The sequence below is a fragment of the Vulpes lagopus genome, chromosome 11 (assembly GCF_018345385.1).
Source record: "Vulpes lagopus strain Blue_001 chromosome 11, ASM1834538v1, whole genome shotgun sequence".
Taxonomy (NCBI): Eukaryota; Metazoa; Chordata; class Mammalia; order Carnivora; family Canidae; genus Vulpes; species Vulpes lagopus.
The window spans coordinates 11,563,522-11,635,610 of NC_054834.1; the positions used below are offsets into that span (position 1 = coordinate 11,563,522).

Below are 72,089 nucleotides of genomic sequence, written 5' to 3' on the forward strand. Positions count from 1 at the left end.
TCTCACTTGATCAGGAAATAAGGACAATTATACATCTTTCAGGGATGTTCTACTCAGTAGTCAAGGTGCTTCTCACTTTAATTTTGCTCTACTCAAAATATAACTCCTTAACAATGAGATATAGGCTACAATAATATGGTTGCTGAGGTGTTAGTACAGTCTTGGATTTCTCAGTTTTGAATTTTATATACCACCCTAAGGTGAAATTTGGTAAGTAAAGATTGGGTGAAGCTAACGTGTACAAACATTCATCCATTCTACACATGAATATATTCTTTACCATTGGTAAATGCTGCTCAGCAAACATTTCTTGCAGTTCTAGCATGTGCCAGGCCTGGGAGGGATGCAGGATGAACTACTCTCCCAAGGAGGATCACTACAGTAGAGAGAATACACTTTTCCTAATCACTCAGGGTCACTTGTGATTCAGGCATTGTGACCCAAACTAATCTCATTGGTGCAGATACTGGATATATTTCCACAGTGTGGGCAGATGGATGTGCCCTGGTCTCGCTGTGATCTAGTAACCTCTAGACTGAAAAGTTAAGTCCTGAACAGGAACATCAAAGACCAAAGCCCCAGAGGGCCCATAAGAAGGAACCAGTTAGAGCTTTTCCCTGTGTTTCACAAGCCCTTGGGAACCAATGGGGAACAAACACTTAACAAAACATGCAAAGACCTTTGCTGTGTACCTATGAATTGCTAAACTAAATCTTTATCTTCTTGGATCCTTCATTTTTCCAATGATCAAATTAGAGTGGATCACTTATCTTTGCTTTGTCTGGCATGTGATGAATAGAAAGTGTAATGTCAGTGAAAATGCTTGGTTTTGAAACATGACACAGATACATTCATTCTTTTGTTTAAAGTATTAATGTATATCCTATCCTAAATAAAACTGAGTTTACAAACAACCCTAATTTTTTATTTCTATAGTTAAGAAACAGGAGACAAATGAATGAAGCACAAGTTTAATGTAACCACTGGGCTGTAGTCCTTTAGGGATTGATTGTTATAGTGATCAAAGTAAAAATATACTATAGTAAATTCCATGGTGATTAGAAAAAAGGGAGAAATTCTTATATATGATGTATTTTACCTGAGAATTAATTCCTAGAAGGAATATCTTCCAAGATCTTCTCATAGGAACAAAGTTAATGAGGGCATTTCTGTTAATGCCTTTCGTCAGCAAATTTCTAATGCTCTTTCTTGTAAGTTTTTTGTTTGTTCTTTTTGCTTTTGATGAAAGCTAAAAATATATAGTACATGGAAGCCCAAATCCATGAAGTGATCTCAAAGGGAGAAAACTAATCTGATCCAAGTTTGAAGCAAACTTAATTGAGAAAGAGAACTTAGCCTACACCACACAGATTTTGATGTGAGAGATTGCTACCTTAATGTTTTTCAATCGATCAATGCATGGTGATGGATGTTCATTTCCCTTTTAATGAGCAAAGCCACTGTATGAAAAAGAAAGAGACTTTTAAGACACTTAATAGTCAATTCCTGAAGATATTTTAACATCTAAACCTGACTAGATGAACATTTTTATTTTTTGGATTTACCCCAAAGCCTATAGCTCAGATTTATTTTTTAAGAGTGTACCAAAATAAGATTGTGTGGAGTGAATAATGTGCACAACAGAACCATATCTGTATGGACAAGGACACATTGAGCAGAGAAAAGATAAATCAAAATCAGTTGAGACTTTCTTCCTCCATCCAACAGTCAATGATCTTTTTAAGGATTCTTGTCTTTGTATGCATGTTGGGTTTTTGTTTTCGTGTTTTTTTTTTTTACACTGTAGAGAAATACAACCTTCAACTCAGTTTTATATATTCAGAAAACTATCATTATTTCTTGGCCAATCATTCTATCCCTGGAAAGATGTGCATGAAATGCTGAACTTCTGTAATAAAAAGGTCATTTGCTAACTGTAAGAGATGATGTCTGAGAGTCCACAACGGTGGAGTTATGTATGATTTCTATGGATTGTTTTACAAGGTACTTTCCACACACTCTAGCTCATCTAAACCCTCACAATGGTCCTTTGAGTGCTGCCTTTGCCGGTCACTGGTAAAACTCCCAATAAGTTACTTAGACACTATAAACTTTACTTTTTTGAGTCTAACATGGGGTCCTCCAAAATACAGTATACATCCATGTCATTGGGGGATCAGATGATGTAATACATGTGAAGCTTTCACAAAGTGCCTGGCACAGGAAAATCACTCGATAGATACAGGTTATCATTAGTATCATTATCATGTCTACAAATACCACCACTCCAGAAAATCATGTGCAGGAGCTGAGGATACTGGGAACACGCATGATTTGGAAATATCAGGCTGCTTTCTTTTGCTAAGGTGGGGAATTTACCTAATCCAGACTCCTTCTGATTTATAAGATTGTACTGTGGATTCCAGGGTTGGATGAATTCATTTTGGTAGCAATCCTTCATGTCAGCAGTGGGTGCTGAGGACTGAACGGTATCCACTGTTTCTGGCTATTTTTCCTTTCAATAAGTATTTTTAGAACACCTTCTTTGCAGCAGGCACTGGACTGGGAGCTATGAGCACAGACAGAAAACAAGTCTTAGATATTGCCCTTAGATATTAAAGATAAAATGAATCATTCATGAACTTCAACATCTTCATGTGCAGAAATACAATATATGAATTGATCTACTGAACTACACAGATCAGACCAATCATTTCTGGAATCATGGGGCTCATATTAGTAAAGGCTCTATACTCTGGGTTGACAAATTCTATCTGTTGTCTATCTATCCATCTATCCACAACACAGACATATTAAAAATAATGGATATGAACCATTGAATCATACTTGCTCTTATTTCTTTTAGAGCTCACTGCTATTACCTCCGCAAAACCTTCTATGAGATATGAAAATGGTAAGTTTTTGTCTATGTTTGCCTTTATGTTACACTACAGCATTTTTTTCCTCCTGATCAACTTGACATTTAAACTTCCCTGGTGTCAGGGTGAAATATCAGAATGGCTGGATCTTGCAAAATAGACTGAATCATATTTTAAATCAATTCATCATTTCTCAGGAGTCATCTTTGCAAAGTAAATGCTGGTTTGGGTGTGAAAGAAATATAAATTAGGAGTTCGGTGATGTGATCTGAATTCTTGCAGCAATGGACTTCATATATTTCTGTGGCCTTTGTTTCTACTGATTGAGGAAAACATGATATCAGGTTGTTTCTAGAGGTTTTTTAATAAGTCTTTATTCTTGCTGGTAGTTAATAACATGAACTGACACTGAAGTTCTTGTACAAAAGGCATTGTGCTGCACTGTGAGTACATTTTGTTTAATTCTCTTAATACTCACTATGAAGGATTTTATTCTTATTTTACACACGAAGACAGTGAGCTAAAATTAGTTAAGTCCCTTGCACCACATCACACAGTGAGATCTGGGGCTTCAACCCAGACTGAGCCAACAATTCATACACTTACTCAGTTTTCTTTTCTTCTTCTAAGCTTTTGTCATAGAGTATGAGATCCCAAAGCCAAGGCACTGAGACAGATACACATATGGAGAGGGGTCAGTACAGAGTTTCAAATGCCATAGACTGGACATTAACCCCAGTCTTTTAATTATTAGTTGCATGGATATGAGTATAGTAGTTACATTTCCTGAGCCAATCAGGAATAATAGGAATAACACCTCACTCAGTTATTGAAGATATAATGTCACATATGTGGAATATCTATCATAGGGTATATCATTTAGCTGACACATTGTAAGTACTAGTTTCTGGCCTTTTCTTCTAAAATATGTACCAAGAAAGCACAAGGAACTTTGGCTCTTGTCCTGCTTATCTGCTCTCCATGTCCAGTATCAAGGGGCCTCTAGACCTTAGCTAACATGTTACTTGACCAAGGACAAGAAATTATGAGTACAACACCACTCGAGGTCCTTTTCCATGAAGGGCTAATGATTCCGGAATTCTGAATATTTGGAGATAAACATGTAAAACAATATTCCACAGGAACAGACTCAGCCTGGTGGCTCCTTGAGTAGCTAATCTGGCCCAACATCTCTGGCATTATTTCTTGGTATCATATTTTTCCTGCAAAACCTCAAAGGATAGTAAATGGATAGGATATAGGATAATAAATTATCCTATAACATCATAGCTACAATTAAGGTATTCAGTAAAGACAAAGGAGTGACCTCCTCAAGTTGCAGAGAATTTGGATTAGCACCATTCTTGCACTTTATTTTATTATTTTTTAAATTTTTAATTTAAATTCCAGTTATCATACAGCGTAGTATTAATTTAAGGTTTAAAATATAGAGATTTATCACTTCCATACATCACCTAGTATTCATCACAACTAACCCTCTTACTGAAACCTCCTACCTACTCTACTGCAGCACAACCACATTTCCATTGATTGTTCCCCTAAAAGGAATCTCAGCAATGTATAAGGTATAATAGCTAAGATGCTTCCAAATTAGCAATCCATCTTTATATTGATGCTTAACTCTTTGTTGTCAGGGGTATTTATTACACGTGGACGTACAGAAATACAGAGTAAGTAAGAATGTGTTCTTGAACATCATGTGCTGGGATTAAAATCTTGCTTGTGGTACTTACTAATTGTATGACATCAGGCAACTTAGTTCTCTGTCCTCAATTTATTTGTAAAATGGCAATGAAAATAATAATCTCCAAGGTTGAAAAATTAGAGAGTGAGACAAACATAAAGGACTCCTAACTCTGGGAAACAAAGGTTGCAGAAGGGGAGGTGGGTAAGGGAATGAGGTAACTGGATGAGGAGCACTGAGGAGGACACTTGACGGGATAAGTGCTGAGTGTTATACTATATGTTGGCATGTAGTATAAGCCGTATATGAATTTAAATGCCATATATGAAATTAAATTTAAAAATGTAAAATTAATATTGAAGCTTTGCCTACAAACCTCTCAAATGAAAGGCCTGGCATTTAGTTAGTGGTTAAGGCATATTAGCTATGTTGTTATTTTTTTTTTTAATTAACTTTTATTGGTGTTTAATTTACCAACATGCAGAAAAACACCCAGTGCTCATCCCGTCAAGTGTCCACCTCAGTGCCCGTCACCCATTCCCCTCCAACACCCGCCCTCCTCCCCTTCCACCACCCCTAGTTCGTTTCCCCGAGTTAGGAGTCTTTATGTTCTGTCTCCCTTCCTGATATTTCCCAACATTTCTTTTGTTATTTACAGATGTGGTGGTTGGGGAAGAAATGGTAAAAGCTATTTTTAACCAATTTTTTTTTCAGGCTAACTCATTTATCTAAGACATATCCTTACTTTTTAATACTTTAGAATGTTCTCAGTGAGCTTCTCAGAGGTTGTTTATTGACTCGACCTGCAAGCTGGATTCTGAGTTATTTGGTATTGATGGTGGTGGTAGTATTGATGATGTAGACATTTACTGTTGGGTTGTGCTGATGTGAGAGGTCCTTTCAATCTAGATCATCAGAAATGTATAATGTGAGCCCCTCCCCCACTAATAAGCCCTAGTCTTCAAAAGAACAGGTGAAACTAATTAGTGACTTCTTTTAGACGTCCTGCAGCTGCAGCTCATGAACACCTCTGCCTACTACATCTACCTCCTCCTCCTCCTCAAGAGCCTGGTCTACTCTGTCGTCATCACCTTCTATCTGCTTGGGAGACCAGAATTCTGTGGCAATGGGAAGAGTTCCTAACACACGGTGACACCAAAGGTCCCCTTTTTCTCCATTGGCTATTGTGGCAAAAAGTGTCTGCTGAGGATCTAGTGCAGCTTTCTCTCTGAGATTGGATTATTTCAGTTCAAATGTGTCTTTTCCTATTGAGAAATTATTGCAGAATAGGTTTACAAACCACTGGGCAAACAGAAACTTTCACTCTGTAGCAAGAACAAAATCTGTCATGACTCAGGGGCGGGGCCAGGGGGCCATCCCTAGGGGCTTCAGCGCTGCTCTCTCCTCCATGTCCAGCAGCAGCTCAGCCAGCCAGTACCCATACCTCAGAATTCAGCCAATACACAGCTTCCAGCTACATCTCCAAAGGGTCTTTAACCAGATAATTGCTTCAAATCCTTTTATTTTACACATTGGGAAGCTGGCATCTTTGCTACCTCTACTATTTTTGAAAAGAAGCATAATAAAAACAATCAAAAGTCTACTTTTGCATCTGTGTTCTTTCATTTGGTGCAATCTAACTGAGATTCTGAGGTAAGGGATCAAAATCAGCAGTGGTTATAATAATGGTCAATTCCAAATTTCTAATTCTTTCCCTGACATAGTCCTTATTATGACTTCTTTGAGGCACTGGCACCTGAGAGCCACAGCCAGTGATGGTGCCCAGGTTATTTCTCCTTCAACGGTCAGCTGATTCAGACCCATTTCATTTAAGACACTAGTGGCAACAGTATAACATAAATGTCTGGCAGCTGTGGTCAAAACTATACCAGTGTTTCATGGGCACCACATTTCTTGATCTCACAAGAATCCCATGAGAACTGCACTAACACTGGAAAGCTAGAGTGATGGAGGGTTTAAATGGTTGGACTTGAACCCCAAGTGCCTGGGTTTAAATCTTGGTTCTATAGCTATCTGAACTCTCTATGCCTTAATTTCCCCATTTGCAATATGAAGATACAGTGTGCCCTGTCTCCTGGAGCTGTGTGGATGGGATGAGTTAACTTTGCTGGGCACATGCCAGCCCTCAACATCATTAGCATCTACTGTTGGCAGCTCTAATTTCTAAATAATAGATAACACACCTCCTCCCACACACTCACACACAACTTTGAAGTATGCACTAAGATTTACAGGCAATATCATAGCACCATTTTCAACAGTCCCCAATTAAGTCAAAAGCCTAATAAGAAACTAAAAAAAAAAAAGTAAAATAAATGATACTGTATGTGGACCACTATTCATTTACACAAAAATGTAGATTATTGAAGAAATGGAAAATTGATCAGTGTTGTTGAAAGGGTGGCTGGCTGGCTCGGTCAAGGGAGTGAGCAACTCTTGATCTTGGAATCTTGAGTTGGAGTTCCACACCAGGGAGAGAGATTATGTAAATAAATGAAAACTTTAAGAAAAAAAAAGTGTTGTTGAAGAACTTTGCATGGCAGGACCTTACTAAAAGTGTTGGATTATACCTTCACATAGTTCCAGAATCAAAACACTGTAAAGATTGAAAAACAAAACCTTGCTCCAACCACTGTCTCTAACTCCCCACAACTCACAGGTTACACTTTTCTTGTCCATCCTTTCAGTTTATTTAGGTTAATACGAATTTAGATATAAAAAATATAAAAAATAAATAAATACACATAGATCTAATGTTCTTCCTTCTAACACACAAACAGTAGTAATATATATTATTCTGCATATCTTGCTCACACATCCTTGTGCTATTTTCATGTCAATACAAAAGAACACTTAGCTGCACAGTATTTCATTGGCGACTATACACTTTATAAGATACGTTATTCACTTCCCTGTGATAGACCAGTAGATTGTTTCCAGTATTTACTATTATAAAATATGCTGAAATTATAATATTGTTTTATGCCAGTCTGATGGAGTTCTTGGTCATTTTAACGGGTATTGTCAGCTTACCCTGATAGATCTAGCACCATTGTGCACTTCTACCACAATGTAGGTGGATGTCAGGACACTGTTATCACATCACAATTTTGCTAATCTGACATGTAAAAAGTAGTATCTCATCATGGTATTAATTTGCTTTTCTCTAATGAGAATAAGCATCTTTTGATACATTGAATCCATTTATATTTCTCTTTTTGTGCAATATTTGTCCAGTCCTTTGAACATAGTTTCTATGTGCAGTAATACTACCAAGTATGACACTCATTTATATGTGTGTGTATATTTGTACAAACATGAAGGTAAACAAAATGTTCATTGCATGGTTATTGGGTAAAGAAATAAATGATTATTCATTTTTCTCCTTTTCTAATGATCCCTTTTAAAGTAAAAGATTTTATATATTAGAATAAAATGTCTCATTTAAAATTCAGAAGGATTTTTTTAAAGAGCTTATTTATTTATTTATTCATGAGAGACACACAGCCAGAGGCAGAGACACAGAGAGAGAAGCAGGCTCCTCACAAGGAGCCTGATGCAGGACTCGATCCCAGACCCCAGGATCATTACACCCTGAGCCAAAGACAGGTACTCAACTGCTGAGCCACCCAGGCGTCCCCAGAAGGATCTACTTTTTTATTTACAATCAACATCAGTTGCTATGAAACAGGAGCATTTGGAAACCAAATAGAGGTTCCCATGTGGAAATAACAGACCCATCAGATACAAGGAAGAGGAAATTTAATTTTGATCTGCTCTTTGATTCTCAAGAATATGATCAAACCTACTTAGGACAAACAACTGGGCCTCTACTTAGACTCTGGATCTGCTTCTGCATGTGGAAAGGATGGAGGCACAGAGTGGAAACCAGCAAATGATGGAAAGCTGAGTGGGCTGATATCCCTGCTGGAGCTCCTAGACAGTGTCTCCTGTGGTTTCCAACTCCTCAGCACCTTCTTTCCCCAACTGGATCTGGGCTGTCCTGGACTGGGATGTGCAGAGAGGGAGAGGGTGGTGGTGCCAAAGATGGTGTGAGTGGCAGAAGGGTGTTGATGTGAGGACGGTGCTTTATTTTCTTAGGCTTGTTTTATCTATGCGCTCTATCAAACGTGGTTGATTCGTGGAAAATGCTTGAGGTCAAACCAGCCTCTGCTAGTTGGGGCTGTGGAAGAGGTGGCCCTAGCATTTGAAAGATGAAATAAGGGCAGTTAAACCACAGCCAACTTTGCTCACTTCCAATAGGCCACAGCTAATGGAAGGAAAATATTCAACACACACACACATGATCTTGCTATCATACATACTCTTATGCTATGAGTAATGGGTTCCCCTATTTTGTTCCACGTTCATTCCAAGTAGCTACTATGTGAGTTGGGATCCTCTGACCAGGACCGTTGAGACACTTCACCCTCAGTCCACTCTGATGACACTGTTCTCAAGAAAACAGCACACAGACTTCTTGTAGTGTTAGGTGATCCCAGACATTCCACCAGAGTCTATTCTTTTCCATGGTAGGTGATTCACCGAGTCTCATTTTGTCAGTGTAGGTAGGATGACATGAGACCCCTGCCCATGAGACTGCTGGCATAGGCAAAGTGTACACATCACAACAGCAGGTCCTTCTCTCCTCACAAGATAACAGACATATGGGGGCCCTGAGTTCAACTGTGTAATTGAATGTCACAGACTGAGTCATCTCAGTCCCTCTAAAGGGACAAGTGACTACAGAGTCAGGCTGAGCAAGGCTCAATAGAGACATGCACATCAAGTAAGTGTGCTGGGGGTGGAGCAGAGGACCACTGTTCAGCAATGTGTGCACAAAGAGAAAATTCCCCTCCTCCCAGCCCACCTGAGCATGGTACACAGATGGTGCCCAGTCCTGGGACCCAATCTGTCCAGTACTTGGGGAAACAAACTTTGATTGCTGAGATTGCCACCCTAGGCTTTCACAGTCTGACTTCACAACACTTTCCCACCATAGACTTCATTCCTGTTTGTCTGTGCTTAAGAGCCATCTTCTGGGTGAATCTTGGCCTCCATGAGTAGAGGCCCCATGCTACTGCTTCAGCCCAGCATGTGTGGAAGAGAGGGTAAATGATACACTCACATCCAGCTTAGGCATCATCTGTGGGCCTGGTGTTTATGGGACTCCACTCCTGAGGTAGGATATTCTAACTGTGGCCACACCACTGAGCTCTTGATATTTGGATCCAAAGGTTAGAAACTGTAGACCCTCCTCACCCCTTTCTCCACATTAAGAAATTCTGGTTAAGCCTCAACCTCTCACATCCCTCTTGGTGGCACTCCTGTCATTTGGTCATTCCAGAACAAGCACAGATGGAATCAATCTAACAGCAGAAATAAATGGTCAGTTTCCACCCAAGACAGCACCACTGCCATTACACACAAGTGAGGTTTTTTTGAAGGACACAATGAATAGTGAAGGAAAACTAATAGACACGCTGCCTTCCTGTGAAGCATTAAGGTAAATATTCACGTTTGGAAGAAAGAGCTCACAGTATAATTTATCTCATTTTAATTCAAATTAGTGAAACACTATTTTTAAAAAATTAACCAGACAGAAAGGGAAGATGATGGCAATGATTTCAGACTGTGGGTTCAAAATAAGTCTTACACTATTTCAGAACCATACTTATAAGAGAAATGTGCTATTTCATAATGAAATGAAATGAAAATAATACAAAAATATTTGGTTACACTGTGCATGTGTTCTCATTCCCTCCTTGCCCCATTTGGTAATTCCAATGCTTCAGGCCAAACACATGATGCAAAACAAGAGAAGCAAAATGAATCATGTTGATATGTTGGAGTTTACCACTTCTTAAAATTGTACAAAGAGCCCATAAGTGTGATTTAAAAAACACAAGGGAAATGAAGGATGTTAAATAAGAAATACAAAAGAAATACAAAAACACAAAGCAAAAAATTCCGACCTGCATATCTAAATAAAAAGATATTTTCTTCAGGCGCCTGAGTAGTGTGTTCAATTAAGCATCAGATTCCTGGTTTCACCTCTGGTCCTGGTCTCAACACCTGGGGATAGAGCTCCCCCACTGGGATCCTCAGTGCAGAGTCCCCTTAAAGATTTTCACTCCATCTGCCCCACCCCCATAGCATTCTCTCTCTAAAAAGAAATAAGTAAATCTTAAAAAAAAAAAAAAGATATTTTGCATCATAAAAAAGTGTTATTCCAATGTAGTAAGAAATCTTTTAATCCGGAATACAGCACAGACTTTGCTCCAATTATTCATGAACAGATCAGACTCCATCTCACTAAACACAGGATGGATCATCACATTATCTTACCAGCCACAGGCAGGTCCTCAATGTACATGGATCTGTACAATGTCTATGAGGTATTACAATAAATAAATTCTTTATTAGCCATTCATTCAAGTCAGCAGTGGACGTCTCCTTCAACTTTCAATAGGGAGACCCCAGCTGTAGTCCTGCTTTGTTTTTGTTTGTTTTATTTTTGTTTTTACCTCCAGTGACTTTCAGTAATGGCTTTTCACACTTAGAAAAAGAGAGAACTCAAAAATATTTGAGATGTACAGTTAAAGAGGAAATGCTACACTTTGCCTTATGTCTTTATGAGAAAGTGTGTGTGCTGAAGATGGGCTGTTATAGACACAAAAAGACCTGGGTGTGGCTACATAAGAATTTATTTTAAAGTATTTTAGAATTTGACTATTCACATGCCCCCTTCTTTGCTGTGTCTCAATCACTAAAGCAGAAAGCCTGGCCAGGGCCTGTGAGCCTCTGGGGATGCAGGCATGGGTCTCATTTGCAGCCTCTCTGGCTGCCTCTGGAGCCAGTCCCCACCTGTACAGGCCCCACCCCACTGTTCTGAGCTGGTCACCACTTTCTTCCTGTCTTCACATAATTAGGCAGAGTTGTTTCTACTATGATTCTCTTTGTGCCTATCTGCTTGCATTTCTGAGGTTGAAGAGCTTTGCTTGATGATTTGAAGGGATTGAACAGACCCCACCTGGAGACCCATCGCTTACTGCTCTGACTGGATCACATGTTTCATCTCAGAAGCTCTACAGCACTTGGGGGACATCTGGGTGCAGGACAAAGACAGACCCTGGTACCAGGGTCTGAGTGGCAGAGCTGGAACCTGAGTCTCTGCTACTTGCCAGCTGTGCCACCTGGGACAGTCACTCACCATTCTAGTCCCACATTCTCAGATGTAAACCAAGACGCCAATGGTTCCCACATCTCACAGCACTGCTCCCCTCATAGCACACTTCGTTGAACAACACCTGACACAGAACCATTCTGGCTGTGTAGACAAGATGCACTCAATCTTACTGTGTAGGAATTTGGGTGGTGATGAGAATAATGTTGGTGGTCACTTTGTTGTGTATACAAATATGGAGTTGTAATGTTGTACTCCAGAAACTTCTATAATGTTGTATGTCAATTTTACTTCAATAAAACAGAGAAAGAAATTTGGAACTCTAACTTATTTTTCAGACTTTAAAAATTCATACCCCCAAAATTCAATTTTTTACCATGCAAAAGAATGGTAAGAAATTGTACATGAATAACATATAACCTTAAATTCATGTGAATGAGGCAAATCTGCTGTACACTTGTACTTATATCCTTGAATTTTACCTTGAGTCTCCTCAAAGAAACAGTCCAATTTTAACTATTTTGTTTCAATAGGGAAACAAATTAAAGTAAGTTCTAAAACAGCATGGTTTTTTACTGTCCTGCTTTTTCTCCTGATTTCCTTCAGACCCTACCTAGTTGAGAAGAAGAGAAGATGTATCACTGTCCATTCAGGAATAATATAATTTATTTAATATTACAATATAAGCGCATCAAATTTTAAGACCTCTGGAGATACATGGGTTTAATCCTCAAGAGATTTAGCTTAACAAAACTGTAACTGTAAAATAAAGTTTTACTTTATTTCTTGTAGGAAGAAAACCTTTAAGAGAATCTATAACTCATGCTAACCTGTCAAAATGAATGTCACTTCTGTACTACTAAAAATATTTATATAGACTAAGAATTATTATCTACTTCTATTCTTCTTCCACCTCCTGGCTGACCCAGCTTGCATATATTTTTCAAGTGCAAATGCCTGTGAGCTTTGGTACAAACAATCTAATCTTTGTTTTTAAAAGTTGCTGTACCCAGTGAATGAAAGTGGCGAAGACTTCCCAGTGTCAAGGGGGATGCCAGATGGTCACTGTTACATGCTCTTGCCTGTGACCACTGCTACAAACATTGTGAGTCATGCCTCATGAGCCTTATATTGATTGTGTGTTTGACCCTGCTATCTCACTCTAATATTTCTTAGGAAATATTTCTAATGAAATACTTGATTTCCATTATGTACACTTTTCTCCCAAAAATCATAAAGTCTAAATGTGTGAGAGAAGAAAAAAAGTTAAATGATTATCATATTTCCACAAAATATTTTACATTTGCTTAAAATTATATTCATATAATTTGGGACGGCATGGAAAATGCAAATTTTATAAAGTAAAGGCAAATATGTAATGAAAAAAAGTGTCTATATCACAGGGTCATACTTATGATAATAAAAAGTAAGGATACATATGCAAATCAGAAAGACAAGAAGAAAATAACCAGGTGACTTAAATCATTTCTGGATATTCCAAAATTTCTACAACAAACGGACTTCAAAATTTTTAAATTATAATTGTTAAAACAGGGTGTAAATAATACCAGCAGTACGGCCATGATTATGTGAAATTACAATCACAAAACCAGCAGGAGACAAACTGAACTGTCAACGCTGATGTGGCCACAGAGTTAGAAGGACAAGTTCTTCAATTGCTGTTCTGTGCACATTTTTATAAAAGGCAAGTGTTACTGTCAGGCAAGGGACACAAAACAGGAGCAGTGAGAAGACAAAGGAGTGGGTGAGGCATGGAGCCTCCTCACACAGAGGAGGCAGCCTGCTTCACAGCTGCTTTCCTCAGGTCAGATAATATGACTCAAAGAGGACAGTTTGTTCTTCTGAAAATATCTGCCTGCATTATAGGCAAGAACAGGTCTGGTACAGGTAATGAATAGCAGACAATGTTAGGAAAGATCGTGTCCCACTTTTTAACCTCATAAATGTCACAGAGTTCAGATTAAATTTGTGGCAGAATAAATAGACCAGGATATCACTATCCCAAGGCTCCACTTGCCAACCTGTTAAACTGTTGTAAATCTTAAAGACACTAGGATAGAGTAAATGCCTTCTCACTTGGAAATGAGTCTGAGGAAGACTGTCACACACACCACGTCTTTCTGTTTCTGGGCTTCCTCTCCACATGTCAGGCTAATGGTATTTAAGCTACAATAAGCCTACATGTCTTGGAACTATGCCTGTGTCCTAACTAAAGACAAACTTTTTTTTTAATTATAAATTTATTTTTTATTGGTGTTCAATTTGCCAACATACAGAATAACACTCAGTGCTCATCCCATCAAGTGCCCCCCTCAGTGTCCATCACCCATTTACCGCCACCCTCTGCCCTCCTCCCCTTCCACCACCCCTAGTTCATTTCCCAGAGTTAGGAGTCTTTATGTTCTGTCTCCCTTTCTGATATTTCCTACCCATTTCTTCTCCCTTCCCTTCTATTCCCTTTCACTATTATTTATATTCCCCAAATGAATGAGAACATATAATGTTTATCCTTCTCCGATTGACTTATTTCACTCAGCATAATACCCTCCAGTTCCATCCATGTTGAAGCAAATGGTGGGTATTTGTCATTTCTAATAGCTGAGTAATATTCCATTGTATACATAAACCACATCTTCTTTATCCATTCATCTTTCGATGGACACCGAGGCTCCTTCCACAGTTTGGCTATTGTGGACATTGCTGCTAGAAACATCGGGGTGCAGGTGTCCCGGCATTTCATTACATCTGTACATTTGGGGTAAATCCCCAACAGTGCAATTGCTGGGTCATAGGGCAGGTCTATTTTTAACTTTTTGAGGAACCTCCACACAGTTTTCCAGAATGGCTGCACCAGTTCACATTCCCACCAACAGTTTAAGAGGGTTCCCTTTTCTCCACATCCTCTTCAACATTTGTGGTTTCCTGCCTTGTTAATTTTCCCCATTCTCACTGGTGTGAGGTGATATCTCACTGTGGTTTTGATTTGTATTTCCCTGATGGCAAGTGATGCAGAGCATTTTCTCATGTGCCTGTTGGCCATGTCTGTCTTCCTCTGTGAGATCTGTTTGTGTCTGTTGCGCATTTCATGATTGGATTGTTTGTTTCTTTGCTGTTGAGTTTAATAAGTTCTTTACAGATCTTGGAAACTAGCCCTTTATCTGATACGTCATTTGCAAATATCTTCTCCCATTCTGTAGGTTGTCTTTTAGTTTTGTTGACTGTATCCTTTGCTGTGCAAAAGCTTCTTATCTTGATGAAGTCCCAATAGTTCATTTTTGCTTTTGCTTCTTTTGCCTTCGTGGATGTATCTTGCAAGAAGTTACTGTGGCTGAGTTCAAAAAGGGTGTTGCCTGTGTTCTCCTCTAGGATTTTGTTGGAATCTTGTCTCACTTTTAGATCTTTCATCCATTTTGAGTTTATCTTTGTGTATGGTGAAAGAGAGTGGCCTGGTTTCATTCTTCTGCATGTGGATGTCCAATTTTCCCAGAACCATTTATTGAAGAGACTGTCTTTCTTCCAGTGGATAGTAAAGACAAACTTTTAAATAAAATAACAAGACATGTATGCTTTGCATAATTTAAAAGTGAAATCTAGCAAAGACTTCTGGCTACAGTCAAGTGAGGTTAACAAATTTTCTACTTAAAAATCATATATAAAACTAGACATTAAAACAGCAAAATCAGTCACTTCAGCCCTTAGTAAATGTCACAATAAGCTAAGAAGTGTTTGTGTTTGAAAAGCTGCAAAATTCATGGAACAACAGTGGTGCTTTTGCCTGGAGCTGATCCTATTCTTCACCCACTTCTCAATATCCAGCTCCATGGAATGAAACTTCTAGATAGGACAGGCCATGAGGACTAGCAGTAAAGTTGCACAGTGTTAGAAAGCTCAGTTAATTTGGAATGGGGAATTATGTGATGGAGAGCTGACAATATCACTGGTGTGCAAGCAGGAAGGCCAGGGGCTCTGCTGGTTTGCAGTTGTGGTCATGGCTGCAGCAAGCATATGCATAGTTGAAGCTTTACGCATGCTTAGCAGAAACCTAAACAAACCCAAGCCAGCCAAACACTCCTAGCAAACCCCAAGGCCATAGGCATATGTAAACATGAAGAGACTCACAAAATATATAAGCTGGGTAAGACTCAAAATTGCCTAAAATATGAATATGCTACCCAATACACACACCATAATGATTTGGCAGAGGATGGAAGTCTTAATCAAGGTTCTTGATTACAATCCCTATCTAATTGTGGCTACTAGTAAGCTATGTAGGCAGAGGGTGATCCCCAAGAAGATAGGCTGAAAAAAATAAATAATTAAAAAAGAAAACAAGAGCTCCATGAATAGGCACATATTGCAGGGGATATAATACCGCAGATTTACCTCAAGCAACATTGTTAGTACACAAACAGCAATGAAAACAAATTTAGGGGGGAAAAATCACAATCTAGAATTGCTGGAAAAATTTGCAACAAAATATTTTTCAAGAAAAAATTAACAAGACAGGCAAAGAATCACAAATGTGTGCCTATTACAAGAGGAAAACCCCCACAACTCAACTCAAACAGTCCTTGAGCATGCCCAGACATTTTCTGTAGCAGAACAAGACTTAAACACAGCTATTAGAAATATGTTTAAAAAAACATAGAAAACCATGTTTAAAGAATTAAAGGAAAGTATGACAATAAATCAACAAATGGAGATTTAAAGAAGGAGACAGAAATTACAAAAAAGAATAGATTTTTTTTAAAAAAAAATCTGCAATAGCAAAGCATTACAACTGAAGTGAACTATTCACTAGAAGGCTTTTTTTATGTTTTCTATAAGAAACCCACTTTTTTAAAAAATTAATTTTTATTGATGTTCAATTTACCAACATACAGAAAAACACCCAGTGCTCATCCCGTCAAGAAGGCTTTAAGTGAATATTCCAGTTGACAGAATATAAAAACTTAATAAAAGAGGATTTCCAAAACCTGATATATGGCTTCTTTGAAAACCCATAGCTGACATCACTCTTAATGTTGAAAGACTGAATGCATCCCCCCCAAAACAAGACAGGGATGTCTTCTCTTGGTACTTCTATTGAATTTGGTATTAAAAGTTCTAGGACAAAAATGAATATATCTAAGAGATTGCAAAGGAAAAGTTAAAATGTCTTCATCCACAGACGACATGATTCCATGGCTACTACACACAAAAGTAGAACTCATAAACACGTTTAGCATTGACACAAGGTGCACATTCAAAGTACAAAACATCAGTTGGATTTATATACACTAACATGAACAACTTGAAAATGAAATTAAGGAAATAATTCTATTTACAATAAACCCAAAGGAAAGAACATTTAGGAATTACATTAACAAACGAAGATCAAAACTTCTGAAAATCACAAAACAATGCAGAGAAAAATTAAAGAATATCTAAATAAATGCAGACAGGGTCCATGTTCATGGATTAGAAGATTCAATACTGTTGTGATGGCAATTCTTACCAAATCTACTGATGATTCAATGCAGCAGGTTCCATGAACAAAAATTAAGCTACTCCTAATATTGGCATGAAAACCCAAAAGGCCTAGAATAGACAAAATAATTTTGAAAAAGAACAAAGTTGGAGGACTGTTATGGTCACCTTGCAGAATTAGTGGGAGAAAGGGCACATCCAGAATTTGATTTGGATGATGAGAATGATGATGCTGCACACACAGAAGGTGTGGAAAGTTTTATCACTGACACAACTGAGGCCCAGGGGATAGCAGGGCAGGCATTTCAAGAAAGGCCATACAATACTTGATTTCATAGCTACAGAGAGATTAAGTTAAAGTAATATGGCCAGTGTAGTACTGGTGCTAAGAGAGCACACAGGTCAGTGGAGGAGAATTGAGAGTCAAGAAGTAAACCCATAAAATGGTACGGCTACTTTGGAGAACACTGACAATAATATAAAAAGTTAAACAGATACTCACCAAAACACCCATCAAATCCTCTCCTAGGAATCTAAGTAAAACAGAACATATGCCCCCACAAAGACATATATGTAAATATTTATAACAGGATTACTCATAATAGCCAAAAATGGGCAACAATTAAAATATCCATCCACTGATAAATAAACAAAACACTGCATGTCCATAAAATGAAATAGTATTGAGTCATATAAAGGAAGAAACTACTTACACATGCTCGAATAGGAATGACTGTCAAGAACATCATACTATGACAAAGAAGCTGCATGCAAAAAAATGACATATTCTGCAGTTATATAAATTTTCCATAAAGGTCAAATTTTCTTTTTTTAAAAGATTTTATTTATTTATTCATGAGAGATACACAGAGAGAGGCAGAGACGTAGGCAGAGGGAGAACCAGTCTCTATGCAGGGATCCTGATGTGAGACTTGATCCAGGACCAGGATCACTCCCTGAGCCAAAGGCAGACGCTCAACCGCTAAGACACCCAGGCATCCCAAAGGGCGAATTTTCAATACAGAAAGCAGATCATGATATACCTGGGACTAGAAGTAGGAGTGGAGGACTAGCTGGAAATAAAGAAACATCTTTGAATGGTAAAAGTGCTCTAAAATTGCACACCGTGTTGATTTAAAAAGTAAAAATTTACTAAAAACCATGCAATCACACATTTACAATGGATGACTTATGCTATGCAAATTATGCCTCACAAAAAACTGTTTATTTTTTTTAATTAAGGTTAGGTAATAGCCATGATGTGCTAATACTTTTCAACACTGTGTTCCAATCTATGCGCTGTACATGAAGTCAGTATATAACGATCATCTAGGAGCACTGCTGAGAGATAAAGGCGTTCCCGACACTGGCATGGGGCCTCAGGAGTTAGCCAGACTGTTCCAGGCAAACCAGCCTGTATGGCTGGTAATGTGTAGACAGTGTCAAATTCTAATTTCAGCATCTTCATCCACATATGCTTAGCACAGATAATATTAAGCAATTGAGCTATTCTCCATTTTAAATCAGTCTTCCCATGAGTCAAGGGGTGACCAACTGCTCTTTCCTCAGCATCATGACTGGTTCATTTCAGCTGTCTGACCACACATAACACCTTCAACCCAGTTCTCTAAGAAGATTCTGCCTCCTCGTCCTTCCATTGAATACGCAGGTAAGCAGGACACAGTTAGACCAACACGCAAAAGTGCAAGCAAACCCCCTTCATATTCTTTCAAAGTAAATCTAACAAAAAGGTGCTAATTTATCAAATCTCTAAGATATTAAAATTCAAGCCATTTTTACAAGAAAAATGCAAATATTTTAATTTTTGGCGACTCTGATGTTTTTCTTCTCTTCTTTTCATCCATTCCTTCCACAGCTATAAATCTACTCTGTGCCAGCACCACAGTAGGTGCAAGAGAAAGAAAGTCAGGAGAAGGCAAGCAGCCCCCAGATGCCCTATTCTCCACCAGGGCCCAGTCAGTCCCAGGGCAGCAGAAGCACAGATGCCTGTTCTGTTTAATTTTCAGCCACTTGCCTCCTGAGCCAGCGGTGCTTTAGAGTATTCTTCTGTCCTCAGCACATTAATTCCAATTACAGTTTTTAATTATAATTCTTTCCTAACTTGAAGGTCAGACAATGAAAATATAATACAGTAAGTCACTTTGAACACTCCTTCTCTCCTACTACACACGTGCATTTTGTCTTGAACAAAGCAGCTTCCCAGCAGAGCACCCTGACCAGGTTTGTTCTACTTCAGCTCCATAATCCAATGAAACAGAAATGCTCCCAACACCACTAGGTGGGGGTGAAAGTCAGAGCCAGTGGATTTGGAACTGTAAACCTGATTCACAATGATGTCTCCAGAGGTTTTCCTCCCATTATTATCCTGCTGCTCTGAAATTCTAGTTAAGTGAACACATTACTCCTGATACTTTCATTAGTCTTAGAAAATAAATGCTATGCAAAAACATGCACGAAACTGTGAACTTCCTTTCTTCCAAAGAACAAGTCCTACAACCTACAAAAATTCTCCTTGTAATAAGCCTCATATTGAGGTATACAGAGTTTAATACTTCTGAGGTTTTGCTGGCTGAGAAATTAATTTTCTGCAAATTCACATCTGTATTTCATCTAACTCTATGCTTTCCTGTTTAACCTACATTTAGATGCAATGTCAAGAGTCCAGAATATCATGTTACTTGGAGTTCCCCTGATTCGCTGTGTCCCATTGCTGTGTCTCTGATCATTCACATGAGTCTTTCCGCCTGGAATCTGCTGTACCGTCGTGTGTGTGTGTGTGTGTGTGTGTGTGTGTGTGTGTGTGTGTGAGTTCAATTACTCACTGAGCTCAATGCTGGGAATACAATAATGCAGTCTCTAACTCAGGTCCCCATCTGCGTGGTAGCAACAGCCGGGTCAGCGCTGAGGGCAGGGAGCCAGCACGGATGACAGGGCTGTGACAGAGGTTCCTAAGGAAATGCAGAGAACACCCTCCCAGCAGCCCCGGGGTGGGAGTGGGGTGGGAGAAGCCTTCTCTCCTGTGAGTGGACAGTAGGGCTGCAGAGGAACAGCGGGAAGAATAGAAAAACAAGCTGAGCAATGGCCTGGGGGCTTTGGCTCATGACATCTTCAGCAAAGCTAAAAAGGGAACACAAGAAGACAGCACTGGGGGTTGAACAACTGGTAAGTGAGGTCAAATGGTGCTTTCTGGAAGGCTGAGGACCCATGACTTCCTTGATCCTTTCCACAAGTGAAGGCTTTTGCACAGGGAAGATGTGATCAACACTGTGTTTCCATTAATACTGAAAGGAAGGCCGCACATGGATTAGCTGTGAGCATGGACTCCAGCCCTGAGCCGGGTTCAAATCCTAACTCCATCTCTTACTCTTTGTATGACCTTGCACACATTTTCCTCTCTGTGCCTATATCTAATCATCTCTAAAACAGGGTTAATGAGACTTTCAAGTCCTAGACTGGCTTTAGGAACCAATGGAACAAGGCTAGGGTTCTATTTCACATGGGGCTTTGGTGGGGCTGGGACAGGGTGACTGTGGCAGGAGGCAGGAGGCTGGGGCAAAAACCGAAGCAGGAGATGCTGAATGGAAGGTGGAAAAGCAGGAGGTGGGACAATGATGAGACACAGGAGGCAGAAATCCAGAGGGTGGACATGGCCCAGTGAGCAATGGGACGAGAGCCCCTGAGAAAGGGCAGGTCTCCAGGGAGGCTCTGGTCTCCATCACCAGCAACCAGGTAGACAGAGCTCCATCCTCACATGGGGGTCCTGGAGGATGGTCAGGTGAGGGCATGACAGGTCATCAGAGAACATCCAGCCCCTTCCCTTGGTCTGCCTGTCTTCTGAGATGCAAAGGGCACATCACAGGGTCTGTGGCCCTCGGAGACATTTATTTTACACTCTGGGTCTCACCACGGGTCCCAGAGCAAGACCAGGTCTCAGTTACTTTCCTGTCTCCATGCCTGCTGTGCTCCATGTCTGCTCAGTGTTCTGAGAGGAGAGGGAGGGAGGAGAGGGAGGGAGGACTGGGCTTTTGAGTGATGAATGAAAACACAAATGACAATCACATTTTTTACCTGCTTCAGATTCAGGAGGGAATAAAACTTAAAAAAAAAAGTATTTTGAAATCTCTTGACAAAAAACCTGTTTTGTTAATAAGCTATGAACAGTTCCAACTAGTTTTAAAAATTGCCTGTTATTCATATGATTCCTTGACTCAGTATTTATGGCATCTTTCCTTGGGGAATACCGTCCTCCCTGCAGAAATCAACAGCATCATCACAACCAAAGCACAAAGCAAATCCAAATTCCTGGTCACGTCAGACAAATGGCCTAATGTATGGATTTCAATAGAGAAATGTAATTTGTAAAGCACAATAAATAGTAGCCTTTTATAAATGTATAAAACATTATAGGGCTGCCTGGGTGGCTCAGTGGTTGAGCATCTGGCTTTGCCTCAGGTCGTGATCCTGGGGTCCTGGGATCGAGTCCCACATTGAGCTCTCTGCTTCTCCCTCTGCCTGTGTCTCTGCCTCTCTCTCTCTGCGTTTCTCATGAATAAATAAATAAATAAAATCTTTAAAATAAAAAGAATAAAATAAAACATTATTAAGATGATTTTTTAAAAAGCTATTCAATAAAAAGGTGCCCACAGAGAAGAAAGGAATTTAAAAAGCACAGAAAAGAGGAGGAAGCTCGAGGTGGGAGCTCAGCAAACTCGCACATGGTGACAGGGACCATCTCAGAGAGGCTCAGGGCCCCGGGGGAGGCAATGCTGACAGAAGTTGGGGGAGCACCCGGCCTAATATGCTGTAGACCATGAAAATACAGGCGGTTGTAAACTGTTCCATTCATCCCGTGTTCTGCTGTATTATTTCCTCTGAACTTGGTTAAATCACATAAATTTTCAAGCCTCAAGCCTCAGTCACATTAATAGTTGATGTGCTTTCAATCAAGTCAATTTGATGTTGACACACAATTACAGAAGCAACTTCCATGAGCTCTCCCTGCCCCTGCTCCAGGAAAGGTTTCATAGAAGTTCAGAGGGCACAGCACAGAAGAATTATCTTGATATGACTCAGGTGTTTTAAAATTTCCTCTTGAATAATAATTATGCCCTTATAGATTTCTGCTCTGTAAACGAGATGCCCCCTCCCCCCCCAAAAAAAAAAAACATTTACAGGGTTATTTATCCTCCACTGTTCTTTGGGAACATATTCATGGTTAACTTTCTCTAGGACATAAGACTTTTTTTCTTAGGCAGAGGTGGCTGGGTGGCTCAGTCAGGTAAGTATCTGCCTTTGGCTTGGGTCATGAACTCAGGGTCCAGGGTTGAGCCCCACATCGGGCTCCCTGCTCAGCGGCGAGACTGCCTCTCCCTCTTCCCCTGCCCCTTTGCACTCTCCTTCACTCACTCTCTCACAGGAAAATAAATCAAATAATTTAAAAAAAGGCTTTATTTTCTTCTTAAGGCAAACCAAGCCGGATGCGTGACCGAGCATAATCACAGCACGTGTTGAGATGGCCTGGGTCTCTGCACGGAGCCTGGATCATATCACCAGCAGGAGGGCAGGCGCGGCCCCTGGACTTCCACTCACATCATCCTGCAGAAGATTCCAGCCCAATAATGAACCTTGCGGCTCAGTCCGTCATGGGGATTTCCTGGTCAGTGTCCAGGGGACTCCCAGCCCATAGGGAGGTGATAACTGCCTGGGAGGGCTCAGGATCCCACAGTGCTAGGAACCCCTCTGCTCCTCGCAGGAGGATGGGGAAGCTAGAGGGGGCTGAGCACTTGTCTGGCTGGCTGTCCCCCTCCTCCACCATCCATGCAGAGAGGTGCTGGCTGTTTCTGTGGCTGGGATGTCCTTTCCCCCAGGGCTCCCACATCTTATGAAGAAGCCTGGCCTTATAGCTCGAGAGAGGACCACATTCTCTCACCAGCCTGTCATCCACCTGCTCGGGATTTCTGCTGGGCCCACTGAGGGATGAAGCCCTGATGTCCCCCCAACTCTGCCAAGTGTGTCAGATCATGACTTCCAGGCTCTTCCTTCTAGAAAATGTGGGAGTCTGTACCTGTGACAGGATTGCTCTGGGAGTAAAGGGCACTAGTCACTGCTGTCATCAGCTGACAGACACATCATCCAGCACCATTCGCATTAGACCTTTTACATTGGGAGGAACCTGCTCCCAAAGATCCCTGTCTGGGCCAGAAGCTCCCAATGCCTGGAAAAGCTCTGCCCACATCACTCTGTCCCCAGCCCTTGAACCGACACTAGGCCAACATGGGCTTCTCCGTGGCTCCCGACCCCACTGGCTGCTGGTGCTCTCCTCCTCCCAGGGTCTAGCAGGCCACTGTGTGGGGAAACCAAGTTTTGTCCCCACAAGGTCCAACCTGCAAAGGTGCTGTCCCCACAGAAGGGACCCCTGAAATGCAGAGCCGGGGCTCCCCCTAGTGGTTAGGGAGCCCAGAGATCATCCCACAGGACCTGGGCCTAGTCCCTCCAACCCCCAACTAGGATTCCTAGCACCATGACCCCTGACCAGGGTGATACCAGCAGGAGCCTGACAGAACAGGGATCAGGGGACATGGGGTGTCAAGCTCTGTGAGTATAAACACAGTTGCAGAGTCAGTATTTTAGCAAATCAGTACACACACACAGGCACGCTCACACACACAACCATACACCCTGCAGCCAGAGAGAGCTTCCTGGAAGAGGAGGCATTTTACATTCTGATACTCATTAGGTTTATAGGCTGACATTAAGTGCCATGAAGTACTAACGTCTATGTTCACCAAAAATGACAACTTTCATAAACAGTGATTTCTTCTCACAGCAGTCACATTTCGGGGCCACTTTTCTTTCTGGCAAGTTTATAGTTGTTTGAACAAAATTAATAGATCATATAGAATAGGAAAACCCAATCACTGGCAAAATGTTTATGGAAAAGAATTCTTAATATCTTTCACCTGATTACTCTTTTTTTTTCCCTATATAATTCTGTGTACAATATAAGCTGACCAGAAATGAACATTGTTAGAATTCTGAATTTGGTAGGTGTTTGTCATTCATGGTTTCAATTCTCTTGGTAGATTCCTGACTTTGATAAGTCTTGATAGGGAAATAGCTCTTACTGACCCAAGGTTTTTCCAGGGTCTAATTTACAGGCTGTGCAACTTGGGAGCTCCTCCATTCATACCTGTCTGTAAGATCCCTACATGAAATTAACTTCTTCCAAAATAAATGGTGCTTATTTAGTTATTTGGTTCTGGTTCAGAGCCTTTGAAAAACATTTCCACACCAAATAAGAGTCATCAAAATATTTACTTCAGAAAATTTCAAGATCCTTGATTGTCCAAAGCACTGGAAAAAAAGGATGATTGTTTTGTTTTAAGATTTTATTTATTTATTCATGAGAGACACAGAGATAGAGGCAGAGGCACAGGCAGAGGAAGAAGCAGACTCCATGTAGGGAGCCCGATGCATAACTCGATCCCAGGACCCCAGGATCACGACCTGAACCAAAGGCAGAATTTTCTTTTCCACTCAGTGGATTTCTAGAGGATATGTGGTTACCAGTGTGAAAGTTCCTTCCACCTCTCTCTCCCAGCTACTCTGACTCAAGTTCTGAGGTCACCAAACCATCGTAGACACATCCCCGGGCCCTATGTTGGTGAATCCGTAGCAATGTTTTATTCCAAATGGCCTTGACCCAGCAAGTCCTACCCACGCCCGCTCTTTGTGTTTTCAGATTTCTCTTTCAAACCCAGTGGCGCGTGGACCTTCGAACAGTTCCAAGACCCTTCAAAAAAAAATCACATGAAGCAAGCCTATGGTTTTTATTAAACAGACAGCTAGCTGGCATTCCCAGCAATACCATGAAGAGATTCTTAACTTATATCTGAGTGGTGCTTATAATTGCCAAGCAGGCCCTCTCTCAATCTGGATTTTTAACAGTCCCTCTGCACAACTGGAGTCCTGGGCTCCGTGCACCATGCTGTCACACTGCTGTCACCGCGGCCTCCTGCTCCTGACAGGGTGGCGACAGTGTCAGAGGGAAAGCTGCTGAGAGATCAGAGAGGGACAGAGGGCTGCGCTCAGCGATGATGCCGCCCGAGTCACCTGGAAGCCTTCCACCGGAGCTGGTGTGCCTTCCTGCAGCCTCACGGATCTTTCCAGAAGAAAGACGTTTTGCACTTTTTTCATTAAGTCTGGTAACCCTATGTGAGGCTGATTTTTTACATTAAGAAGAACAGAAAACCTCTGACAAACTGAATTACTATGTGCACCAGTGCATGTGCTCATGCACACACAAACACGCACACACACACACACACATCCATTTACCTTTGAGAAAAGCCAAATGCGCACCAACATCACTGATCCAAATTTCTTCTAATAAAGTAGGTTCAATGATTGTCAAATTCACTCATCTTTTTAGAGGAGTCCTTGGTGAAGAATGTCTAAGAGCCTGTCATTATCTGTTGACCGAGAATACGCATGTGCACCTCAGAGATTTCATTTTCAAGGGTTATAAAATAAGGTTAATGTTTGAAAGGCGCTTGACCCCCGTACCTGACATGTCCTGGGTGCTCTGATATAGTGACTGAGTCTGAAACGCCAGGCCCACCTGATGAGAGAGGCACACAGTACAGAGGAGGGGTGGGGGCTCTAATCCTGCCTCAGCTGCTCATGGTCCTGTCATACTGAATGAGTCTCTTGCATTTGGGGAGCTGTTTTTTCATCCTTAAAGATGAGGAACAATGAGCTTCTGTAAGGAAGGTTTTCCTTTTCTTGGGGAAAGACTTTCCTCTGCTGTTGTCCTTCTAGTTGGATTTGGAATCAAATTGATATGAGACAGATTAAAATGAGAAGATCAAATTAAATAGAAATACATATGAGGGGTCCACACAGACATGGAAATTCCCAAAACAATGAGGCAACAGGCATCTTATAAGAGCTAAGGAGAGAGTCAGGGTCTAGGACACAAGGGGTCCAGGAGCAGAAAGGTGAGAGGAGGTGTTTAGAGGAACAAGGCTGCAGATGATTCCTTAAGCAAAGGGAGTCTCTATTAATAGGTCTCTTGCTGCCACAGGCTCTCCTTTCCAGCGTAAATTTTAGCAGTTCAGGGAGAGGCACAAGCTTTTCCTGCATCTGCTAGGTTTTGATTTTTTAACTTAAAATAATCTTCATGCCAAAGTGGCCCATCAGGGTCAACCTTCCCCGGTCCCCACATTTTTCATCTGTCAAAGTTTCTGTGATCCCTTAGCAAAGTGTGATTCCCCAGCACACTACTTTATAACTGAGTATTAATAATGGGGTTACTCATTTGACAAAAGACAATGGATTTTTTTAACTTATTTCAGTAAAATGTGTTATAAAGGTATAAGATGAATATACAAAAAATATTTTATCCACCGTCTCCTTATAAAAACATATGGATGGCTTTCCTCTTTTGGCTTTTCCAAGCTTGTCCAATTCACTAAGAGATGACATCATGTGGACATCAAATTTATCTCATGGGACCTAGTGAAGAAGTCAAACTGCATTGAATCTCAGACTTTCCCATGGTCAGAAGGGAGCTGTCCCAGGTCAGGGAGAGCAGGCCAGCCTCTCAGAGGTTAAATGAAAAGGTTGAAGCTTCAGCACCTGGCTCTTTGCACAGGGTCTGCCTGAGTCCACACCTGCTCTGACCCACCTGACTCTCCCCTGGGGCTGAGGTCTGGGGCCATCAGAGCAGTTGTATTCATGGCAGCAGCAGGATGACCTGGGAGGACAGGAAGTACTGCTCCCTCCACAGCCACCTGATTTCTCTTCCTGGAGACCCTCCACTCTTCACAGCGGGGTTGAGGGAAGCCTTAGCTAATCTTTCTGTGCTGATCAAGAGTTTTCTGCTAATAATAATTAAAAGTGTATCTCTTTTAGACAAATAAAACTGTTCAGCAGCACTTACAAAAGTGCACAGATGCATCACAGCAGGAAGAAAATAGAGGACAGGAAAATAATTGTCACTGATGAAATGCATTTCCAGGCCCAGAATGGATCCTCTACACTCTAGGTTGTCAAGTCAGCAAATCAAAACTTCAAGGACTTTCCTGTCGCTGTAAATGTTGTTGTTGTTTTTTTGTTTTGTTTTTTTTGCCGAGAATTTATTTATTTATTTATTTATTTTTATTTAATTAATTTTTATTGGTGTTCAATTTACCAACATACAGAAAAACACCCAGTGCTCATCCTGTCAAGTGTCCACCTCAGTGCCCGTCACCCATTCCCCTCCAACACCCGCCCTCCTCCCCTTCCACCACCCCTAGTTCGTTTCCCCGGGTTAGGAGTCTTTATGTTTTGTCTCCCCTCCTGATATTTCCCAACATTTCTTTTCCCTTCCTTTATATTCCCTTTCACTATTATTTATATTCCCCAAATGAATGAGAACATACACTGTTTGTCCTTCTCCGATTGACTTATTTCACTCAGCATAATACCCTCCAGTTCCATCCACGTTGAAGCAAATGGTGGGTATTTGTCGTTTCTAATTGCTGAGTAATATTCCATTGTATACATAAACCACATCTTCTTTATCCATTCATCTTTCGATGGACACCGAGGCTCCTTCTTCTTGACCAGAAACACAGAATATCCCAGCCAGCCAGGCCACAAACATCAAGAATCTGTAATGATTTCCCATGTATACGTAAGATCAGATATGCAACCCCAGCCAATCAACCTAAACCATATACTCTATCCTTATTCCCTGACTGACCTACTAGTCTTGTAAGGAAATCCTTGACCTCCCAGCTCATCCGTCCTGTTGCTCTTGGGTTACTTCTAAGGTTCTATAAAACTCCCTCTTGCCTAAATTCCCTGGGGCAGAGTGCTCCACTGCTTACCAGGCCCTGAACTCCCCAATCCATGGATAATTCTCTTTGAATAAAGGACATCATACTCTACACACTGAACTGTTTTACTCTTGTCATTTGACACACCCAGGAGAGTATTTGGCTGGAGGTTTGGAACAGATTTCATTATATACTAAGGGTGATCATAGATGTGAGCCAGTAGATATTGAGTCTTTACTTTCAGCAGTATCTGGATAAAAATGGTAACAGTAATTGAGAGAAAAAGAATTTTGAATGCTGACAACATAAACTAAAATTTATTTTCATAAAACAATAGATGGTCATGGATTATCCCCCAAAAGTAGGATTCTCCTATTGATAGAAATCTAGAAAAATAGAAACAGAAGAGTTCACCTAATTTCTCCCCACCCATATTGTTCAACTTCTATATTCAGACTCTTTCCACCTGTCACTTTGCTGTGCAGATATCACCCCCATTGTCACTCTTTTCACTTAAAATTTTGGCATAGCTGCCCTAAATGCCATCTGAGGAATATCTCAAAGGAATATTATTTTAACAGAATATTCTAGTCAACACTTAACCAACTCAGCACAACCTCAAAGCCTGAATTTTGGGACACTTGAGCCTTAAATCTTGGTGATAGCCCACCATATCTGTCCTCCCTTCAGGCTGACAGGCTATAATTAGCATAATTAATTGATATCGCAATACCCGTGAGGTCCTGGTAAACAAGGCACAACTACAAAGGAATTTCTCATTTAGGTGGAAGTCAATACGACTTTTATTTTTCAAATCTTCATTTCAGAACCTTTTAACAGTTGATCCTTCCGAGGTCCTGCCTTTACCATTTCTGAGCATCTGACACTGGAAGTACAGCACCTGGTCCTGCCCCCTAGAGTGCACTGTCCCCTAGTTCAATGCAGGCTTCTTCTTTCCGACACACACACACACACACACACACACACACAATCAGATTTTTCCATAACTGTATATTCCCTATAATTCTACACTATGAGGACCCCAGAAATTATCTACAGCAATCAGTCCAGTTTTGAGGTGAACCAACCCCCATGATTTCTTGAGCACTTTCTATGCATCTGGGACAGGCTATATGCTTTGCTTGCATTCCCTGCTCAGTCTGCCTGTAACTAAATGGGGTCCCTTTTGACAGATAAGGAAAGGAGGAGAAATGCTTGCCCAAGACTACAAAGAACCAAGTTATGTTAGGGAATTTAAATCTTCTGATGAGCCCTCTGAGAGAAATATTCCAATTTAGCTCAGGGTGTCTGTTGCCTTTTTAGCAGGGATCTCTGCTCTGTGCTTGTCCTTGCCTCGCGAGCAGTCTGCACACCGATTGCTCCATTATTATCAAAACCATTTGAAGCTTGAGATTTGTGTCCAGTCAGACCTGGCTAACATCACCACCTAATTCCTTTTACCCATACCGCTTAGGAAAAGTTGCTTAAAATACCAGCAAAAGCTTTGCCCATTTTAAAGGAAGGGAAGTAACATTCATCTCACAGGGTGATTTTCAGGATTCAATGAGCAGAACCATTTAGTATGTGCTCAGGTGTAGTGATGTCCAAGGATTGCTGTTGTCACTGGTGCCCTCACTGCATCAACATTCCTCAGTGTTTCTCAACATCCTGGCCATACATGGTCCCTCATCGCCCCCCTTGTGATCAGAACTATCCCTGCTCTCTGGCCCCTCCCTCCGTCCCACCTCTCTCTGAAGTACCTGCAAGTACCTCAGGGAAACAGAGGCTCAGACTCTAACCTACCTCTGCCACCACCCAGGCAGTCTCCTCCTAGCAGGTACAGACTTAAGATCACCCCGGACTTCTGTCTCCCTGTTAGGACCAGAGTCATGCTGTCCTGTGCATTTTCCTGTTTCCAGGTAAGCCTGGACTCCCTCCCAGTTGCAGGGCATAAGGGCTCCTTGAGGCTCTGACCACCACTGCCTCTTAGTGGTCCTCAAAGGCAGCCATGCAGTGATCAGACTTGAGTGAGGCTATGGTCCTGTTGTCCTGCCCACTGCTACTTACTTTGCAGCTGAGAGTCCCAGAGCAGAAGTAAAGGAAGCAGTAAGGTTAAATTCTCAGCACCCTCCTGCACTGGCATGTCTGGGCCTCAGCTCCTGAGGGGGGGGGGGGGACATGATCCTCAGGCAGGTTGATGCATCAACACTGGATGAGACCCAGGAACCTCCACCTTTACTCTTGAATGCTACTCCATATGGGATTTGGGGATCGGATTCCCTGGAGGACTTCTCTCCTCTGTAAAATGAGATGATTTAACGTCTACAGTTGTGTGACTGATTTCAGTGTTAAAACAAAATGGTACAAATAAAATAAAACTATGTTCACTACCTTCTTATAAAGTTAGCTGGGTAAAAAATAATAATAATAATGAACGAGAGAAAGAAAACAAGTGTTACTGGTTCTCTAGCCTGATCAAGAAACTCTTGTACGGGGGGGAAGAAGTAATAGCTCTTTGAGGAGGTCTAACTGAATTAAACCCATTTTCAATTGAAATTTCAGAGTCTCTATACTGTTCAATAGCATTGGTAACTATGATTAATCAAAGATATTCTAAATGATCTCAAGGAAATCGGTCCCTTAGGTTCACTAACTCCTTATGTGTCTCCTAGAGCTTCTGTATTTGTGGTGGGAAATTTATGATTAAGAAAGGCCTTAAAAAAAAAGAAATGCTTTGGTTGCACTCCCATCATTGTTGGCCAGTACCCTTTTTCAGTTACTCATTTTTATAGAAATTATATTTGGGTTTGTCACTGGAAGACAAAGAGGCAACTCAACTATTTTGTTTTGTTGAGTGTATAATCTGAAAAACAAGCAAACAGACAATAAATAATTATTGACAGATCTGGAAGGAAGTAATGTGATTAGTCACTGATCAAGATGTATGTCTGTCACTCACAAAATGATTTGTGGACTTCAAAAGCCAGCAGTGAAGTTTGTACTTTTTGTAATAACAGTTAATATATGTTGGTAATGGAAATATGGAATATACTGTTAAGAGCATGGTATTATTTCAGTAAACTGTGGTAACTGAAATTCTTGCATATTGAAACAGGCAAAGTTAGGATTTTCTGTATATTTTTATATATCAATATGCATGCATTTATGTATGCAAGTTTCTTTAAATATGATAAGACTTGTTTTAAAAAAATGTAAGACAAAAAAAAATAATGCAACACAGATGGTCCTAAAAATTAGTTTTGATCTTTAAGATTCTTTATCCATTCCCTCTTGAAAACTGCCATAACAGGTGTGGTGAGACGCAATCTGGAGTGTCAGAGCATATGACAGGAGCACCTCGCCTGACCAACTGCTCCTTGGCCACTATCAACATCAAATAAAGATGTTCTGCATGAAATAAAAAAAAAGAAATGCCTTCTTATGAAAGAGCCCAGCTAACACCCTGACCCTCTACTGAAGGCCTCGATCAAGGCTAAGATCTCCAGCATGTGCAGGAAGAGGTAGGGGTAGAGAGATAGAAATCTATCTTGGTCTGCTTGGGGGATGTTCCACCATTTGGTCTTTCCCATTTCCTAATACAAGCAGGCCCTCTCCTCTTGTGGCATTCTCTCAGGGCCTGACTCCACAGAGCAGTGACTCTGAGACCTATTACACTTTAGTTAGAGAGAAACTAGCTAAATACGAAGACACTCTCAGGAGAAGTCAACTCATGTCAATTAAATTATAATTTATCAAGATGGAGGATCCCTGGGTGACTCAGCGGTTTAGCACCTGCCTTTGGCCCAGGACGTGATCCTGGAGTTCTGGGATGGAGTCCCACATCAGGCTCCCTGCATGGAGCCTGCTTCTCCCTCTGCCTGTGTCTCTGCCTCTCTCTCTTCTCTCTCTCTCTCTCTCCCTCTCTCTGTGTGTGTGTGTGTGTGTGTGTGTGTGTCATGATTAAATAAATAAAATCTTTAAAAAAAATTTATCAAGATGATTCCATAGTAACTTTGAGTTACACACAACTGGAAAGACAGTGGTCTTGGGCATGGAGCAATCAACCATTTGGGGTTGGGGGGTGTAAGTTCAACTTTCCTCCACATGCCCTTCTCCTTTTGGCTAAGGTGAGCTTCACCAAGGACACTTTGGTCACATACACCAAAGGCAAAACTTCCTGAAGCCAACCAGCCCTCCTGTCCTAAGTAAACATTTGTTAATTAAATGGTTGTTTAAATCACTGATTCAAGGGCTGCCTGGTGGCTTGGCGGTTTAGCACTGCTTTGGCCCAGGGTGTGGTCCTGGGGTCCCAGGAAAGAGTCCTACATTGGGCTCCCTGTGTGGAGCCTGCTTCTCCCTCTGCCTATGTCTCTGCCTCTCTCTGTGTGTCTCTCATGAATAAATAAATACAGTCTTTAATAAATAAATAAATAAATAAATAAATAAATAAATATTACTGATTCATAAAAACACTGGAATAATCTTATTTGAATGAAAACACCAAGTTCAGTTGGTGACTCGTCTGTTGAAGTGAAATTGATATTTTGACTCTTACTAAGGGGCTCACATTGCTTCATGGTGGGGGATTTTGCATAATGGAACCTCAAAATATTCTGATAATTTGGGCAGAACTCATTTTACTTCATTTCTGAGGTAAGGACACAATGTCTCTGAACAATATGACCAACATTATGTTATCAAATTAAGGCGGATTAACTCTCAATATTTTAAATATCAGGATTTTCATTAGGTCCATTACCAACTGCCCACAAATACTAGTATTTTGGAAAAACTGATGCCTATTTACCACAGATTCACCATGTAAAAAATCACAATTCAAAAAATTACTTGGCATACCTGGAAATCCATGTTAACTGTTTTGTGTCAGGTGCTCTTCATGTTCAGCTCCTAGAACCAGCTCAGGGACACAACCAGGATAGAGGAAAGGGCACAACTTTGGAGAGGTCACCTCAGCATATTAGGACCAGGATAGTTTTTTCTGTCACTTCCACATACCCTAAATTGTCTCATAGAAATTTTGTATTATTTTTGAATTTTATTTTAAAATTTATTCTAAAAAGAATTCACAAGGCTCCTGGGTGGCTCAGTGGTGGCTCAGGTCTTATTCCAGTGTCCTGGGATTGAGTTCCACCACTGTCAGGGAAGGAACCCTGAGCTGACTCTGCTCCCACTTCCCAGTCTCCTCCTGATGCTCCTATTGACTGCTTCAAAGAAGCACCCAGAAAATAAGGAAGACCAAAGATCCATCCTATAAAGGTCTCCATCTTAAGGGCCAGGGCAAGGTAGAGAGCCTTGGTTCATGTAGAGGAGCAAAAGGAAGAAATCAAGCAGATGGTCAAATATGTGAGTTATGTTTGTCTGCAAATTAGCAAAACAATTTAGAGAGTAAGGGAGAGATTAAATCTAGTTCATTTCATTTCACTTTCCACAAAGCCACCAACGTCCCATATCTAACAGAACAGGATGTGCCCTATTCCTTTGGTAACAAAACAGGAAACTTCACAAGTGTTGAGTGATTATTATTAAATTCTGTGCGTTTCTGTTTAATGAACTAAGAAATGAGTTTGTGGATTATTTGTAATGCCTTCATTCTCAGATTAAATAATGGATTCTCTGGTATTTGGTGACTTATTCAGTAAGTCAGTAATACATAAGTCAAATAAATAATATAAATGAGATCCAGGTGTAAATAAATGACTTATGAATAAAAATTTTTGATGAATCCAATTCTGTGTTCTCAATGTTCTTTAATACAATAAGCAAGTATGCAGTAGTGAAAAAAATCTCAACTACAAAACAATTGAGACTAGAGAAATGGCTGCCACTTTCATGTCAACAAAATCTGCCTTCCACTCTTGTGTTAATTGATTCATCTTTTCTGTAATTTCTTAAACTACCTTTTTGCCACTTTTGTGTCAACATTTAAGCATGTTTCAATCACAAGCTGATCATTTCTAGCTACTGTAGTTCTGTTGCCTGTATTTTTTTAACTTCAAAATTGAAGTTACAGAGTAATTACCAAAAATGCCATTATATTCTGGAATTGGTAGAATTAGAAATTTGCAGCCATTTGAAACTAGAACTAAATCACAAGAAGAAGTTTGGAAGGATTTCAAACACATGGAAGTTAAAGGCCATCCTGCTAAAAGATGAAAGGGTCAACCAGGAAATTAGGGAAGAATTAAAAAGATTCATGGAAACTAATGAGAATGAAGATACAACTGTTCAAAATCTTTGGGATACAGCAAAAGCAGTCCTGAGGGGGAAATACATCGCAATACAAGCATCCATCCAAAAACTGGAAAGAACTCAAATACAAAAGTTAACCTTGCACCTAAAGGAGGTGGAGAAAAAAAAACAACAAATAGATCCTACACCCAGCAGAAGAAGAGAGTTAATAAAGATTCGAGCAGAACTCAATGAAAAAGAGACCAGAAGAACTGTGGAACAAATTACAAAACCAGATTAACAAAACCAGGACTTGGTTCTTTGAAAGAATTAATAAGATAGATAAACCATTAGCCAGCCTTATTAAAAAGAAGAGAGAAAAGACTCAAATTAATAAAATCATGAATGAGAAAGGAGAGATCACCACCAATAACAAGGAAATACAAACAATTTTAAAAACTTATTATGAGCAGCTATACGCCAATAAATTAGGCAATCTAGAAGAAATGGACGCATTTCTGGAAAACCACAAACTACCACAACTGGAAGAGGAAGAAATAGAAAACCTGAACAGGCCGATAACCAGGGAGGAAATTGAAGCAGTCATCAAAAACCTCCCAAGACACAAAAGTCCAGGGCCAGATGGCTTCCCTGGGGAATTCTATCAAACGTTTAGAAAAAGAAGCCATACCTATTCTACTAAAGTTGTTCGGAAAGATAGAAAGAGATGGAGTACTTCCAAATTCGTTCTATGAGGCCAGCATCACCTTAATTCCAAAACCAGACAAAGACCCCACCAAAAAGGAGAATTATAGACCAATATCCCTGATGAACACAGACGCAAAAATTCTCAACAAGATACTAGCCAATAGGATCCAACAACATGGCCAAGTGAGATTTATCCCTGGGATGCAAGGCTGGTTCAACACTCATAAAGCAATCGATGTGATTGATCATATCAGTAAGAGAAAAAAACAAGAACCATATGATCCTCTCAATAGATGCAGAGAAAGCATTTGACAAAATACATAATCCATTCCTGATCAAAACTCTGGAGAGTGTAGGGATAGAGGGAACATTCCTCAGCATCTCAAAAGCCATCTATGAAAGCCCACAGCAAATATCATTCTCAATGGGGAAAAAGTGGGAGCCTTTCCCCTAAGATCATGAACAAGACAGGGATGTCCACTCTCACCACTGCTATTCAACATAGTACTAGAAGCCCTAGCCTCAGCAATCAGACAACAAAAAGACATTAAAGGCATTCAAATTGGCAAAGAAGAAGTCAAATTTTCCCTCTTCACCGATGACATGGCACTCTACACAGAAAACCCAAAAGACTCCACCCCAAGATTGCTAGAACTCATACAGCAATTTGGTAGCGTGGCAGGATACAAAATCAATGCCCTGAAATCAATGGCATTTCTATACACTAACAATGAGACTGAAGAAAGAGAAATTAAGGAGTCAATTCTATTTACAATCTCACCCAAAAGCATAAGATACCTAGGAATAAACCTAACTGAAGAAGTAAAGGATCTATACCCTAAAAACTATAGAACACTTCTGAAAGAAATTGAGGAAGACACAAAGAGATGGAAAAATATTCCATGCTCATGGATTGGAAGAATTAATATAGTGAAAACGTCAATGTTGCTCAGGGCAGTTTACAGATTTAATGCAATCCCTATCAAAATACCATAGACTTTCTTCAGACAGTTGGAACAAATCATCTTAAGATTTGTGTGGAATCAGAAAATACCCCAAATAGCCAGGGGAATATTAAAAAAGAAGACCATAGCTGGGGGCATCACAATGCCAGATTTCAGGTTGTACTACAAAGCTGTGCTCATCAAGACAGTGTGGTACTGGCACAAAAACAGACACATAGATCAGCGGAGCAGATAGAGAATCCAGAAGTGGACCCTCAACTTTATGGTCAACTAATATTCGACAAAGCAGGAAAAACTATCCACTGGAAAAAAGAGTCTCTTCAATAAATTGGTGCTGGGAAAATTGGGCATCCACATGCAGAATGAAACTAGACCATTGTCTTACACCATACACAAAGATAAACTCAAAATGGATGAAAGATCTAAATGTGAGACAAGAATCCCTCAAAATCCTAGAGGAGAACACAGGCAACACCCTTTTGAACTTGGCCACAGCAACGTCTTACAAGATGCATCCATGAAGGCAAGAGAAACAAAAGCAAAAATGAACTATTGGGACTTCATCAAGATAAAAAAGCTTCTGCACAGCAAAAGAAACAGTCAACAAAACTAAAAGACAACCTACAGAATGGGAGAAGATATTTGCAAATGATGTATCAGATAAAGCGCTAGTATCCAAGATCTATAAAGACCTTATTAAACTCAACAGCAAAGAAACAAACAATCCAATCATGAAATGGGAAAAAGACATGAAGAGAAATCTCACAGAGGAAGACATAGACATGGCCAACACGCACATGAGAAAATGCTCCACTTCACTGGCCATCAGGGAAATACAAATCAAAACCACAATGAGATACCACCTCACACCAGTGAGAATGGGGAAAATTAACAAGGCAGGAAACCACAAATGTTGAAGAGGATGTGGAGAAAGGGGAACCCTCTTACACTGTTGGTGGGAATGTGAACTGGTGCAGCCACTCTGGAAAACCTTGTGGAGGTTCCTCAAAGAGTTAAAAATAGACCTGCCCTACGATCCAGCAATTGCACTGCAGGGGACTTACCCCAAAGATACAGATGCAATGAAACTCTGGGACACCTGCACTCGATGTTTATAGCAGCAATGTCTACAATAGCCAAGCTGTGGAAGGAGCCTCAGTGTCCATCGAAAGATGAATGGATAAAGAAGATGTGGTCTATGTATACAATGGAAAATGACATTAGAAACGAAAATACCCACCATTTGCTTCAACGTGGATGGACCTGGAGGGTATTATGCTGAGTGAAATAAGTCAATCGGAAAAGGACAAACATTATATGGTCTCATTCATTTGGGGAATATAAAAATTAGTGAAAGGGAATAAAGGGAAAGGAGAGAAAATGAGTGAAAATATCAGTGAGGGTGACAAAACATGAGAGACATCTAACTCTGGGAAATGAACAAAGGGTAGTGGAAGGAGAGGTGGGTGGGCGGTTGGGGTGAATGGGTGATGGGCACTGAGGGGGGCACTTGGCGGGATGAGCCCTGGGTGTTATGCGATTTGTTGGCAAGTTGAACTCTAATTAAAAAAAATTTTTAAAGAAATTTGCAGCCAATGGGCCAACAGATTTCATTGACTCTACTTCTATTCTTTCCTTAGTCAATTAAAAACAAAGAATTCATTAGTTTCTGTGTACAAAGGTGAATGTGCAGCCATTCCGTCAAGGAGTGGAGTTCCATATGAAAATGAAAACACATAATGTAATGAGGTGATAAGAACATATGACAGCTATTGGTAATTGGTATTCCTTATGCACTAGGCACTGTATTAAGTTCTTCGTATACTTTCTGTTCTGTAATCCCAGTAACAATACTTGAGATAGCCATTATTAGTATCATCATCTCAATTTTATAAGTTTTTTATAGTTAGAAATGTGATACTTGGAAAAATTAAGTCCTCTGATAATGAACAGCAAATTGGAATCTGACTCCGGATCTGTCTAATGACAGCATCTGAGCTCTCGATCCAGAGTGATGAGCAAAACAAAACAAACACACAATTTTTTGAAGAAGACATGTTGGGAGAAATAGAATTTAACCTTCCATTTTATGATTAGGTTTTTCTTTTCTTGATCTGAAGCATATTCCATTTCCCGGAACCACACAAAGTTATTAACATTGATCCCTGTTCTATGAACTTAGAGACAATCTGCAGATGATTTTCTGCAAAGACTATTATGCAATCATTTTTTTCTGACTTCTGGATCCCTAGTTTTTTTTTCTAGGAAAGATAGGCATAACAAAAACTGTTTATTGAGCAAAAGAAAGCATTGAGATGGAAAACAAATTGATGCTCCTTGATTACTGTCTTTGGAGCTGCATTCCTCCACTCTCTGCCCACTGACGTGTACAGAAAACTCTTCATATGTGAATGGACAAGAGAGTAAAGGACCTCCAGGTCAATCATGGTGACTGCATTGAGAAGTTGATTTGATACTTTGCTTGCTGAATATGGGTGCATTACATCCTTCTTAATTCTTTTTCTGAGTTTATATATTTTCATAAAAGGGACTACAAGAATATTTAGAATCAAAATATTGTTTAACAAAGTCTTCCTTGTTTTCCAATAATAATAAAAATATAACTTGAAAGCATCAAAGGAACATATTTCCAGGCACAGATGCACTTTGTGTCTGTTGTCATTTTTAGCATGATAGCATAAATTAACTTTCTGAAGGATATTTACTGCACTAATTATAGACGTAGAAACTCAGACATGAACAATTAAATAACTCAGCTGACATCTGTGGGAGTAAGTAGTATAGAAGAGTGCCTATTTTTATAGGCCATTAATAATATTCACAATAACGTTTTAAGGACTTGATGTATTTCAAAATATGAAGTTAACTAAATGGGTTAAGTGGTAGAGGAGGAAGTTTGATTATCTCTGTCAATTAAAAATATTCTCATAGATAATTTAAAGACCTGCAATATTGCTCACAATAAGAAGTGGTTAACTTTATTTGGTTAAAATGAAGAGAATAAAAACCAAATATGAAAATCTCCCTTAAAAATGTTATGTTTAGGGGCAGCCTGGGTGGCTCAGTGGTTTAGCACTGCCTTCAGCCCAGGGCGTGATCCTGGAGACCTGGGATCAAGTCCCATGTCAGGCTCCCTGCATTGAGCCTTCTTCTCCCTCTGCTTCTCCCTCTGCCTGTGTCTTTGTCTGTCTCTGTCTCTCCTTCTCGTGAATAAATAAATAAATAAAATATTTTTTAAAAAAAAGAGTCTCTCTCTCTCTCTTTAAAAAAAATACATATATATATATATTACTGAAAGCATTCCTATTTCCATTTTTAAATATGCAGAGTGACGCCTGGGTGGCATAGTCAGTGAAGTGTTGGACTCTTGGCTCAAGGCCTGATCTCAAGGTCCTACGATCCAGCCCTACATCCAGCTCAGAGCTCAGCATGGAGTCTGCATGGGATTCTCTCTCTCTCTCCTTTTTCCCCTCCCCCCATGTATACACAGGTGCACTCTCTTGTCTCTCTCTCACAAATAAATAAATATTTTACAAATTATAAATATGTAGCAAATGATCAAAGTAAAATTAAATGATGGGTGCTTTGTATTGTCATTTTTATAATTCATTTTTATTTTTTTTGAATTAATTTTTATTGGTGTTCAATTTACCAACATACAGAAAAACACCCAGTGCTCATCCCGTCAGGTGTCCACCTCAGTGCCCGTCACCCATTCCCCTCCCAACACCCGCCCTCCTCCCCTTCCACCACCCTTAGTTCGTTTCCCCGAGTATAATTCATTTTTATAAGAATTCCCTTATGGAACTGTTACTTATATGTGTTTTCTTATTTCCTGGCTCTGTGTCTTTGTAGGAGTCCCTTATCTTTGCCACAGTCCTCATTTGTGAAATGGAGATTAATCATAACAGCTCTTTCATAGGCCTACAGAATGTATTACATAAAATAATGCAAGAAGGCATTTACAACATTGCCTCAAAAACTGCAAGGCCACAATGGACTTTAGACGTCTATTAACTATAATGCTGACCACTCTACTCCACATAACATTGCTTTGAAAATTTTCCTGCCTGTGACATCTGCTCATGAGACAGTTCAAGAGACAGAGCGAGTAGAAGTCTGCTTTCCAGAGACTGCTCAGACTCATGTATCCCCAGCAGTTGTAGTCTAGTCCCTTTGTAGAGACACTTAAATTAAATATAAAATTTGATTCTTGAGTATTAATCTAGCTGGTGACATTTCAGTCAACTTTAAAAATGCTTGTGCACAAAGCATACTCTGTAACCTCATGAGATATTTCACTGTCTGAGTTCTGTTGTGCTATGTTACAGAGGAGTTCAGGTTGGGTTTCACATCCCATTCCCAGAACAACTGCAAATCAGAGACAGACAGACATAGGGGCCAAAGCCAGCAGGCCTGTCCTCATGTTCTTGAGCAATGCTTTTACAGTTTTGGATTCCAGAGGGAATAGCTGAGTGGGTATGAGCCATCCTACCTAATCCAGATGAACCTATTCATACAGGAATTTCTTTTCAGATCTCCTGATTGGGATCCCTCTTACCCAATCTGCCCAACATTCATGGGGAGGATGCCACAAACTGCTCATTTCCTTCGTTGATTATGAAGAACCCAGGAAACTAAGTCACCACTTTTTCTTAGAAACCTGAACCAGCCCTGCCCATCTGCCAATGACATCATAAGTCCTGTTAAGAGGGACCTCACTTCTTACCTTTTTGCTGGGAATCCAGCGGCCAACAGGATACTACTGCTGGAAGCGGTCATCATCTCACCCCTCTGGGCTTGTGAGTTGTCCCCAAGTCATGTCAGTCACAGAAGAGATTCAAGAATCTCTTTATTGTTGCCTTTCCTATAATATTTGTTCATGGAAATTTCTCTTCTTTGCTTGCAGTTGGCCTTGGGCAGGTGAAATTGGAACAACCTGAAATATCAAATTCCAGAGCAAGAGATAAGAGTGCCCACATATCATGCAAGGTAGTCACTGAGGATTTTAACAATGAAGTTATTCACTGGTACCGATACAAACCAGATCAGGAGATAGAATATCTAATATTGGTTCAAACAAGCTCTACTCAAGTTTCTTTGGGAGGAAAACCAAACTTAAGTAAAAATGCTCCTACTTCCACTTCAACCTTGAATATAAACTTCTTACAAAAGGAAGACAAAGCCATGTACTACTGTGCCTGCTGGAATAGGATCCACAGCATCAGAGTTGCCAAGAGAAGCTGCACAAGAATCATCTTCAGGTCTGACCCACCCACATTCTTCTCAATATGAGAAACCACAGAAGCTGCACAGCTGGGTGCCCAGCCTGAGCCTCTCCCTCTGCATTATTTTCTGAGCTTTCAGGGAGACTTCATAGATTCTGCTTGGTGAACCCCACGTGATATCAGCAAAGATAATGTATATATATAAACATTTTGATATTGTTTCCTTCAAAATTCATTTTCTGGGAACTCTGAAAATACATCATATACTGTTAAGAGAAAAATAATTTTGTCTGTTAACTGACTTTAGAGGAAGAGATTTTTAGTACTTGAATGGTTCAGAAGGAAGACAGGAACTGGTATATATTTTACATAAATTTCCCTGTTATTATTACCTTCATATTTTACTTCTAGGCATCACAACTCCTCAGAGTGCAATGATCTGTCAAATGTAACAATTGGATGTCTTTTAATAGTGTCTGTGGCCATCCTGAAGGAACCTACTGACCATGAAATCCTCTAGTAGACAATCAGCTATTTTGAGGAAAGGAGAGAGTAAAGTATAAATCCTGTATCCTAGAAGTAGAAGCAGTAACTTACTCCACATTCAAGATCCATACTGGGACAAAACCAGGATTGATCCATTGGAACAGGTCCCTGAGCAAATCAAGTGCCTCCAGCATGGTAGATATGGCTCTAAGACTTTGTTTTCCAGGGTTCTACAAAGCAAACTAAAGATCCTGATTAACGACCAGATGGTTAAAAGGAAAGATAATGCAATCTCGCTACATGTCGAAAGAAAAGAAAGGTAATGTCCATCACAAATCAATAAAACAAAAAATAATTATTGAGAACCAATTTATTTGATTAGTCACTGGATGATTTGTGAATTTTCAAGAAACAGGGAAACATACAGTGTAAAAACTCCTCTCCCACAGCTTTAGAAACCACTTTCAAAGGATAAGATAAATCCTTTACTTCACAAAAATTTGGTACTTTTCATAACATGTTTATCTGACCATTTGATTGCCATGCCAGCAGTTTACCCCTGGTTCCTGAGATCATGAAACACACTCATTCTGTTTCTCATTCTAAGAATCATTGGTCCTATCAAGTGCAGAGATGCTATGGAAAGCAGAATGAATTCCTCCCACAGCAGTGTCAACCCCTTCCCAGCGGCAAACTCAGGATCCTCTGTCCCATACCTTGTCCATTATGACTCATAATTGTGGTAGGTCCCCAGTGGTAAGGCCCCGAGGGATGGGCCTCACCTCCCCCCCTCTATGCCTACACAAACAATGGCAAGAAGACCCCAGAATGAAATAGAGAGTCAGAGAATATAAACTCTTTCAAGAAAGAAAGGAATGAAAAGAGGGATTAAGCTCCTCCCAATCTCTGTGCTAAATACTTAATACAGATTATTTAATTTAATCCTTAAAACAATAGTGCAGAATATGATCCACATGGCCATATGTGGATTAATCTCAGGCAATGGAGCCACCCTGACTTTTCAACACACAATAATCATGAAACACTACAGTGATGAGCAATAGGAAAAGGGGTACCTTATCTACAAGGTTTTGAAGTACAGGATAGTTTATAAAGAAGAACATGTTTTTCTTGAAGAGTTATAAGTAAAACTTACAAATTACTGAAGGACAAATGAAGTCTGCCCTGGTCTGGACCTTGGCATGCATTTCTAAGGTGTGCATATTAACCTACAAGGGGATACTCTGATTTCAGATCATATAAATCTTTCACCTTTTTACCTCCAAGGGGTCCACAACATGTAGCACCAAGAGAGGACTTGACCAGGATGAAAGGTAGAGTCAGTATTTTCGGCACCCCTGCCATCAATAGTTTGGGATTTTTACATTTAATAACAAATTGTTTATATTACATTTTAAAATATACCTGCATAATAAATAATAAAATAAAACTGTATAGATGACATGTAAAATGATTACATATTTATATTATCCCATGTAATAGTATTACTACCTATATCTACGGATAAAAGGAAAACTAAAATAGTATAATTAAACACATTGACAATAATAGTTACCTTGGAAGAGGGTGTCTGCTAATTATGCCCATGTGCAGCAACCTCCAGTTTTGTAAATCAGTTTTCATTTAAACTTGGCCTTGGCCATATGCTTACAAATTGCCTATAGCTGTCCTTATACCACAATGGCAGAGCTGAATATTTGCAACAGGGACCCAAAGCCAAGATGTTGATCCCTTCGCCCTCTACAGAAAATATTTAACAATCACCTCCCTAGAATTATATACTGTGGAGTGCATTTATTTTTATTTCACATTTCCCTATTCCTCCAAGTTTCCTCAATGACCCTTTGTTGTTACATAGCCACTCCACCCATATTAACTGTCTTCCTCTGGATAAATTGCTTAAACTCTCATTCTTTTTCCTCAGTTGGAAAAGGAAAATATAAATATATTTACCTAGAGGAACTGTCAAGAGGACTTACTCACAGAATACATATAAAGTTCTTACAAGTGCTTGGAGCATGCCTAATGCTCACTCTCCTTAGGCATACTTTGATTATATGGGTTACTATGGCATACTTGAACATAAGATAACAAAATATAGAAACAAAACTGTACCTTATTATTTGCTTCAACTTTTTATTTTAAATAATAGAATAAATGAAAACAGACCACTTTTCCTTTCAGACATTTCTAGTAGAACACCTGCTGCTGACAGACATTCCTGGAACACTGCCATGCCAATGCATTTCCTAACTGTCAATGACTGCTTTTGTGCTACAGTGGCAGAGGTGGTAAATCACAAGAGAGATCTTAGGCCAAACAGTCTAAATAAAATATTTGCTATCTGGCCCTGTACAGAAAAATGTTAGCAGTGTCTCTGTGCAAAATGAGTAAAGGAATGAATTCATAGCTATCACTAAAATTTAAGATACAAGAAGAAAATATATTGCTATATTTTACTGCATGAAAATGAAAAAAAAACTTGCAATGCAAAATGCAGCATAAGATGAAGCAAAAGACAAATGACAAACCATGAGAAAATACTTGCAACTTGTATAGCACATAATGGTCAACTATCCTCAAAATAAAAATCCATTCTAAAAATGGAAGTAAATCACTTAACACATCCTGTAGGAAAATAGCAAAGGATGAAAAGCCAATTTATGAAAAGAAATATAAAAAAAAATAGTTCTTAAAATATAAATAGAAGTTCAACTTCACTTTTAATAAGATAAATATCAATTAAAACTATATTGAGATACCATTTCACATTCATGAGATTGAATAAAAATAATAACCTCGTGAAGCTATGGGAAAAACAGACATCTCACACTTTGCTAGTAAGGATGCAAAATACAACACTTTTGTGAAAGAATCTGGAAACCTGAACCAGCCCCGCCTTCCTGCCAATGCCTAACAAGTTCTTTTAGCAGGGACCTCACTTCTTACCTTGTACCCTGGGGAGCCAGTCAGGTCAACAGGATGCTATTGCTGGAAGTGATCATCATCTCATCCCTCTGGGCTTGTAAGTTGTCCCCAAGTCATATGAGTCTACAGGAGAGACTTGAGAAATTATTTATTGTTGCCTTTTCCCATATCATTTGTTCACTGGAGTTTCTCTTCTTTGCTTGCAGTTGGCCTTGGGCAGGTGAAGTTAGAACAACATGAAATATCAGTTTCCAGAGCAAGAGATAAGACTGCTCGCATATCATGCAAGGTGATCACTGAGGATTTTAACAGTGAAGTTATACACTGGTACCGACACAAACCAGATAAGGAGATAGAACATCTAATAATGGTCCAAACAAGCTCTACTCAAGCTTCTTTAGATGGGAGGAAAAACAAACTTGAGGCAAGTAAAAATGCTCTTACTTCCACATCAACTTTGAGTATAAATTTCTTACAAGAAGAAGACGAAGCCATGTACTACTGTGCCTGCTGGAAAGGATCCACAGCATCAGAGTTGCCAAAAGAAGCTGCACAAGAATCATCTTCAGGTCTGACCCACCCACATTCTTCTCAATATGAGCAACCACAAAAGCTGCACAGCTGGGTGACCACTCTGAGCCTCTGTCCCTTGGCAGTATTTCCTGAGCTTTGCAGGAAGACATCATTGGTTCTGCTCAGTGAATTCCACATGATATCAGCAATGATAGCATGTGTATAACCATTTTGATACTATTTTCCTTGAAATTCACTTGTCTGAGAACTCTGAAAATACAAGGTGGTTGGTTCAGAGAAAGCTCCATCTGTCTATTAAATCATTTTAGAGAAAGAGATTTTTAGTACTGAATAGTTCAGAAGGAAGACAGGAAGGGGTATATGTTTTACATAAGTATTTCCTTTTATTACTATTCTCTGATTTTAGTCATAGGCATTAAAACTCCACATAAATGTAATGATCTGTCAAACGTAAAAATTGTATGTCTTTTATCAGTAGTCTGTGGCCATCCTGAAGGAACCTACTGACCATGAAATCCTCTAGTAGACAATCAGCTATTTTGGGGAAAGGAAGAGAGCAAAGTATAAATCCTGTATCCTAGAGATAGAAGTAGCACCTCACTTCACATTCAAGGATCAATGCTGGGACAAAACTAGGACTGAGCCATTGGAACAGGCTCCTGAGCAAATCAAGTGCCTCCAGCATGGTGGATATGTCTCTAAGACTTTGTTTTCCACAGTTCTTCAAAGTAAACTAAAGATCCTGAATAAGGACCAGATGGTTAAAAAGAAAGATAATGCATTCTCCTTACATCTTTAAAGAAAAGAAAGGTAATGGTCGTCACAAATCAATAAAACAAGAAATAATTATGTATAATTGAATTCTGTGATTAACATCTGGATGGTTGTGAATTTTCAAGAAACAGGGAAACACACAGTGTAAAAACTCTTCTTCCTCAGCTTTAGAAACCATTTTCAAAGGATAAGATAAATACTTTACTTCACAAAAATTTGGTACTTTTCATAACATGTTTATCTGACCATTTGATTGCCATGCCAGCAGTTTATCCCTGGTTCCGGAGATCATGAAACACACTCATTCTGTTTCTCATTCTAAGAATCATTGGCCCTATCAAGTACAGAGATGCTATGGAAAGCAGAATGAATTCCTCCCACAGCAGTGTCAACCCCTTCCCAGGGGGCTAACTCAGGATCTTGTGTCCCACACCTTGTCCATTATGACTCATAATTGTGGCGGGTCCTCAGTGGTAAGACCCCAAGGGATGGGTCTCAATAGGGACTTGAGACCTCCCCCTACACACCTACAAAAACAATGGTAAGAAGATCCCAGAATGGAATATAGTGTCAGAGAATATAAACCTTTTCCAAAAAGAAGTAAATAAAAATTGGGTTTAAGTTCCTCACAGTATCTGTGCTAAATATCCTATACAGATTACTTAATTTAATCCTTAAAACAAGAGTGCAAAATTTGATGGCAAGGCCACATGGGGACTGATCTCAGGCAATGGAGCCACCCTCACTATTCAACACACATTAACCATGAAACTTTACACTGATGAACAATAGGGAGAGAGGTAACTTATCTAGGAGGCTTGGAAGTGAAAATATACAATGTAGCTCTTTGAAAATATGTTTCCTGAAGAAATATACATAAAATTTATAAATTTACTGAAGCACAAACCAAGTCTGTCCTGATCTGAACCTTGGCAGGAATTCCTAATGTGTGCATTCTAACCTCCAAAGGGTCCAGAACATGTAGCCCCATGAGGACTTGACTGAAATGGAGGGCCAAAGTTAGAGTCAGTATTTTCAGCACTCTTGCCATCAATAGTTTTGGATTTTTACATTTAGTAACCAATTGTTTTATAACAATTTAAAATATAACTGCATAACAAAAAATATAGTAACTGAATAGATAACAAGTAAAATGGATATATATTTATACTTTCCTGTGTAATAGTATTACTACTTAAATCTCCAGAAAAAAAGGAAAACCCAAAAACTGTAATAAACCACATTGGCAATAGTGTTTACCTTGGAACAGGAAGACTGCTAATTATGCCCATGCCCAGCAACCTCCAGTTTTGTAAATAAGGTTTTATTGAAAGTTGGCCTTGACCATATGCTTACACATTGTCTATAGCTGTTCTTGTACTACAAAGGCAGGGCTGAATATTTACAACGGAGATTCACAAATCCTAAAATATTCAGCCTTTGTTGTATATTCACTCCCCCTCCATATTAACTGTCTTCCACAGGATAAATTGCTTGACATATCTTTCATTCTTATCCTTCACTTGGAAATAGAAAATATAAATATATTTACCTGGAGGAACTGTCAAGAGGACTTACTTACAGAATACATATAAAGTCTTACAAGTGCTTGGAGGATGCCTAATACTCACTCTCCATAAGCATACTTTGAATATATGGGTTATTATGGCATATTTGATCATAAGATAACAAAATATAGAACACAAACTATAACTCACTATATTCTTCAATCTTTTCTTTTAAATAATAGAATAAGGAAAAAATAGACCACTTTTCCTTACAGACATTTCTAACAGAACACCTGCTGTTGACATGTCTGGAACACAGCCATACCTATGTATTACCTAACTGTCAACGACTGCTTTTGTGCTACAATAGCAGAGGTGGTGAATCACAGGCATCTTACATATTGCTGGTAAGGATGCAAAATACAACCCTGTTGTGCAGGAATTTGGAAATATCTAACAAAAACGTTTATGCATTTATAATTCAACCTAGGAAAAACACTTTTTGAAATTCACTCTTGAAGTTACAGTTTCAATACTATGAGCAAGTATATGCAAAAAGCTTCATTTGGTAACGGCAAAATCTTGAAAATGACATATCAAAACATAATGGGTTTGATTGAATAAGTTATGACACATGCACCTAATGTGGGAGTATACACTGCTATATAGAATGTGAGGTGTAAAACCACCTGTAATTTATCTAGTGGCAGTTCATAATTGGAAAGTGAAATTTTAAACATAGTATAATTTACAGTAACAACAATAACTATCAAAAGACCTCTATAACACAGAGAGATGAGATGAAATTTAACTAAGCTTGGGAAGGATTTCCATGCTAAAAACAATAAAACATTATTGACAGAAGCCATAGAAGAACCAAATAAATCTAGAGATATACCATATTCATAGATTGGAAGACTCAATAGTGATAAATGCATTCAATGTAATACCAACCAAATTCCCAGAATTTCATAGAAAATCATAGAAATTCATAGAAATCAACAAATTGGTTGCAAAATTTATGGGAAGAGGAAAACATAGCATTGTCAAAACAGTTTTGAAAAGTACGTAAAATGCCATGAAGCTACAATGGTCAAGACAGTGGAGTATTGGTGAAAACAGAGGCATAGATAAGAGGAACAGAATCCAGAAATAGGGCAACACATAAGCACTTAACTAATTCCTAACAATGATTGGGAAATCCAATGAAGAAAAGAGAGACCTTTCCCCACTGTTTATGAGACAACTGAACATCTGTGTAGAAAATAATATCTCAATGCATATCAAATACCACAAACTAACTAAAAACAGATGGTAGAACTAAGTTTTGTGATTCCTTAGCAAAGTGTGATTCCCCAGCACACTACTTATGACTGGTTGTAATAACAGAGTTACTCATCTAACAAAGACAACTGATTTTGTTAACTGTTTTCAATACAATGTATTATAAAGGTAGAAATTGAAAATAGGGATCCCTGGGTGGCGCAGCGGTTTGGCGCCTGCATTTGGCCCAGGGCGCGATCCTGGAGACCTGGGATCGAATCCCACATCGAGCTCCCGGTGCATGGAGCCTGCTTCTCCCTCTGCCTGTGTCTCTGCCCCTCTCTCTCTCTCTCTCTCTCTCTCTCTCTCTCTCTCATAAATAAATAAAAATTAAAAAAATTTAAAAAAAGAAATTGAAAATAAAAGAATATTTTATCCACATTCTACTCATTGGAATGTATTGATAGCTTCCTCTTTTGGGTTTTCCAATCTTGTCCAGTTTTCTAAGAGTTCACATCATGTGGACATCCAATTTATTCCATGGGACCTAGTAAAGAAGTCAAACTGCATTAGATCTCAGATTCTCCCAGGGTCAGAAGGGAGCTGTGCCAGGTCAGAGAAAACTCACCGATGTCTCAGAGGTTAAATGAAAAGGTCCAAGTTTCATCACCTGGCTCTTTGTGCAGGGTCAGCCTGAGTCCACACCTGCTCTGACCCACCTGCCTCTCCCCTGGAGCTGAGGTCAGGGGCCATCAGAGCAGTTGTATTCATGGCAGGATGACCTGGGAGGACAGGAAGTACTGCTCCCTTCAGATCCACCTGATTTCTTTCTTCCTGGGGACCAGGAGGTCTTGCTCAGAACCCTCCACTCTCCACATGAGGGTGGAGGGAAAGCCTTAGATACTCTTTCTGTGCTGCTCAAGAGTTTTCTGCTAATAATTTTTAAATGTATTCCTTTTAGACTATATAAGTTTTCAGCACCACTTACAAAGTGCACAGATGCACCACAGCAGGAGGAGGAGTAGAGGACAGGAAAACAATTGTCACTTGTTGAAATGCACTTCCAGGTCCAGGGTGGACTCTCTATTCTCTGGGTTGTCAGATCAGCAAACTAAAACTTAGATACTCTCCTTTCCCTGTAAATGCTGCCCTTGACCAGAAACAGTCTATCCCAGCCAGCCAGGCCCCAGACACCAAGAATATGTAACGTTTTCCCGGTTCTACATAAGATCAGATATGCAACCCCAGCCAATCAGCCTAAGCCAAATACTCTCTCCTCATTCCCTGACTGACCTGCCAGCTAGTGAAGAAATCCCTGACTTCCCAGCTCATCCTGGGCTGCTTCTAAGGCTCTACAAAACTATTTCTTGCTCTGAATCTCTGGGGCAGAGTGCTCCACCGCTTATGAGGCTCTAAACTCCTCAATCCATGGATTGTTCTCCTTTGAATAAAGGACATCACATTCTAGAATATATATTGTATTATTTTGTCATATGACACACTCAAGAGAGTATTTGGCTCGAGGTGTGAGACAGACTTCATTACACGTTAAGGCTGGTCATGACCAAAAGTTGTTGAGTCTTTGCTTTCAGCAGTGTTTGAACAAATGATAACAATAATTGAGAGAAAAATACTTTTGAAGGCTGACAACACAAACTAAAATTTAGTTTCATAAAGCAATAGATGGTTGTGTATTATTCCCCTCTAAATAAGATTCTCTTATTGGAAGAAATCTAGAAAAATGCAAAGAAAAGTGTTACCCAATTTCTAAGAACCCACATTGCTCAACATCTATATTCAGACTCATTCCACCTGTCGTTTGCTGTGCCGATGACAGCCCCACCGGCTCACTCCTTTCCACTTACCACTTTGGCCCAGCTGCCCTATACACCTGATGAGGGCCTGAATGATGGCTCCAGAATATTCTTTTAGCAGAATATTCTAGTCAACACTTCACCAAGTCAGTATAACCTCAAAGCCTGCATTTTGGAGCATTTGAGACTTCAATCTTGGTTGTAGTTCAGCATATCTGTCTTTCAGTTTTTACCAAGAGGAGGAGCTCAGAAGCTAGGTCTGGTAGTGGGTGTGAAGGACCCAAACTTCCTGCCCCGGCCAACCCTTCCTGACTGTCTCCACTGCTTTCTTCTTCCAGGCTGACAGGCTGTCATTAGCATAACTAATTTCTGTAACTACACCCAAAAGGCCCAGGTATACTTTCACATTTCCTTGGAAGTCAATATTACTTTTATTTCTCAAAGCTTCATTTCAGGTGCATTCCTCAGCTGACCCTTCCTGAGGCCCCGCCTTTATCATTTCTGAGCATCTGACACTGGAACTGCAGCACCTGGTCCTGCTCCCTGGTCTGCACAGCCCCCTGGCTCAATGCAGACTACATACACACATACACACACATGCACCTATTTTCCAAGACTATAATAGTTCCTATAATTCTACACTATGAAGACCCCAGAAATCATCTACTGCAATCAGTCCAGTTTTAAGGTGAAAGCATAACATTTCTTAAGTATTTTCTATGCATCTGGGACAGGCTACATGCTTTGCTCATATTCTCTACTTACACTGCCTGTAACTAAATGAGGTCTCTTTTGACAAATAAGGAAAAGGAGGAGAAACAGCTTGCCCAAGACTACACAACTCTCATGTTATGTTAGGGCATTTAAGTCTTCTGATTAAGCCCTCTGGGGAAAGGCTCCAATATAGCTGCTCCCTTTTCAGCAGGGATCCCTGTTCTCTGCTTATCCCTGCCTCCCAAGCAGGCTGCATACTCACTGCTCCGTTATTACCACGAGACCATTTGAGGCTTGAGATTTGTGTCCAGTAAGAACTAGCTAACATCCACACCTACTTCATCTTAGGCATGCCACATTGGAAGAGTTACTTAAAATGCCAGCCAAGCCTTCCCCATTTTAAAGGGGGGGAGGAAGTAGCATTCATCTCACAGGGTGATTTTCAGGATTTAATCCAACAATGAGCAGAAGTAATTAGCGCAGTGCTCAGGTATAATCTATATCCAATGAAGGATTATTGTTGTCACTGGAGCTCTGCTTGTACCACCATTCCTCAGTATTTCTCAGTGCCCTGACCACTGATGGTCTCTCACCCTCCCTTGTGGTCAGACCTAACCCTGTCCTCTGCCCCTCCCTCCTCCCACCTCTCTCTCACCAGTACCTGCAGGTGCCTCAGGGAAGCAGAGGCTCAGACCCTAACCTGCCCTCTGCAGTCTCCTTTCAACAGGTGCAGCCTTGAGGTCACACCAGGCTTCTGTCCACCTGGTAGGACACGGGGTCATGCTGTTCCAAACACATTCCTGTTTCCAGGTAAGTCTGGACTCCCTCCCAGGTGCAGGGCATAAGGGCTTATCCTGAGGCTCTGGCCACCACTGCCTCTTTGTGGTCCTCAAAGGCAGCCATGCAGTGATCAAACTTGAGCAGAGGCTATGGTCCTGTTGCCCCGCCCACTATTAGTTACTTTACAGTGGAGACTCGGAGCAGAAGCACAGGAAGCAGTAAGGCTAACTTCTCAGCACCCTTCTGCACTGGCATGACTGGGTTCACTGTGGGGGGACATGATCCTCGGGCAGGTTGATGCATCAACTCTGGATGAGAACCAGGGCCCTCACCTTCCACTTCTGCTTGAATTCTGCTTGAATGCTACTCCATAGGGGATTTGGGGATTAGATCCCTGGACTTCTTTTCTCTCGTCTGTAAAATAAGATGATTCAACTTCTACGATCGTGTGACAGATTTCAGTGTTAAAACAAAATTCTACAAATAACATAGCACTGTGTTCATTACCTTCTATAAAGTTAGGTGATCAATGAGAAAGAAGAAAGAAAAAGAAAGAAGAAAGAAAACTGGTGTTACTGTTCTCCAGCTCCAAACAGGAAAACTCCTGCTGTATGTGGGGAAGAAGTAAAAGCTCTTTGAGGAGGTCTAGCTGAATTAAACCCATTTTCAATGAATTTTCAAAGTCTACATATGGCTCAATAACATTGGTAAATATAATTAATGAAAAGAAATTCTAAATAACTGAGACAAAATTGAACCCTCGGGGGCACTCACTCCTCATCTGTCTCCATGAGCTTCTGTTTTTGATCCGGGAGATTTATGATTAAGAAATGCCTTCTTTTGTAAGAGTCCAGCTAACACCCACAGACACATACTCTTTTGAAGGCCTGGGTCAAGGCTATGACTTCCAGCATGTGAGGAAGGGGTAGAGGTGGAGGCGCAGAAATCTTTGTTGGTCTGTTTGGGGGATGTTCCTCCATTTCGTCTTCCCCATTACCTAATACAAGCAAACCCTCTCCTCTCGTGGCATCCTCTCAGGGCCTGACTCCATAGAGCAGTGACTCTGAGACCTGACTATTACACTTTAGTTAGGGAGAAACTAGCTAAATATGAAGACACTCTCAGGAGAAGTCAGCTCACGTCAATTAAATTATAATTTATCAAGATGATTCCATAGTACCTTTCAGTTACACATAACTGGAAGGACAGTGATCTTGGGCATGGAGCAATCGACCCTATGGGGGGCGGTGTAAGTTCAACTTTCGAGACACTTCCTCTGCCCATTGGCTATTTTGGCTAAGGTGAGCTTCACCAAGGACACTTTGGCCACACACACCAAAGGCAAACCATCCAGAGGCCACCCAGCCCACCTGTCCTAAGTAAACATTTGCTAATCAAATGTTATTTAAGTTGTGGATTCATAAAAGCACTGGAATCATCTTATTTGAATGTAAAGCACCATGTTCAGTTGGTGACTCCCTTAGTGTCTGAATTGAGATTGATATTTTGACTCTTACTGAGGGCTCACATTACTTCATGGTGGGGGATTTTGCATAATGGAAGCTCAAAATATTCTGATAATTTGGGCATAACTCATTTTATTTCATTTCTGATGTGGTTAAAGACACAGTGACTCTGAACAATATGACCAATATTATGTTACCAAATTAAGGCTGATTAAGTTTCAGAATATTTTAAATATCAGTATTTTCATAGGTTTATTATCAACTGCCTGCACATGCTAGTATTTTGGAAAAATTCATGGCTATTACCTCAGACTCACCTTGTAAAAATCATAATTCTAAAAATTGCCTGGGACATCTGGGAATCCATGTTGACTGTTTTGTGTTGGGTGTTCAGTCACGAGAACCTGCCCAGGGACACAGCCTGACAGAGGAAAGAGCACAACTTTGAAGAGGTCACCTAGGTACACTGGGATCAGAATAGCTTATTTTATGTCATTTCCATATTCCCTAAATTATCTCATAGAAATTTTGTATTATATTTGAATCCTATTTTAAAATTTATTTTAAAAGAATTCACATGATTCTTAATATTAAAAATCTCTGCATATTACTCAGCACTTAGACACCACATGTGAAATTTGATATTTTAAATTCCTGTAACTGGCTCTATCTTGATCACTTTTCCCCCCTCTTCTCAAACCTTGGCTTCTTTTAGAAAACAAAATTTTATTTTCTCTCAATTCCCATTGCTCTCTGCCAAGTTAGAGACAAGGTTTATTCTTGGAGAGCTCAGATTAGCTTCTTGACCAGACTGTGTCTTTTCCTCTGTGTAGGATAGATACAAAGTCCTAAAGAGAGTGGCACCAAAATGCAATCTTCTTATTAACAAAGTAGTGTAATTTCTTGCTTTATGTCTCTTGCATCCCCATGCAGATGCAGGAATGAGATCACATCTAGCAGAACTGCACACAGTGTTGCACACAGGCAGTTTCCCTCAGCAAAGATGTTTGGCACCTTTATTGCCTGAATATGTGATCTTCTAATTTGGGGAAATGTTGCTAGAAAATCATTTTCATGTGACCTTCACCTGGAGACTGAGAAAAGATAAAATTTCAGTTAGTACTCTGTGTGTCCCTTTCTTTGTGGGCACACATTTCTCTCCCAGTCAAATGACAAGCATGGATGCTGAGGGGCATAAAGGCTGGGTTCTCCGAAACCTTGCTTCCCACCCAGGATGGACACTCCTGGTTTCTCCACACTGCTCTCTGCCCCTTTGGCTAACACCCATGCATTCCACTAATGGACATCTTTGCTCTGATTGCCAGCAGATCTTGGCCATTCAAAGCTGAAGTTTAAAACCATCACCATGTCACCTGACATAAGCATTCCTTCTTGGGCATTAGATTTCCAAGCCTGTGGAAACAGCTCTGGGAGAGCTCTGGGAGAAAAGAAACAAATTCATTCAGTGGGTTAATTGGTATGAAAGAGAATGACCTCTCCCACTGGCCGTCCCCTCTTAGTTCTGAGTATAAACCTCCAGCTCTGGAGTAGGTGCCACTATACGTTGGGTGCAGTTTGATGCTGCCAACCCAAAGCCACTGTCAGGGAGGGACCCCTTAGCTGAATCTGCTTCCACTTCCCAATCTCCTGCTGATGCTCCCAAAGACTGCTTCAAAGTAGCTCCCAGAAAATAAGGAACACCATAGATGCAGCCCACGAGGGTCTGCCTCTTAAGGTCCAGAGCAAAGTAAAGAAAGGTAGATGATTCTTGTAGAGGAGCAAAAGGAAGAAATCAAGAAGATGGTCACATAAGTGGGTTATGCTTGTCCCCAAATTAGTAAAATAATTTAGGGCATAGGGGGGAGATTAAATCTAGTTTGTTTCTTTTCACTTTCCATAAAACCACCAAGGTCATATCCCTAACAGAACAGGATGTGCCCTGTTGCTTTGATAACAAACAGGAAACTCGATAACTGTTTAGAGATTATCATTTAAAGTCTGTGCTTTTCTGCTTGATGAGCTAAGAAAGGAATTTGTGGATTATTTATAATGCTTTTGTTCTTAGATTAAATAATGGATTCTCTGGTGTTTGATGACTTATTCAGTAAGTCAGCCATACATAAGTCAAATAAAACAAATAATATAAAAGAGATCCATGTCTAGATAAATGAATTATGAATCAGTATTTTGATGAATGAATTCTGTGTTCTCAGTGTTCTTTACTACATAAGCAATTGTTTGGGAGTTCAAAAAAATCTCAAACTCTTATTAAATAATTGAAACTAAAGAAATGCTTGTCACTTTCAGGACAACAAAATCTGCCTTCCACACTTATATTAATAGATGCATCTTGGGCAGCCCAGGTGGCTCAGCAATTTAGCACTGCCTTCGGCCCAGGGCCTGATCCTGGAGACCCGGAATGGAGTTCCACGTCAGGTTCCCTACGTGGAGTCTGCTTCTCCCTCGGCCTGTGTCTCTGCCTCTCTCTCTCTCTCTCTCTCTCTGTCTCTCATGAATAAATAAATAAAATATTATTTAAAAAAAAAAAAAGGACTCTGAATCCATATCTGTCACATCCCAGTCCTAGATCAACAGCAATTCATAGACAGACATAAAGGCCAAACCCAGCAGGCTTGTCCTCATGTTTCTGAGCCAAGTTTTTGCAGTTTGGATATCAGGGGGAATGGCTGAGTGAGTGTGAGAACCATCCTATCTAAGCCAGAAGGACACATTCATACCAGGAATTTCTTTCCAGATTTCCTGATGGGAGCCCTCTTACCTCATCTGCCCAGCACTCATGGGGCACAGAAAGCTCCAAATTGCTCATATCGGTGACAAATCATGAAGAACTTCAGAGAGCTATCTAAGCCACCACTTCTTCTGAGAAACCTGAACCAGCCCCACCCTCCTGCCACTGATCTGACAAGTCCTGCTAAAGGGATCTCACTTCTTACCTTGTGTCTGGGGATCCAGCCAGGCCAACAGGATGCCACTGCTGGAAGCGGTCATCTTCTCATCCCTCTGGACCTGTGAGTTGTCCCTAAGTCACATCAGTCTGCAGAAAAGACTCGAGAAATTATTTATTGTTATCTTTTCCCATATCATTTATTCATGGAAATTTCTCTTCTTTGTTTGCAGTTGGTCTTGGGCAGGTGAGGTTGGAACAACCTCAAATATCAATTTCTGGAACAAAATATAAGAGCATTAACGTATTATGCAAGTTGCATGCTCAAAACTTTAACACTAAAGTGATACACTGGTACCGACAGAAACCAGAGCAGGACATAGAACATCTAACATGGGTCCAAACAAGCGCTAGCAAAGTCCCATCTTTAGATGGGAGGAAAAACAAACTTGAGGCAAGTAAAAATGCTCTTACTTCCACTTCAACTTTGAGAATAAATTTCTTAGAAGAAGAAGATGAGGCCATGTACTACTGTGCCTGCTGGAGTAGGATCCACAGCATCAGAGTTGACAAGAGAAGCTGCACAAGAACCATCTTCAGGTCTGACCCACTCACATCCTTCTCAACATGGGCAACCACAGCTGTGTACCCAGCCTGAGCCTCTCTCCCTTGGCAGTATTTCCTGAGCTTTGCAGGAAGACATTATCAGCTCTGCTCAGACAGTGAATCCCACATAATATCAGCAATGATGGCATATGTATAAGAATTTTGATACTGTTTCCCTTGAAATTCACTTGTCTGGGAACTCTGAAAATATAGGGTGGATGGTTCAGAGAAAACTCCATTTGTTTAACTCAATTTAGAGGAAGAGATTTTTAGTACTTGAATGGTTCAGAAAGGGTATACATTTTACATAAATATTTCCTTGTTATTGGGTTATTTCTGATTTTACTCATAGGCATACAATTCCTCAGAGATGCAAAGATCTGTCAAATGTAAAAATTGGTGCCTTTTGTTGGTGTCTCTGGCCATCCTGAAGGAATCTAGTGACCATTAAATCCTGAGGTAAACAATCAGCTATTTCAGGGATAGGAGAGACCGAGGAATAAATCCTATGTCCTAGAGGTAGAAGGAGCACCTGACTCCACATTCAAGGATCAATACTGGGACAAAACAGCACTGCTCCATTGGAATAGGCCCCTGAGCAAATGAAGTGTCTCCAGAATGGTAGATATACCTCTAAGACTTTATTTTCCAAGGCTGTACAAAGAAAAATAAAGATCCTGAATAAGGATTAGATGGCTAAAAGAAAGATAATACACACTCCCTATATGTCTAAAGAAAAGAAAGGCAATGTCCATCACAAATCAATAAAACAAGAAATAATTATGTATAATTGAATTCTGTGATTAACATCTGGATGGTTGTGAATTTTCAAGAAATAGGGAAACATACAGCGTAAAAACTTCTCTCCCACAGATTTAGAATCCACTTTCAAAGGATGAGATAAATCCTTTACTTCAAAAATTTGGTACTTTTGGTAACATGTTTATCTGACCATTTAATTGCCATGCTGGCAATTTAACCCTGGTTCTTGAGATCATGACAACACCTTCATTCTGTATCATTTTAATAATGAGGAGACCTTATCAAGTGCAGAGATGCCATGGAAAGCAGAATGAATTCCTCCCACAGCAGTGTCAACCCCTTCCCGGGGGCAAACTCAGGATCTTGTGTCCCACACCTTGTCCATTATGACCCCTACTTGATTTGGGTCCCTGGTGGGAAGACCTTGAGGGATGAGTCCCAACCTGGCCTCACCTGGCCCCTAACACACTCCCTAACACCCCTAAGAAGACCCAAAAATGGAATATGGTTTCAGAGAATAAGAGCCCTTTAAAGAGAAGTGAATGAAAAGAAGGATTAAGCTTCTCCCAGTCTCTGTGCTAAATACTTTATGCAGATTATTTCATTTAATCCTTAAAATAACTGTGCAGAATCAGATTAATGTGGACACATGAGGACTAACCTCAGGAGATGGAGCCACCCTGACTATTCAATATACCTTTAACCATGAAACATAATACTGATGAGCAATAGGGAAAGGGGTACCTTATCTAGGAGGCTTTGAGTGACAGGATCCTCTGTAACTGTTAGGAAACATGTCTTTTTTGAAGAATTATAAGTAAAATTTATAAATTATTGAAGGACAAACCAAGTCTGCCCTAATCTAGACCTTGATAGGCAATTCTAAGGGATGCATATTAACCTCCAAGGGCCCAAAACATGTAGCCCCAAGAGAAGACTTGATCAAGATGGAGGGCTAAAGATAGAGTCAGTATTTTTAGCACTCTTGCCATCAGTATTTTTGGATTTTTACATTTAATAGTTTTATAAAATAGTTTAAAATATAACTGCATAACAAATAATAAAATAAAATTGTATAGATGACATGTAAAATGGTCACGTATTTATGTTTTCCCATGTAATAATATTACTACTTATATCTCCAGAAAAAAGCAAAACTAAAAAACTATAATTAACCACACTGGCAATAGTAGTTACCTTGGAACAGGGGTCTGCTAATTATGTCCATCCCCAGCAACCCCTGGTTTTGTAAATAAGGTTTTATTGAAACTTGGCCTTGACCATATGCTTATAGACAAATTGTCTATAATTGCTCTTATGCTACAATAGCGGAGCTGAATATTTGCAACAGAGACCCACAAAGCCTAAAATTTTTATCTTTCGCCCTCTACAGAAGATATATGTCAATCACTTCCCTAGAATGATATACCGTGGAGTGACACTTATTTTTATTTCACATTTCCCTATTCCTCAGAGTCTTTCAATGACCCTTACATATCCACTCCACCCCCATATTAACTGTCTTCCTCTGAATGAATTGCTTAACATATCTTTGAATCCATTTCCTCACTGGAAAAGGGAAAATATAAATATATTTACCATGAGGAACTGGTGAGAGGATGAACTCATAGAATACATATAAATTTCTTGCAAGTGCTTGGAACATGCCTAATGCTCACTCTCTTTATGCATACTTTGAATATCTGAGTTATTATGGCATATTTGAACATATTATAACAACATATAGAACCAAAACCAAAATATATAGCTTATTATTTTCTTCAAATTTTTTATTTAAATAATATAATAAGTGAAAATAGAGTATTTTTCCTTTCAGACATTTCCAGTAGAACACCTGCTGTCGACATTCCTGGAACACAGCCATGCCTATGCATTTCCTAACTGTCAGTGACTGCTTTTGGGCTAGAATGCTGGAAGTAATGAATGACAAGAGAGACCTTAGGGCCAAACAACCTAAGTAAAATATTAGTTATCTGGCCCTGTACAGAAAAATGTTGGCAGCACCTTCCATGCAGAATGAGTAAAGGAATGAGTTCATAAGTATTACTAAAATTCAAAATATAATAAGAAAGTACATTGATAAATTTTACTACATGAAAGTGAAAATAAACCTTGCTTTGCAGAAAGCAGCATGAGTTAAATCAAAAGACAGATGATAATCTTTGAGGAAATATTTGCAATTTGTAAAGCACATAATGTTCAACTGTGGTAAAAAGAAGAGCACATTTTAAAAATGGAAGTAAATCATTAAAATTATTAAAAACCTTCTATAGATAAATGGCAAAAAACATAAAAAGCTAATTTGTGAAGAGAAATATAAAAATAGTTTTTACATATATGAATACATGCTCAACTTCACTTTTAATTAGATAGATGTCTATTAAAACTATAGAGAGATACCATTTCCTATTCATGAGAATGAATAAAAGTGAAACATTCTGTTGGTGAGGCTGTGGGAGAAAATTGGCGTCTTACAACATATTGCTCGTAGGGATGCAAAATACAACCCTTTCATGGGGTAATTTGGTAACAAAAGTTCATATGCATTTACCTTTCAACCTAGCAAAAACACTTTTTGAAATTGCTCTGAAGGCACAGTTTCAACACTATGAGCATATACAGGCACAAAGATATTCGCTGGGTAACTGCAAAATGTTGGATATAACATAGCAAGTTTGATTGAATAAATGATGGCACATGCACCTAATGGAGGAATATACACTGTAAATAGAATGTGATATGTAAAGCCACTTGTAATTTGTATGCTGGCTATTCACAATTGGAAAATGAAATTCAATAAATAGTATCACTTACAAAAACAACACTAACAATTAAAAAAAACTCTATAATACATAGAGGTGAAATTTAACCAAAAATGGAAAGGTTTGTATCCCGAAATCAATGAAACTTTAATGACAAAAGCCAAAGAAGAACTAAATAAATCTAGAGATATACCATGTTCATAGATTGAAAGACTCAATAGTGATAAATACATTCCATGTAATCTCAACCAAAATCCGAGAAGAACTTTTCATAGAAATCAACAAACTGTTTCCAAAATTTATATGGGAAGAGGAAAACATAGCATTGCCAAAACAGGTTTGAAAAGAAGTTAAGCACTTACTAGGAAGCTACAATGGTCAAGACAGTGGGATATTGGTGAAAGCATGGACACATAGATAAGAGGAAGAGAATCCAGAAATAGGGCAACACGTAAGGGGTCAACTAATTCCTAATGAAGATGCCAGGGAAATCCAAAGAACAAAGAAGAGACTTTTCTACAACTGGGTTCATCTATGACAATTGTTCATCTATGTAAAAAAACAATAAACCTCAATCCATACCAAACATCACATACACAAACTAAATAAAAACAGTTTCCAGGACTAAATGTAAAAACAAAAACAATAACACTTACAGATGAAAATACAGGAGAAAATCTTTGTGACCTTGGGTTAGCCGAAGATTTCTTACATAGGACACAAAAAGTAAGAATCCTAAAGGAAATGTTTGATGATTTGCACTTCCTTAAACTTACAATTTCTGTTCTTCTCATGACTGCAAATGGAAGGAAAATAGAAAAGGGGGAGAAAAGCCAGATTAAAATAAGATATTGTCCAAATACATATCAGAGAAAAGACTGAGCTCCACAATACAGAGAGAAGTCTCAAGAGTCAATAATAACAAATGAAACTCAGTTTAAAAATTACAAAGAGCTATACTGGGAATTTGGGCAGAACTCAAATTTACTTCTCTTCTTTTGATAGCAGAACTTTAAGGTAAATAACAATTTACACAAACAAACAAAAACTAGGAAAAAGGACCCCAATGTGCTCAGAGGTGTAGAGAACATGGCTCCTATCTTAAACAATACCCCAAATAGCAGGACAAGCTGAAATGTAATACTTTGTTTGAATCAATTGAAGAGCTGAGATTCAGGGTACTTTACCTAAACAATAATTGTAGACACACAGGCACTTGCAGGGAGAAATGGTAAGTGAGCATTTGCTCACCTTGGACAGATGTTATGGAACACATACACCTGGTCACAAGATTAAAGTGGAAATTTCCAATGGAATATTAAGAGCTGGAAAAGTGTGAAACCTGAGGGACCATATGTAAGGTATTTCCTGTCACCTTTTAAGCTTCTTCTCCAGGATCTCCATAAAATTCTTGCAGAAAAGACCAGGAACAATCCAGAAAAGGCTTCCCTGTTGGTGTTATAAAAGGGGGGACAACTACTGCTGAGACCCACCCAGACCTCACCTACCCCATCACCATTGTAGGAAACAAGTGACCTTATCTGGAGGGGAAGGTGCTGGTGGAATCTCATTATAGTTGAGGGAAGGCAAAGGAGAGGACCACAAAAAATGTTCCCCAGAAATGTTCAAAAATAACACATTTATCTGCAGAAGGATGAACATCAAACCACAATCTGAAGTAGGTGCGTACTTATTGCGGTTGAGGGAGGGAGACAGGATTTAAATTTTAAAATTTTATACCTCTGGGGAAAAAAAGGCAGGAATATCTGTGAAGGCCACATCCTTAAGACCTAGTTTCGCTGTACCTGGTTAAAATTGAGACTTAATAAAAATATCAGAGAACATCTCCTGACCTTTCACTCCCATGCTATTAAACCTTGAGTAAAACTAAAAATGGAATAGACCTCATAGAGCTTCAAAAGACAGACTTTCTCAAAAAAAAAGACAGACTTTCTCTGAGGAAGAGTACAAAGCGAAGACTCAAAGACAAGTAAAGAGAGAAAGAAAAGTTACAACTAGGAAATATTTAAGTGTCTGAACTCTGAAAACAATAAATTTCAACCCTGATAACTTAGCAACTACAAGCTTCAAATCCAGTCTAACTTCTAACTAGTTAACACAAACTCCCATGCTCAAGGCCTAGCAGGAAAAGTGTGCTCATTTCAAGCACAAAATATATTGACCTCAGTATCTACTATACAAGACAACATGTCCAGATTCCAACCAAAAATTTCAGAAGCATAGAGTAGGTCAAAAAGAAGTGCAGTCTGAGGACACAAAGTAATCACCAGAACCAGACAGAGACATGACAAAGATGTTGGAACTATTAAGGAATTCAAAATAACTATGTTAAAGGTTCTAACCTAATAGCAAAGGTAAACAATATTCAAGATCCAAGAGATAGCTTCCAAGAAGCTTTTTCTTTCAACATATCAAAGAACTGGATTTTTTTCCTCAAATTTTTGGTTAAATAGGAATCTATTATTTCATGGAAGATAGATTCCACAAATCTATTCCTTAATTCCAGGAATAGTATGTCACTACACAAATTATTTTCTCATTTTGCATCATGTGGTAAAGAATCATGTTGTTAAGTTATAAAAAGTCATTAAGGTGAAGAACATTGTTCACATTTCTCAAATATATCTCTGATCTTTAAACTTCTCCATCTATAAGACTCTTCCTGGAGGGCAGCCCCAGTGGCTCAGCGTATTAGCGCCCAACTTTGGCCCAGGGCATGATTCTGGAGACCCAGGATTGAGTCCCACGTCGGGCTTCCTGCATGGAGCCTGCTTCTCCCTCTGCCTGTGTCTCTGCCTCTCTCTCTGTGTGTGTCTCTCATGAATAAATAAATAAAAATATTTTTTTAAAAAAATTTCTTCCTGGAAAGGAAGCCAAATCCAATGTCAAAAATGGTGTGCTGACTTTGAATGAATGAATGAATGAATGAATGAATGAATGAATGAATGAAAGAAGATACAAGACTTGAGTGTTATAGATCTGGATTTCAGATTCCTGCTTAGCCGCTTAAATGACAACATGATCGAGAAAAGTTACTAACTCTCTGTCACACTGTTTTCCCAATTTCAAAAAATATTTATTTAACAAAGAGAAAAAGAGAGAGAGAGCGCAAGCACAAGCAGGGGGAATAGCAGAGGGAGAGGGAGAAGCAGGGTCCCCACTGAGCAGGGAGCCCAACACAGGGCTTAATCCCAGGTCACTGGGGTTCATGACCTGAGCCAAAGGCAGCCACTTAACTGACTGAGCCATCCAGGTGCCCCGGCTTTCTCAATTTTAAGTGTCAACCTATTGGACGGCTAGAGTCTGATGGAGGTTCCATACAGGACAGTTCTAGCGCAGGGTCAAACATACCACAGTGTCCTTTCCCCTAACAACTAAACTACTTCACTGAGCCATCTCAGCAAACACAGGAACTCAGGGACTCTTGAAAAGTCACATCTCACTAGTCCCCCAACAACAGTAAAGTGTTGCTTTAATTCTAAAAAGCTAACAATTGTGAATAGGAAAAGAGTTGAATGTAATAAACCAAAGGTTATTTTTCCTCCAATATTTTTCACTCACAGCTGAGTATAGAAATATCATAGCATCTAAAGCAATAACTACAGTAACTTTTAATACTCACCACACTTGTGAATGTTCTACAAACCTACTGATCTATAAAGTGAATGGCAAACATTGTAGGATTATTGTCTCATCTGTTATTGTAGACAGTAATAAGACTTTTCTTCCAACTCTCATGGTAGGTTAGAGCTCCCCACACTTTCACTCAGAGTGAAAAAGAGCTCAAAGATAGGAAGCTAAAGCTAAAGAAAAAATGCAAGGATGTATTCCCACGAGAAATATAACAGCATCATGTGGTAAAGAATCATATTGTTAAGTTATAAAAAGTCATTAAGATGAAGAACATTGTTCACATTTCTCAAATATATTTCTGTTGGCATGTTTGCATTTTTGGTTACTGAAGAGTTTCCTTCGGTAGAAATACAATCCCAAATTACCAACGGAGCAGGTCTGGTGTTTGTGAGAATACAAGAGCTTTTCCTTTGATGCCTTTTCTGAGCAATTTCACACACTTGAACACCTGGATACCAAAACCTCTTAATTCACTAACTACTTTTCCTACTGATTTATATAAGTAGTTGGCTGACCAGTTAATCCCAATCTCTCTCTTCTTTTTCTTTTGCTCTTGTTTGTTTTCTATCAGCACTTTTCCATGATTACTGCCTCCTTGGAAAACAGACATTTGGGTCAGCTAATCTGAGGAAAACTTACAAGGTATCAGATGGTATCAGATGCCATGAAACCTATATTCAAGGATTTCCCAGGGAATACAGAAGATCAACTTGACCATACAGGGTTTCTACCTGCTGGTTATGTCGTGATGTTCAGCAGAAGGCTGATGTTTTTGTAGAACCTCTAACCAGTGTGATAACTCAGGCTGGATCAAGATATTTGGAGAAGGGACTAAGATCATAGTAACTCCCCCAGGTAAGTTACTTTGTTCTGTTTTAATTCTGTGAATGAAAAACTGACAGATTATTTTTAGAAAACAACAACAACAACAATGTAGGATCAGCTCAGCGCATGGACAGTAATTTTGCAGCTACTGGTCCCTCTATATGGAAACACAACTACTTTGCAAATGGTTTATTTACTTCACTGCTTGCAAGCAGATATTAAATCTGCCTTTAAAAAATACACACACACTGAGATATATTCGGGATTGAAACTAAAATTATTTTTAGGACAGTGTCTATGAACCATTGGTGTGAGTTATTGGTTCAACATGCTTTCCTTGTAGACAGTCATGTGATAAACATTATTAATTACCTCTAATATTAATAGTACTTCTTTTTTAATGAGTAGTGCTTCTTTCTCTAATAACCTGCGAAATTTATATGATTGCTTTTGTGTCATCTTTAGGAGCAATGCAAAAAAATTAACTCCTACAGTAAATGACTAATAGAACATCAATAATGCTACTTATTACTGGAGCATCTTAGAGGGGACTCTGAGACTAGTAATTTGTACTATTGTTAGTCTGGTTAGTAATACCTAGAGATAGTCCAGTTTAGTGGATTTGTAAGCTAAATAAATCATTTCAGCTCCAGAACCCATAAAAAAGAGTCTGCATGACTTTAAATTTTTGTTTGTTCATTTATTGTCCCAGCAAACATTTATTAAGGACAGTTTTGGTGCTGGAAGCTAAAGGTAAAAGGGTAATCAAGACACAGTCCCAACACTCAAAAAGCCTCTAGTCTAGAGGACAACTGTTCTGGATTGTGGTCATTGGACCACCTATTTTTCCACTCGTAACTGCCATGGGCACAGAATGTCTTGGATTCATGAGTTCTTTTGTTTTCTTGATTTATATAAAAAATTACTTATAAAATCCACATATTTGGATTTGGTAGAAGAATTTGATAAAATGGACTGAAAGCATCTCAGATTTATTGAGGACCAGATACCATGTTAACTAGTTCCAGTGCGTTATCTTATTTCTCAACAGCCCTATATAGAAAAGTCTCTTATTGCATTTCATAGACAGTGAAACTGAGGCTTGGGGAAGGTCAGTTATTTGCCTAAAGTCACATGGCTAGTTACTATGGCAGAGAGTGGGATCCAACAGAGATTTATCCATTCCAAAATGCATGGTCTAGACTATTAAGTGATACTAAAAACAATAGACCATGTTTTTATATTCTGATATTTACTGTTCTGTAGCCTGAATTTTTAAATAGATAGTTTAGCTGAATTCTTTATTAGTAATAGCTCATAATTTGTATTACTACTCATGTGGAAAAGAATGCTTCTGCTTCTAATCATGCCATTAAAATTGACTCTCTTCTCTACACAAGATCAAATAGGTCATGTAGAATATGCATTTATTAAATTCTCACAATGTGCGTCCCTGGGTAGCTCAGTGGTTGAGCGTATGCCTTTGGCTCAGGTCATGATCCCGGGATCCTGGGATCCAGTCCCACATGAGGCTCCCTGTGGGGAGCCTGCTTCTCTCTTTGTGTCTCTCATGAATAAATAAAATGTTTAAAACAAAATAAATTCTCACAATGTGATTCTTATGGTATTTTTTTATAAAATGACAAGTCTTTTTGACACCATTGTATTCAGTCTTCTTTCTGGAAGAAAGAAATATTTTGCTGGAAATATTGAAGCTGATGGAATTGGAGTAGTTGTACCATATGCATGATTCAATTACATAACTCAGAGCAGCCTTCCCACTCATGCTGGGGCAGCTGCAGAAAGACCAAACCAAATGGAGTCCTCTGATGGAGCAGCTCAGAATTGTAAATCGGTGCCCTCAAAACTGCTAGATATTTTCAAGTCCAAAGGAGCATTCTTTTAGAAATAAATACATTAAGAGATCATCATTAAAATTTCAGACTCTATAACAACTCGTCAGGTCTACTATCACTTGGAATTAGATTTGGAAAGAGCTTACTTTACAATCAAACAAGATATCCACCCCTTAATGTATAGAAATAAAATAATATCTGTAAAAATATTGAACACTGATATAGTATATACTCAAATATATCATTTCTATTTTTGTTCCTCTTTGAAAATTTTAAAGAAATGATAACTATAAATTACACTCTAATAAAAAAGTGACATCAGAAGAAAACTCTTCAAAGCAAGAGTTTAGACAGTTCAGGAAAATGGAGAGAAAAGGTAAAATCATAATCTCTAACACTTGTGAGTGAGATGAGAAAGAGAGAAGAACCAGACTAGGCAGAGAGGAGTCAGTTCACATCCACTCTTTAAAAAAAAAAAAAAAAAAGGCATTTTTTATTATTTATTTTAGAGAGAGTGAGAACGGGGGAGAGGGGCAGAAGGAGAGGGAGAGAGAGAAAATCTGAAGCAGATCTAGTGCTGAGCTTAAACCAGGGCTTGGTTTCAGGACCCTGAGATCAAGACCTGAGCTGAAATCAAGAGTTAGGCTCTTAAATGATTGAGCCACCAGAGGCTCGAGTTCCTTTCTTGACTATCCATTCTTGACTATGTTCATGTCTAATGGGATTATGCTTAAGCTTCATCTTTGTTTAATGTTAGCAGGGTCCATTTTTAATATATTTATATAAATACTGAAAAAATATAGGCACAATTTTAAAAGAGGCATCACAGGGGTTTTTTGTAAAAGCTTTTCAAACAGTGGCTTGTTTGACTGGAGCAGAATCAAAGTGTTTGGTCCTGGCACAAAGCTCATGGTTACAGGTAAATTTCTTTACATTCTGCCCTATAAGTAGGGAGGGGAGACAGATTATACAGGGGTTGCAGGCGAGGTGCTGGTGGTGGCTCAGAATTCTAGGATTCAATCCCAGTTTGGTCAGAAGTAGCAGCAGGATCCTTGGAGAGGTTGGTGACTACATCCTCGTCCTTTAGCTAATTAGCTAAAGCAACTGAAGGTCCTTAAGAAGTGTAGATGTTAATTCATTTGGGATTTCTGTGTTGAAAGTTTTGTAAAGAAGTTTGTATATCTTATTTATTTGATTTCAAAAAATAACCAATGGTCCCCCCCCAAAAAAAATAACCAATGGAAAAGAATGAACAAAAAACTGTTCATATATTCAAGAACATCATAAGGTAGGGTTTTTTTTCCCTCTGAATTCAGTTTGGTAAATTTGTTCATTCTTCATTAGCCTTAAAGATGAAATTTTGTCTGAATGAGGGAGAACATCTCACAGGAATATTTCTAGAGCACAAGGTCTTGTCAAATAATAAAAATATTTTATATTTTTAAGATTTTATTGATTTATTTGAGAAAGAGAGAGAGAGAGAGAGAGAGAGAGAGAGAGGATGAGCGGGGGAGGGGCAGATGGAGAAGGAAAAGAAGAAGCAGATTCCTTGCTTAGCACAGAGCTCCATGTGGGGTGACCCTAGGATACTGAGATTATGACCTGAGCAGAAGTCAGATGCTTAACCAACTGAGCCACCCTGGTGCCCCTCATAAAAAAGTTTTCAAAGAATTTTAACAAAGGTGATAAAACATTGAAAACATGAAAGAAATTATGTATTTAGTTTTCCTTAGTGGTTGTGATCATGGGCACAAATGAATTCATAAACTGAAAACTAAGTTTCTGGTGTTCTTTTTTCCAACTCACTACATAAGCAATGTAAATTCTAGCAATCAAGTTTAATAATGGTGACGCATATAATTCATGAGGTCCTACAAAAATGTCTTCTAGGAGAGTGTAGTGCAGAAAAAAATATGGATTGTGAACCTAGATCTATCATTTTCCATATAATCATCCTTTAACAAATGCATTTTGATTCACTTCTCATTGCTTTCTTAAAATTATAAAAATAATACATTACTCATTATTGAAGAAATTGGAAAAGAAAAAAATTAAAATTTTATAGTGACACTTGTTACTGTTAACATTTTGTATTTCCATCCACTCACTTTATCAATGTAACAACAATATCAAATGAATTATGATAAGAGTATATGAAATTAAATACAGAAATAGCTATCGTTAAAATTGGGAAATGATCTGTGATAAAGAACGTCCATTCTTCAGAATTCAAATGACCACTCACTGGAGATCTTTATGATATCAAGAGTACAGAAAAATATATTACTAATTACCATCTAGTCTGAGGATCATTTTAGAACAAATTAATTTGTGGAATACTTCAGTTTCTAAGACTCATTGTCACCTGCTTCTGAAAATGATGAGAATGTAGTAGGCATTGTCTCAAATATTATTAGCCTGAATATAAGGTTATCTCTCCTTTTTAAGTGGAAATATTCCAGACATAAAGGAAAAAGGAAGGAGGTTTTGCAACTTGAGTATTAAATGTATAGCGATCCAGAAAAAAAGTCAAGTATTCACTTGTATATTTAATCTCTTAATTGAATTATACCTAAAAGTTAAAAATTATATCAATACGAACATCAGTTGAGAAATACTGCTTTTTTTTGCCCTCAGTTTCATTAGAAAATTTTGCTCCATCTCTTCACATGCATCTCAGACTTCAATTTTTACTTTAGAGCAAATTTCTGCCATATCTTAGGGTCTGAGTGTCTGCTTTGGGATCCCCTTATGATGTCGCTGGATAGTCTATCTGAAGACAAAATTACCCACTTACAAAGTTTTTTAAAAACATATTTTTTATTTACTTTGGTATTCTATATTTTGCAATGTAAGCAGAACATGCAGAGACTTTCATTCCAGGTAATATTTATCAAATCCATATTAAACTTGTTTATTGTCTTTTACTAGCTTTACCTCTAAAACTAGCGTTGAGTTTATTTCAGTTGATATCTTGTCAAGTAGTATTGTTTGTATAGTAAGGCATTAGAATATGAGAAGCTAAAACAGAAGGCAACCTCTGTTTCATGAGGTATAATGTTGGGAAAGAAAGCCTTACCTTATGCTCTGGCATTTCAGTGTGTTGGAACTAGACATGTTTTGTGTCTATATCACAGAGTGGGATTTGGAAGCATCTTCTGCCACTTTTTATGTCATCTTATGTCATTTATGTCATTTTATGTCATTTTATGTCATAGTTTGGTGAGGTAGACCTCACCAAACTATGAAGCTCTGGGGCAGAAAAAGAAACAAGCTCTAATGCACAAACTATTTTTCACTTATTTATTCTGCATAATTTTCAAAATCTATTTGAGAAAACTTAAAATAAAATACACAAGTAGAGTTAGGCCATGAAAGAAAAATATAAGATCAAAAGCACTAAGGAAAGCAGAGAAAAATGGCCTGTGACTATCTAGCAAGAAACACAGAGTAAAATTTTATGTTCAAAGGTATGAGAAAAATATGATGGAGTACATACTTTATATTATCTGAGAAAATCATGCACACTAAATCTTCAAATATGTTATGTTTTTCCCACCATAAAATTAGAAAAGGATTTCTCTAGAAGGAATGTGAAGTGAAACTATGGGCATTGGCTTCCACAGCCATCTTGTAAAATGGAAGAAATGGTCTTTAAACAAATGCATTTCATGCTGTCGCTGCATCATTGCTATGGGCACCATGACATTTAATGTCATTCACAGATAGTGACCTCCAGCAGACATGGCCAGACACCAACAAGTTTGGCTTTCATGCTCATATTTACCAAAAAAAAAAAGTTTAAACTTTTTTTTAATTAATTTTTATTGGTGTTCAATTTACCAACATACAGAAAAACACCCAGTGCTCATCCCGTCAAGTGTCTGCCTCAGTGCCCGTCACCCATTCCCCTCCAACACCCGCCCTCCTCCCCTTAACTATAGTTACTACTTTAAAGTTAGAGATATCATAAATTTGAAATTCATATTCAAATATGAAATATCTATATTTATTTAATAAAAGAAAAATAGAGAACAATGATATCAACACCAATATAAAAATTGAAATATTACACTTGTACTTGAAAATGTACTTGACATTCGGTAAATTTCCGTAGAATTCACACTGCTGCATCTTAATAAAATATAAATAACTCAGGCAATTTAACTCCAATATATTTTATGATTATGCAAATGAATTTGTATAAATGTGTTAGGCTTATTTATTTTTGAATATGCTTTCTATTTTATGTATTATAAAAATGATTTTGTCTATAAAATAACTGTTAATAAGTTTTAAAAAGAATGTTGAAGGAAAACCATGTAATATACTTACCCAACATATAGGCACTAACCATATATAATCGAATACACTATTTTAATGCTCAGCTAATATTCCATTGAGAAAATTGTGGAAGTTCAAGGTTCATTTCATGCTGGAAAGAATAAAATATCAAGAATCTAGCTAAACAAAGTAACAGGAGGTAAAATCAATGTGTTACCATCCAGAAACATTCCAATTTCATCATTTGATTTTCAATTTCTTTACAATAATGAATCAGAAGTGTTCCTATTAAAAAACACACCAAAGTTTCTAAGATGGAAATTAGATTACTTAATATATTGACTAGAGGCTAACATGTAAATATCATGTACTATTGAAAAAATTAATCTCCTTTATCTAACATGCTTTTAAATTAAAAATAAAGTATATGATTGGAGAAACATACAGTATCTTACTATCATAATCAATATTTGAAGATTTAAAGGTCAACTTGATAGATTGTCAAGTACGTGTTGAAGTACATTCCCATTCAAAAAGTGAGTGTATACTATTTTAAAAATCTCACATTTTAATCCAAACTCCACCACTTAATAGCTGTGACTTTGAGCAAGTTTTTGACTTCTTGAACTGGTTTTCCCAATAAAAATAAGAACTATTAGTATCTCCTAACCCACTCTGGACAAAGGCCACGATAAGCCCTAATTCTATGACAAATTTCCTTCATTTCACTGTGGTTGGTGGTTCCAAACTACATGACATTTGTGTTGCTCTAATAGTGTTTTAATTGCTCTTCCACATCCCCTACAGATAGAAGCCTTGATGCAGACAATTTCCCCAAGCCCACCACTTTTTTTCCTTCAATTGCTGAAAAAATACTTCACAATGCT

The 72,089-nt window shown here is 39.1% G+C and overlaps 1 long non-coding RNA gene and 3 gene segments (V, D, J or C); 3 read left to right on the forward strand and 1 right to left on the reverse strand.

The window, feature by feature from the left end:
• LOC121501690 overlaps positions 1–6,179 on the forward strand; it is a 17,477-nt gene extending 11,298 nt beyond the window's left edge. Inside the window, 2 exon segments of the C gene segment in view lie at positions 2,867–2,914; positions 5,585–6,179. Coding sequence covers positions 2,867–2,914; positions 5,585–5,727 — 191 coding nt within the window.
• Positions 6,180–27,813: 21,634 nt separating this feature from the next.
• LOC121501339 lies at positions 27,814–44,074 on the reverse strand. Its single transcript, XR_005990584.1, has 3 exons — positions 41,837–44,074; positions 40,741–40,950; positions 27,814–27,960 (listed from the first exon to the last, which is right to left on the reverse strand). It is a non-coding gene; the product is annotated as an uncharacterized LOC121501339 (long non-coding RNA).
• Positions 44,075–44,565: 491 nt separating this feature from the next.
• LOC121501691 lies at positions 44,566–45,413 on the forward strand. The segment is given in 2 exon segments: positions 44,566–44,771; positions 44,881–45,413. Coding segments are annotated over 2 exon segments (576 nt in total).
• Positions 45,414–60,696: 15,283 nt separating this feature from the next.
• LOC121501692 overlaps positions 60,697–72,089 on the forward strand; it is an 18,223-nt gene continuing 6,830 nt past the window's right edge. The window contains 4 exon segments of the C gene segment in view: positions 60,697–60,704; positions 62,001–62,114; positions 65,016–65,092; positions 72,010–72,089. The exon segment at positions 72,010–72,089 is cut by the window's right edge and continues 250 nt beyond it. Coding sequence covers positions 60,697–60,704; positions 62,001–62,114; positions 65,016–65,092; positions 72,010–72,089 — 279 coding nt within the window.